Here is a 72,089-nt window from a genome sequence, read left to right as displayed (position 1 = left end):
TTGATCGAGAAAATATCCAACAATTGATTTGACACTAGCAGAATTTTGACAAAGTCTCGTGTTTCACCTTTGTTAGAGACTCTGTTTTCACTTTATACTCAAAAGTAGAGACTCGTACTGATAACGTGTTATAAAACTAATAAATCCAATTCAAATTTAGATCATCAATATATACAGCAATTATCATAAAATTTGATTCATTTTTCTAATTCATTTTTCCAATTTGATTCAAAAGTGAAACACAAGATTTTGCCGAAATTTTGCCCGTATTTCTTCAAGTAACTTCTGAGGTAAATTTCTAATTCAAGAACTTATTTTAATTTCTTATAGCTAATCTTATAAAACAAGAGTTCGTACCTTTTGATATTTCTAAAAAAAATTATTTATCATGGATATTGGATGTTGAAATTCATCTTGAGGCAATGGGTCTTGGTAATACTATTGTTGAAAAAAATGAATCCTCAAACCAAGACCGTGTCAAAGCTATGATTTTCCTTCATCATCATTTAGATGAAGGATTAAAAATAGAGTATCTTACTGTCAAAAATCCTCTTGTCCTTTGTCAAGATTTGAAAGAAAAATTTGACCACCTGAAGTTGGTTGTTCTTCCAAAAGCTTGATATGATTGGTTTCACTTACGGCTACGAGATTTTAAATCTATCAATAAATATAATTCAGTCATGTTCAGAATTACTTCTCAATTATCATTATTTGACAAAAAAGTCACTGATGAAGATATGTTAGAGAAAATATTTTCTACTTTTCATGTCTCTAACATGCTCCTGCAGCAGCAATATCGAGAGAAAGGATTTAAAAAATATTCTAAACTTATTACATGTCTTCTTTTGGTTGAACAAAATAATGAATTATTGCTGAAAAATCATGAGTCCCGACCAACTGGTACAAGTCCATTCCCTGAAGCGAATGCGACTCAATTTCAATATTCTGGTCGAGGTCATGGACGTGGCCGTAGAGGTGGCCATGGCCTTGGATGTGATCGTAATATATTTGTACCCCATGAAAATTATAACCATGGCAACCAACAAAATATTTTTCAAAAGAGGAAAAGTAACTACGATCAGAAAAATGGAGAAAAGAAAATTTATGAAGAAAAATGCTATCGATGTGGTATGGAAGGTCATTGGTCCCGTACCTATCGTACGGCTGAGTATCTTGTTGACCTCTATCAAGCATCATTGAAAAAGAAAAACAAAGGTGTTGAGACAAATTTCATTGATCAAAAGAATGATTATGATAATGCTAATGATGCTAATATGACACACCTCGATGTAGCTGATTTCTTTGAGCATTCTGAAAATGTGAACAAATATCCCATGATTATTTAGATATTTTTATGATATTTTATATCTTTCATGTAATTTTCTTTTCATTTAATATTTATTTTCGCATCTTTGTTAATATTTATTTTTGTTTTAAATTTTCTTCTTGAAGAAGAAATGGATGCTAAATATTTGGGATCAAATAATGGTGATGATGATATTTGTCTCATTGATAGTACTACTACGCATACCATATTGAAAAATAAAAAATATTTTTCTTGTTTGAAAATGGGAGAGACAAATGTTAATACCATCAGTGATAATACAAAATTGATTGAAAGTCCCGAAAGAGCAACTCTATTTCATTCTGAAGGGACTAAAATTATCATAAATAATGCACTACTCTCTCCTAAGTCTCAGAGAAACTTATTGAGTTTTAAAGATATCCGCGAAAATAGATATCATATCGAGACAATGATTGAGACAAATGGTGAATTTTAGTCTGGTGCTAATAACGTGTTATAAAACTAATAAAATAAACTACTATAATAGGAATTAAAATATTAGAGAAGGAAATAGAGAAATAGAGAATGATGTTCTTATTGTTCCACCTAATACCAAAAGTACAACCAAGAGTTGCCAAGGTACCTCTATATATAGGTATTACAAAATTAAAGGTACATCAATTCTATTAAACACTTATTACTACAAGAATATGAATAATCTATGAAACGATTCTTCCAATACATGAATGGGTTTATGGATTGAAACCATTCATCCAATATAATTCCTTTACATAATGTAGCAATGAATTATGAATTGATCTTCTTGGAATCAATGAATTATGAATTAGTCCTCTTGAAAATACAAATGGACACCCATTGTGATTTTCATAGTGACCTAGAACTGAACACACTTGTAGCATATAAACCATATTGAGGACAATGAGCAATCTCATGGGGTTGTGTGTTTTTTAAAAAAAAATTTGAATGGATTTCTGGTATTCATTTCTTTATTGATATAATTCTCTCATTGGGGTTACCTAATGAGTAGATGAAGTTGTTTTTCTTCCCAAATTACTCCCGTCTTCCTATTTTTGCAATGGTCAACTTTTAACTTATTGCATTTTTGTATTATATATTCATCAAAATATTCTACTACTGCATGATGTGATGTGGTCCATTGTTTAATGAACTTATTGTATAGACTTGTTTATAATTTAGCATCAATTTAAATAGAACTCCACCCTCGCCCTGTCTTAACCTTATATATAATGTGTTATAGTACAAGTATGTATGTATACATTGTGATTTAAAATTTAAAAAAATGATATTTTATTATGATAAAATAATGTACCCTTTCTTGACAATTTTTATGGTTGTAGTAAAAGTATGATTTTGTTATGTCAATTTACTTGACTTTTTATTTGTCATATGTTACATATTGGTTGTAAAAAATTCATGGATAATTATAAGTTTGTAAATAAATAAAATAAATATTATATATATATTTATATACATATATATTTATATATTTAATAATTTTTTAACAGGTTTCCCCCGCTTTGTTTCTAAACGGGGGGAAAATTTTCTCCCGCTTGTGTCTTTCGATTTAAGGTAGGGATTTAAGATGCAGGTGTCTTTCGGTTTTACCCTTCAAAATATGCCAACGTGAGAGATGCGTGCTATTTTCAATTAAAGAAATGAGCAAATATGAGTATTAGAACCAAAATAGATCATAATTTATATGTTAGGGACGATTCTGGCTGATTTTAAATGTTGGGGACTAAAAAAATTTTTATGAAAATGTTAGGGACCAATTGGACAAATTTTTCAAGAATCAGGCATTTTTTTTGTCTATCTCAGGGAAGGCTATGTAACCTTTGGAAAATACTCTACGTTTGCTCCTCCGAAACAGAACCGCCTCTTTATTGTAATAGAAGTATTCGAGATCATAAAATGGTGGGATTTAATGTTCATATTTGATGTTTTGATTTATATAACTGCTTCATTTACTTTTAAGTGTTGATAGATCTTATTACTCTGACTTTCATTTTCTCAGATTCGCAAGATTTACAACTAATAAAATAAAATACTATAATAGGAATTGAAACATTAAAGAAGGAAATAGAGAAATAGAGAATGATTTTCTTATTGTCCCAATTAATACCAAAAGTACAACCAAGAGGTGCCAATGTACCTCTATATTTAGGTACTACAAAATTAAAGGTACATCAATTCTATTAAACATTCATTACTACAAGAACATGAATAGTTTATAAAACTATTCTTCCAATACATGAATGAATTTATGGATTGAAACCGTTCATCCAATGTAATTCCTTTATATAATGTAGCAATGAATTATGAATTGATCCTCTTAGAATCAATGAATTATGAATTAGTCCTCTTAAGAATATAAATGGACATCCACACCTTTAATTATTTCATAACACTCTTTCTCGAATGTCCATTACACAAAAAATATGTCTCGTTAAAACCTTATTAGGAAAAAATTCATCGGGATAAAAACCTTAATGAAGGAAAAAGAGTACACTATTCCTGTGCATTAATTTCTCCCTCTGATACAAACATCATTTGAGATCTTTTAATTTTCAATATTTTTCACCAATTTTTCAAATGTTGCAGTCGACAATACTTTGGTAAATAAATATGTCAAATTATTATCTGATCGGATTTGTTGCACATCAATTTCATCATTTTTTTTCAAATCATGAGTAAAAAAGAATTTTGGTGAAATATGTTTCGTGCTATATTCTTTAATATATCCTCCTTTCAATTGAGTTGTACAAACTGCATTATCTTTATATAATATAGTTTGAGGATTTTCTTTTTCGGAGGATAACCCACAACTCTTCCAAATATAGTGGATCATTGATCTTAACCAAACACATTCTCAACTAGCCTCATGAATTGCTATTATTTCAGCATGATTCGATGAAGTGGCAGCTAATGATTGTTTAGTAGATTGCCAAGAAATGGTTGTACCTCCATATTAAATAGATAATCAGTCTAAAATCTTGTTTTATACGGATCAGATAAATATCCAGCATCAGCATAACCAAACAATTTAGATTTGAATTTATTTGAATAAAATAAATCAAGATTAATTGTTCTTTGGAGATAGCGAAAAATATGTTTAATGCCATTTTAATGTCATCTTGTGGGCGAGGAACTAAATTTTGCTAATAAATTCACTGCAAATGATATATCAGGTATTGTACAATTAGCAAGATACATTAGTGCATCAATTGCACTGAGATATGGTATTTCAGGACCAAGTATCTCTTCATCTTCCTCTCGCGGTCTAAAATGATCCTTATTAGAATCTAATGATCTGACGACCATTGGAATACTTAATGTATGTACCTTATCCATATAAAATTGCTTTAATACCTTCCGGGTATAAGTAGTTTGGTGGACAAAAATTTCGCTTTTCAAATGCTCAATTTGTAAATCAAGGCAGAATTTTATTTCTCCAAAATTTTTGATATCAAATTCCTTCTTTAAATATTCAACACTATTTTGAATCTCTTCAGGAGTTTCAATTAGATTTAGATCATCAACATATACAGCAATTATCACAAAATTTGATCCATTTTTCTTGATAAAAACACATGGACATATTGGATCATTTGTATAACCTTCTTTAGTTAAACATTCATTAAAGCGGTTATACCACATACATCCAGATTGTTTGAATCCATACAAAGACCTTTGTAATTTAATAGAATAAATACTTTTAGGATTTGATTTGCATGCTTCAGGCATGTTGAATTCTTCGGAGATTCTCATATAAATATCATTTTTAAAATTTTCTCATAAATATGCAGTAATGACGTCCATTAGACGCATATCTAGTTTTTCATGTACTGCAAAACTCACAAAATATCTAAATATAATAGCATCTACTATAGGTGAATACATTTCATCATAATCAAATACAGGTCTTTGTGAAAATTCTTGAGCTACAGGTCTTGCTTTATACCTCACAATTTCATTTTTCTCATTTCTTTTCCTCACAAATACCCATTTAACCTACTGACTTTACACCTTCAGGTATTTGGACTACAGGTCTAAAAACTTTTCTTTTAACCAATAAATCCAATTCAGATTAGATCGCATCTTTTCATTTTGGCCAATCATTTCTATACCGACATTCATCAACCGATCTTGATTCATGATTCTCATCAACTTCTATAATATCAAATGCTACATTTCATTAGGTTTCAATTAAATTTTCTATGATTTCATTCTCTTCAGAAGTTGGCTCTTTAGGATCGATCTCTTCAAGAGGTTAAATTTTGTCATGACATTTATTTAATCTCTAGAAATATTTGAAATCAATTTCTACCTTAGTTAGGTAGGTCGGTTTTAAATTTATTTGTAGCACTTGTGCATGTTCTTCAGGGACATCAATTTTAACCAGAGTATTTTCTGCAGAAATAGTTAATTTAATGACTCTTTTGGAGTCGATAAATATATTTGACAATTGATTTACAACTTTTTATTAGTTCTCTAGTTCTGCATTTCTCTTATGGAGTCGATAAATAGAGAAATAGAGAACTAATAAAAAGTTACAAATCAATTGTCAGATATATTTATCGACTCCAGAAGAGTCATTAAATCAACTATTCCTATAGAAAATATTCTGGTTAAAGTTGATGTCCCTGAAGGACATGCACAAGTGCTACAAATAAATTTAAGGACGGCCTACCTAAATAAAGTAGAAATTGATTTCAAATATCTCCGAAAATTAAATAAATATCATGACAAAATTCAATCTTTTGAAGAGATCGCACCTGAAGAGCCAACTCCTGAAGAGAATGAAATCATAGAAAATTTAATTGGAGTCTAATGAAATGTAGCACTTGATATTATAGAAGTTGATGAGTATCATGAATCTAGATCGGTTGATGAATGTCGGTATAAAAATGATTGGCCAAAATAGAAAGATGCGATCCAATCTGAATTGGATTTATTGATTAAAAGAAAAATTTTTGGACTTGTAGTCCAAACACCTGAAGGTGTAAAGCCAGTAGGTTAAATGGGTATTTGTGAGGAAAAGAAATGAGAAAAATGAAACTGTGAGGTATAAAGCAAGACTTGTAGTTTAAGAATTTTCACAAAGGTCTGGATTTGATTATGATGAAACGTATTCACCTGTAGTGGATGCTATCATATTTAGATATCTTATGAGTTTTGCAGTACATGAAAAACTAGATATGCGTCTAATGGACGTCGTTACTGCATATTTATAAGAAAATCTTAAAAATGATATTTATATGAGAATCCCCGAAGGATTCAACATAACTGAAGTATGCAAATCAAATCCTAAAAATATTTATTCTATTAAATTACAAAGGTCTTTGTATGGATTCAAACAATTTGGATGTATGTGGTATAACCGACTCAATGAATGTTTAACTAAAGAATGTTATACAAATGATCTAATATGTCTATGTGTTTTTATCTAGAAAAATGGATCAAATTTTATGATAATTGTTGTATATGTTGATGATCTAAATCTGATTGGAATTTCTTAAGAGATTCAAAATAGTGTTGAATATTTAAAGAAGAAATTTGAAATCAAAAATTTTGGAGAAACAAAATTCTGCCTTGGTTTACAAATTGAGCATTTGAAAAATAGAAGTTTTATCCACCAAACTGCTTATACCCAGAAAGTATTAAAGCGGTGTTATATGGATAAGGCACATACATTAAGTATCCCAATGATCGTCAGATCATTAGATCCTAATAAGGATCCTTTTAAACCGCGAGAGAAAGATGAAGAGATATTTGATCCTGAAGACCATATCTCAGTGCAATTGGTGCACTAATATATTTTGCTAATTGTACAAGACCTGATATATCATTTGCATTGAATTTATTAGCAAGATTTAGTTCCTCGCCAACAAGACGATATTGAAATGGTATTAAACATATTTTTCGTTATCTCCAAGGAATAATTAATCTTGGTTTATTTTATTCAAATAAATCCGAACCTGAATTGTTTTGTTATACTGATGTTGGATATTTATCTGATCCGTATAAAGCAAGATTTCAGATTGATTATCTATTTACATATGGAGGTACAGCCATTTCTTGGCGATCTACTAAGTAATCATTAGCTGCCACTTCATCGAATCATGCTGAAATAATAACAATTCATGAGGCTAGTCGAGAATGTGTTTGGTTAAGATCAATGATCCACTATATTCGAAAGAGTTGTGGGTTATCTTCCGAAAAAGAAAATTCTCTAACTATAGTATATGAAAATAATGCAGTTTGTATAGTTCAATTGAAATAAAAATATATTAAAGGAGATAGGACAAAACATATTTCACCAAAATTCTTTTTTACTCATGATTTGCAAAAGAATAGTGAAATTGATGTGTAACAAATCTAATCAGATAATAATTTTACAGATTTATTTACCAAGGCATTGCCGACTGCAACATTTGAGAAATTGGTGAAAAATATTGAAAATTAAAAAATCTCAAATGATGTTTGCATCAGGGGGAGAAATTAATACACAGGAATAGTGTACTCTTTTTCCTTCACTAAGGTTTTTGTCCCGATGAATTTTTTCCTAGTAAGGTTTTAACGAGACATATTCTTTATGTAATGGACATTCAAGGGGGAGTGTTATGAAACAATTAAAAGTATGGATGTCCATTTGTATTCTCAAGAGGATTAATTCATAATTCATTGATTCCAAGAGAATCAATTCATAATTCATTACTACATTATGTAAAGGAATTACATTGGATGAACGGTTTCAATCCATAAACCCATTCATGTATTGGAAGAACCGTTTCATATATTATTCATGTTCTTATAGTAATGAGTGTTTAATAGAATTGATGTACCTTTAATTTTGTAGTACCTATATATAGAGGTACATTGGCACCTCTTAGTTGTACTTTTGGTATTAGTTGGAACAATAAGAGCATCATTCTCTATTTCTCTACTTTCTTCTCTAATATTTCAATTCCTATTATAGTAGTTTATTTTATTAATTTTATAACATATTTTAGTGTAGTATAAGGAGAGAATCGAGTTGCATTTTTTCAATCAAATATCAACTCACAAGTTAACCCAATACTATCCATTCTATTTGCATGTCGTTCTCATATCAATCCATTTTTAATATAAATCATTCTGTCTCGTGTTTTGCTTAATTCTTTTCGTGCCGTGTTAGAAATTGTCATTCTTACCCAACCAGTACAACCTACATGCCCGATTCTCATCTATCACAACCAAATCTAGTCGTTATCTTCACTAAAGCAAACCGGATTAGGAATTGCTGTAGTTGCACCATGCAATTTACTACCAAGATGAGGCTGCATTAATTTGGCCATGATCCTGATCGTGCAACTCAAAATCTTAAATTTATTTTTTATTTTTTAAAGAGTTTGAATAATCGGTACTCAGTAACCACCCGCTAAGAAGAAGGGGTCAAATATTAGTCTTTCTGTAAGTATTTTATTAATTTAAGAAAAAAAAAGTGTCTAAATGCTCGAGGCGCTATTAATCTAATTCTATTTATTTATATGATACATTAGGTGTGTTAACAATTCTCGACTGGCAGCCTGTCAAAAACTTTTTTTATTAAATTTCAAATGAATGACAACACAGGCGAGCTACGCCATGTGGGTCGTTGTGCCTTGTACGACTGGATCAAGCAAAGTCATATATACTCACAGTCTCTGCTTTATCCGCCTAGTCCTGCACCGATTTTCCCTATTACTTCAGAAAAGGATGAACTGTCCAGCCTACGATATTGTTCTTATCCAAATCCGACATCTCAGATCCTGCCACGTCATTTACATGTGTCTTCCGTATGACTTGACTTGTTTCCGTTTTCGCCTTTTAAGGAAACATTTCAGTTCCCCCATCTAAACGTCTCAGATCCTTCCCCTTTTTTTTTTATCTTCTACCTTCATCTCCATCTTCCCTTCGTCTTCTGTCTTCGGTGGCAGCTTAAATCTCTGTAAATACCCCCAAATTCAATACCCTTTTGCTTAAACTGCCACCCCTTTTTCCCCATTATTGTCTCGGCGGCAACTAGACATGGACATATAAGAACAGTGTATATATACGCATACGAGTATAGTTAAAAATAGTAAGAAATGGGAAATGCTGGTGGAAGAGAAAATGGTGGTGGTGGGGATGGTGGTTCTGCTGACGGTGGTGGGGGAAGATCGAATGGTGCACGTGACTCGCACGCTGGGACAGCAGCAGGTGTTCAACCCGCTGACTTGATGGTTAATTCTCCTCCTCAGAGTCCTCGGCACCTTAGTCCTAATTCGCCTTTGTTGCTCGCCCCTCAGGTGCTGCCCCACTACGTATTTCTTTAGATACATAAGAAATGTGAATACGTATTCGTATGTTTGTAGTTATACGTTTTTATATACGTGTATCAGGGTATGCAGTATGCGTAAAGCAGCAGTAGTAGTACAGTGCTAACGGATCTTGTGTACATGCAACATAAATGATGAACATATTTCTGTGATGCTGTTTTTGCTTTCTAATACCATCTTTGTGATGATACATGTTCGATGTTAAGTGACATGAGAGTAGTTGTACCCACTAACAGAACAAATGTATAGACTTTTGGTTCGAAACTCCCGGAAACATGTAAGAAGTTGTTGTTTTACATTCATTGTTTAAGTTCATGCATTTGTTTTGTTAGTGTTTATATTTGTTATGCTAGTGTATGTATTGTAGAGTACAATTCTAGCTCATGACGATTATAAAGGCGCTTACCCTGCAAAGTGTTAATTGTAAACATGGGGTCAAGTTCTACCTTAGATATTTTTTATCTAGCGGCAACAATATACTCTACTCCTTAGATGAGGTTGGTCACTTGATAGAAGTTGGTTTAGGAACTAGGAAGCTTGTGGCCTAACTGGTTTGTGGGTTAAAGATTGTATGCTTAATAGTGGCTAATATAAGTAGATAATTATCGAGCATCCTACGTCTCTATGAAAAGATTTGCATGTGGCAATTAAGGAATCTTGCCGACCCTTTACTCTTACTTGCTTTTTGCTCCTTCCCCTTCCCCTTACTCCTCATTTTAACTTGAGATATTTCTCAAAACAATGTTAAGTGAACTCACCTATTCCCAAATATATCTCTATTCTCGCTAATTGAAATGTGGGGAACGTGTAGCCTTGTCATAATACCTTTCAGATCAGAGTTATATTGCAGTCAATACTTTTGATTCATGTTTTTATTGTACAAAAACGAGTATACATCTCGTTCCACTTAAATTAGTTAGTAGTGTAAAGAATTGCTTTGGAGTAACTAAATTACGTTCTCTAGTATATTATCTTTTACTTAGGTAAGTAATGGACTGTACCGGAACACATGCAGTTCTTTAATATTAGTAAGCAGAAAACATCAACAACATCCTGGAATAGAGAAATTTGTGATAAGGGCATAGACAATATACTCATTACAGATTCTTTGGTCTTATTTAATTTTAGGTTATATGGCAAATAAAGTAGATGGGTAATTTCATCTCATAGTACCTTGGCTGATCAGTTAGCAATCTGGTAACTTATCACCTCCTCCTTTTACTACTTTGAGAGAATGATATGTTGTATTATTTTGTTGCTGCTAACTAGAATTAACCTATCAAATATATGGCTTTGAACTAGTGTCTTAGGTTAGCTTAGTATGACTTATCACAGCTTTTTAGAGAGAAAAAAATATTATTGTTTTGCATTTTCCTTTTGAAGAATAGATCTAATAATAGCTAGGGATGCTTGCCTATATACCTGAAAATGACAAGAGCTTATTTGAAATTCTTGGGGTGCCTGTGGTTCTATGTTTAGTACTTCTGTTTTCAAATACGATCAGAACTTATGACTGATCTTGACTTGGTTGAAACTTTTAGCTATGAAGCAGGAAATAGATGTCAGTATAATTAATTGCATAAGCATACATGTAGGTTTAGCTTATATACTTTCTTAAAAAGTTTAAAGCTGTATGAGTAACATCAGCATCAACATTCAATTAACATAGTGCATGACTTTCACAAACAAGTTCTGGTTGGTATTATTGACCTTATGATGTGAAGCACAGTGAGAGAGAGAGAAGTACAGATAGAATGAACAATAGGTATGTTTGTATACTTTGGCTGATTCCTATTGTCAATGCTGAAGGTCAATGTATCCTTAAGTGATAATATTAGATTAAGTATTTTTATGTGCATACAGGGTAGTCTTGATTACAATTTTTGCTTGCATTAAATTGATTCATGACAAGCATCATTGTATTTAAATTGTCTAATTTCTACACTCCATTAGTTGTATGACCATGTGAATGACCTGTTAAAAATTAAGCAAGGGAAATTAAAAGAAAGAGAAAAAAATACATGAATATGGAGTGCTTTTGCTTTCTTTCTATATGCAATTCCAAAGTATCCATCTTATCATCTTAATCTTGATGTGTGAGTTTGAGCACACCTTGTTCATTGAGAGGATCATGAACAAGCTTCTATATAGCTAAATCTGTTTCAATTTTTGGGTTGTACGTGATGAGTGTTTGCTTGTTAAGTCTGTAAGGTTGGAAGAATCTTTGAAATGTATTGGAGTTTGCTTTGTTATTTAACTGTGCGGCAATCTTGATTGAGCCTATAACAAGCCAAGCTCAAGTCTGTGGCTGATTTGCAAACCTAGACAAGCATGAATGCTCTAGATCCAGCTCTTAAAAGTGTTTTGTTTTGAATGTGGACCAAAAGTTTGTGATACAGCTTCTACTTGTGCTTTTGATATTGATAGCACTATATGGGCATTATTATCCTAGCTGATGCTCTTTTAGGTAGCATTAATGTAGCAATATGTTAACACATAAGCATTGTACTTTCATAACTTCCATAAGTCTTATGCTAAAAAATGAAGTATATATACGCCTGAGAGCCTCCACATAAAAATCTATAGAATGTTTAGTCTGTTGAAATACCTTTAATTTCAAGATCACGAATAAGAGATACTTGAAATGTATATTAATCAATTCCTGTTTCCTAAATTTTGTCTGAATTCATTACTACCTGATCTCTCACTCTTTCCTTATATCCGCAGGTTCCAGTGGTGTCTTTACAAGGTAATGGCCTTTCCTTCTATAATCAATTCCAAAGGATTGAAAATCTTGGAACTATCAATGAACCCTTCGTGCGAGGTATTCCTACTCTCATAACATGGAGCTATGGTGGTAATCATGTGGCTGTGGAAGGATCTTGGGACAACTGGAGGTCAAGGTGAGCTTGTGTAATTGTTATTAATAACTTTATATTCGCATTCTTTTGTAATGCACAATTTGCTTCATTCTGATATGTTTCCTCTTATGTTCTTAATTTCTGATTCTATATAGTAAAATTGGGCAATTTACTTGCAGGAAGACACTTGACAGATCTGGTAAAGATCACACCATTATCTTGGTACTGCCATCAGGAATATACCATTACAAGTTTATTGTTGATGGCAGTGTGAAATATATCCCAAATCTTCCATATGAAGCTGATGGCATGGGGCATGTTTGCAATCTTCTTGATGTTCATGTGAGTGAATTATGTTACAGTTGGCATGTCTCTTTACCATATTATGACCCTGCAGACCAACTAGAAACTTCAAAGTTGAAAGTTGCTTAGGTGTTCTCATGTTCTATTTTTTTTTTCCCTACTCCTTTCTCATCTTATTATGCTCTGTTCTGTTGTCCTTGTGATATAACTACTGGCGGTTCTAGTTATTTGCTTCTGACTATTATTTGAAGTGCCAATAACCCCATTGGATTAGCAATATCAGTTAGACTACCTCTGTAATGATTACTACTTTTGTGTAATTATAATGATTAATATGCAAGCAGGCACAATATGACTAATGTTGACTGTGCAGCACCTTCTGAGTGAATTGTTATTTTGAGGGAAAAAAGCCAAGAAACAAATTCGACTCTATGTCTCCATGCCATAGAGCTACATGGTGAGCCTTTAGGATTGGTTTTCACCATATCAGTTCCATTTCCAACCTTTCTTAGGTCTCTTTTATTTTCCTTTTCATTATTCCTAGATGTTACTTCTTTTTTTTATAAAAAGTACAAAAATAATTCTACACCTTCGATATTCTTACCATTTCATTCTCAACATGTTTTTTGGTGCAAATTCGAGTCTTTTCTATATGTTTTCTACAAGAAAACCAAGATCTGAAATGTTAAAATCATTTTCTTGAACTAGATAGATGACTTCCTCAGTGCCATGGCGTTTTATATGCCTACATGCATCAACAGTTGGCTAGCACTTGATACTATTTGAAAGTGCAAGACCCACAGTTGTTCTATGCATATCTGCATACTTTTTGTTGAATTAAATGGATAATGGATGGAGCAAAAGGTTTTCCTTTCTACAATATAGACTTACAGAACCTTGAATATGATAAATCTCTTTGCTTATATGAACTCTTACATTTAACGTGGTTGACCATGTTGAATTTCTTGTTAGAAAATTTATCAAGGATATTTTGTTTATATGGAATATAAAAATGCTGGACTTACAGGACTTACAGGAATTTCTTGAATATTGTTGTTTGCTGGACTTACAGGAAAAATGAAAATTTTAAAAGATGATGCGCTAACTACCAAGTTGTTATTAGAAGAGGTTGCCATAGGGTGCCTTTTTTCCCTCGTGGGATTTTAGAAAATTTTGCAATCTCAAAGAACAGTTTGGTTGAGAGGTGTTTCATTAGTGATGATGTTCTGAGAGAGACTAGGAGACGTCAGAAATGGTGACATGCACATGGGATTAAAAGATGAACAGAGATTAAAATAACCTTTTAAGTTGAATTTATTTAACAGATTACACAATGGATAAATCCATTTGGCAAATGTGTGTGTGTTTGTATGTGCATGTAATAAGTTGCTATATTTTGACACCTTAGCCTGTTAAGAAGGGGACAATGGAAATGAAAAGGTTGGACGCCTGATGAGGCAAGTCATATACTTAGGTGGAAATTTATGTAACAAAAGAAATAAGAGAGTAGTAGAAGGGGTAGCAAACCCTTCTATGGAAATGAAGTAGACAATCTGGTATTGCACTTGGCTTATGCTGGGGTTAGCTATATTTTAAAACTTGCATTAGCTTCAGACACAGTTGCTTGATGTAAGACCAATCCAAGATGCATAATGCAAGCATTGAAAGCCATGTTACATAAAATAACTTGTGCTTCTCAAAATACATGTCAAATCTGCCATAATAATAAATATCACGGTATAAAGCTATATATGGAGCAGATAATCAAAACCTAATCTCATTGACTTTTTTGTATAGAGTCGCAATTGAAGAAAACTCCCGGTGATTGAGAAAAATCTAGGCTAGTGCTCATAAATCCATCTATGTATGGTTACAAAGGAAAGCAGGGAATAAAAGGACTTCATTTGTTTGTTAGAAAGACAAATAGATCAAGGGTGTATAAGAATAGCTCCATTTATTGTAGGAACTTAACTTATGACGCGGATTATAATTATTAACCAAGATTTTTGGAAATAGATAGTTGTCAGAGCATTCAAATACTAAGAGTGGGAAGTTAAAAGAATTCATTAAGCAGAGAGGCTCCTGAATTCTTAGTTTGAATTGAAACCCTCTTGGAGCGAGAGGCTTTCAAATGTAGTTATTGGATATTAATTTACAGCGACAAAGTTAGAGTTCCATATTAGAGTATTAGAGCAGTCTATGTAATCCTAGGTGTAAAGTTTGTGTTTGAGAGACTCATGTCTTGAAATTTTTAGTAGGCAATGCAATATAAATTGTACTCCTAACTTTTACTGAAATGACTAACCATCTTATAAAGATGGGAATGAGAAAACACTAGATGAAGCCAATAAAAATATAGAAAGAGCAAAATTAATCTAAGTTTCCAGTTGATAACTGGGCCTTCACTTAAGCTAACCATGATGATACAATCACCAAGTGGTGTATCCATCTGGAAGCTACAATGTGAGATGACAGACGAAAAGAAAATATAAGAAAATGTATGAATTACTAGATTTCAACATGCATTCGCTTCTTGATATGCTGCTGTTGTATATCCGTCAATGGTAAAGTTGGAGGTGTGTATGTTGTATATCCCTTATTTTCTCTCTTTTCATCCATTTAAAAGTCATATTTAGTTACCAATTAAAATTTTATTATCTCTGACTGCAAGTATTAAATATTACAATGTGTCACAGACTCACAGATAACAACTGATTAGGAAAATTTCTATTGCAGTGCAATTAAACCATTGAATCTGATGCTTCATTAATTGTTCATGAATAATGGGATCATGTTTTGCTGCCCCTATATATCTGTCTTGGTGTTGTATACATTTATGTATCTACCCGTATTTTCTCTTGTATGGTAAGTATACAGTGTCATTTGAGTCTCACATATGTCGATAAGTGGGTGTAGAGGGGGAAGCAAGCAACTTTATGCTTCACCATTCCCAACAAAATGATAGTTCGCTGCTGAATCACTTGTCCTATAATTATGACAAATACTGGCATTCTTCTTGTTTTCCTGGAGATGGCCTAATATTGAGTTTTTCCTATTTCTTTAGGAGGATGTCCCGGAGAACTTCGAAGGTGTGAGGGAGTTTGAAGCGCCACCATCGCCTGACACGAGCTATAGTCATAGTTTTCTTAGTGATGAAGATTTTGCAAAGGAGCCAGTGGAAGTTCCACCTCAACTCCAGCTGACTGTTCTTGATACAGGAAATATAGATGAAGCAGCTTCTTCTTCAACAAAGCCCCAGCATGTGGTGCTTGACCACCTCTTTATTGAAAAAGGATGGGCATCCCAATCAGTTCTTGCTCTTGGTTTGACCCACAGGTTTCAATCCAAATATGTAACTGTTGTTCTATATAAGCCACTGAACAGGTGAGTCCTCATGTTACAATCTACATGCTCAAAAGCAAGGAGGCTCCCTCTCAAAGTTGCTATACAAGGCACTGCTCTTAATATGACTTCTAAGGTTATAGCTGTCGGCGACATGTGCTATGTTGTAAGATATCTTTTAACTTACAGACTTTTGCCACTTATGTAAATATTCAAATATCTGTTTGCATTTAATGTAACTCTAGCCTCTAGGTAATGTCATCAGCGATGTAGTGATATATGAAGAGCAGAATATAAAATTCTAGAAGAAATAGCATAATTACGACATAACTTCAGCTGATGTATGTGCATAGTACAGAGGTTGACTGCCCATGAAATTTGAGGATTTGCTCAAAGCTTCATGTTTGAATGAGAACTGGTCCTGTTTCCTTGTGTGAATTTGGAAACCTTTTTTGGATTTCACTCCTTTTGAACTTCAAAGAGGCTGGCTTTTTTGGGTTGATGGTGCTTTTATTCTGTGTCTTTCTTGTAAGCTAAAGTGAATAGATCTTTTTCAAATGTTCAGCCTGATCTAGACCTCTTTTAGAGGAAGCTCGTTTAGTAGGTCAGTTCATGGTCTGCAGCTGTCTTTCTTCTATTCTGCATTAATAGTTGCTATGGTTAAAACCACCATTCCTTTATACTTCTTTCTTGTCTGTTTTCTTGGAGTTTTTGTTGTGGGAGGGATTGTTTCTTCCCTCCTTCACTGCTTGAGTCACTGCTTGAGTTTTCTTATTTCTGGTGGAAACTGAAAAGAGACTAAAATGCTACTTTCTTTGAAGTTTGTTCTCAGCTTTGAAATAAAATGCTCCTTGCCTTTTTTTTTTTTTTTTGTTTAAATACTGTTTTTTCATCCATAAATACATGAATTAATGCACTATATGACAAAATAGTTGATCAATAAATGAAAAACTCACAGTTTAAAGTGTAGCATAGGATTTTTTTCGAAAGCATAACTATTTTGTACTAAATCAAACTAATCATTTTCTGAAGTTTTGTAGAAACAATGGTACAGATAAAAGATTCTAAGTGATTATAATTAGAGAGGCAGAAAACAATTAAATTAAACCTCGGAGGCGTAAAGAATAAACCACCGATCGTATTGGGATTTGGGCCTTTAAAATCATTCAAGCCTAGCAATGACTTAATTTGGGCCTTTAATATCATTGGGGCCTTGTTTGGATTTTGATTTTCTACAAAAAAAATTTATGCGTTTTCTCATGAACATATTTCTCAATCATTTATTAACCTCACGTACATCAAAATTGTTATAATGCATTTTTTTTATAAAAATTTCTAAAAATAGCAATATTAATTTATTATTTATTAAGCATTCATTTATATTCATAATTTGGCATAATGCTAAAATAGATTTTAAGAACGCTAATGTTGACAAAATTTGATTAATGTCTTAAAACTAAATTGCGGGTAAAAATGCTCCTTGTCCTGCTTCTATTAAATACAAAAATAAAAAGCTCCTCATCATTGTTCTTTTTCTTTTTTTTTGTAACTTTCTCAGAGTGAGCAGCACATTCTTTGATTGTTATTACGATGAAAGTGTTTTTTATTTTTATCTTTTTGTGTTTTTCTTATCTTAAGACTTTGTTTGGTAGAATAATATTATGGCTGTCAATGGGTCGGATTCCGGTCAAAATTGAAAATTTCGCTCCCAAACCCGTTATAATGTACCAATTTCAGATCCGACCTGTATATCCGACGAGTCTTGTGCTTAGGGTCTTGGAATTGGGTCCGGCAGGTTTCAGATCGAGTCCAGCCTACTCGAATAAATAAAGCCCAACAAAAATAATGTATTTAGAAATATTTATATTATTGTATTTAGAAATATTGTTGTGTTTAAAAATAAGCCCCCAACAAGATTAGAATTTGTTAATTTGATAAAAGAATTATTATTGTATTTAGAAATATTTATATTTTATAATTATTAATGTATTATTCGAGTTCGGGTCGAATACGGGTTGAAATTCTATATTTCATATCCAACCTGCTTTTTTGTGAGAGTAAACAGGTCCGGGTAACAGAATTATTTCTTGATTCGTACTCGGAAAAAAATTATCGGATCCGAGCCGAGTCCAAATCCAAATCCGTCCCATTGACGGCCCTAAATAATATGACCTTTTCGGCTTCTAGTAATCAGTGCAAATCTGGCTCGTCCAAGAGAGAGAGTAATGACCGGAACGCCACATTTGGATTAGTTGGGCCTTCTATTAGGTGTTGTATATACTCCATTGGTATTTTTTTTTTTTTGTCAATTGTCATCCCTACTCCTACTCCTACTCTATCTACGGGGGAGGCTCAACTGAGCCTATGGGGACAGAACCACCACCGGACCAGACGGGTGCACTACGCACCCGTCTGGATTTGAAGCAGAGCCACAAGAGTGGCATTTTGGTGGGAGGCAAGGGTTCCCCACCAAAGCCTTAAGGGCTTGGTGGTGGCCACCAGCTCTTGTTGGTGGTTGTATATACTCCATTGGTAGATTGATATCAAAATGCTCTTTTGTCTCGCAAGTAGAGGTGCCAAAATGGGTGATTTAGGTGAATTTGAACAGATCATAATTGAATAATGGATATAATTGGGTCAATTAATTTTTACATGTTTAATAAATGAGTATAGATATATCCAATTATTCATTTATGAGTTATGACCTGCTTGAAATTCTACTTTTTAATTTTTTTTGCACATTATTTGACAAAAAATAATGACATTTTATTGTGATTAGATTAGTAATTAATTCAAATTTATCTCCTTAATATCCACTAAAAATTGAATTTGAATGTGTAATTATTTTTGAATGGATATAAATGGGTGAGATGAATCAACTCATTATCTACCAATTAAATGAATCTAATTAAATCATCCATTTAAATACATTCAAAGTGTATGTATTGTATATTCAAATCCACGTATTAATAGGCAGGTTTGGTAGGTCAATACAAATGAGTTATAACTGACACCTCTACACGTGAGTAAACAATGATCGCCAATTGAAATTAAAAGGGGGGAAGCATCTGTTACATTTGTGGGGTTTAGATCCTATGAAATTTCAATCACGTTTTCAGTAATAGTTTAATCCGCTCTTAAATGAAAGAAATAATAGGATGAAGCAAGTTGAAACATGATCAAACCATTGGACTTCGGTCTAAGGACCAGGGACAATCTCTTAGATAGAGGTGGCAATTTGTCCCAAGTCCCAATGGGTTACCCATGCCCATGGGGATTTTGGGCGGGATGGGTATTGAATTTTGATATTGGGTTTAAAATGGGACAAATCCCAATTGTACCCATTAATTGATGGGAATACTTGGGAAATACTTGGGTACCCATTGGGCTCAAATAACAAGGGCTCTGTTTGGTTTAGCTATTTTTGAGGGGTATTTTTGAAATATTTTATTATAGCAGTGTATATGAAAAATTTTTACTATAAATTTTTTTTGAAATATTTGATATACTAATATGGATGGGATATTTTTTGAGTTATTGTATATTATTGTAACATTGTATTTGAAAAACTTATTTTTTGAAAAAATAGCCAATCCAAACGGAGTCTTAGATTAAAAAATTATCTTTAACAATTTTTATAGTCATACTAGAGAATATAATCTAGTAGTTTTCCTAGTCATTATCCACAAGAATTTTCAACATTTCAGTCAATTTAGACCTGTCATCTTTGGACAATGATGAGGATAAATATTCAACACCTTAAGTACCTTGGCCATCTTGATATATGTTGGAATATGACTGTATATCTATTTTTTCCTTTATTTGTTAATCCAATTTTTTATGGGAATCCTGAGTATAAAGCAATTGCATGTTTTTTTAATAAAACTAAAAAAAATTTAATAAATAAAAAATATTAAAATTATATAAAAAATAAAAATGAATTAAAGGAAAAAAAATATGTAGAAAATAGATTTGGGTATTGGGCGGGATCAATCTAAACCCATCCCAAAGTGATCCCGCCCAAGTTAGTCCCAAAACACATATGGGTAAGGTTGGGCCCAAACCCATATGACTCGGTTCCATCACAAACCCAAACAAATCCCGCCCATCCCGCCCATTTTGCCACCTCTACTCTTAGAGCTCTCCTGTGCATTAGATCTGAGGTTCAAACTCCACCGGCGCATTACAAGGAAGCGTTGTGCTTCTTTTCTTCCAAAAATTCAGAAAGTGCAATAGTACACTTTTCTGGTTTGAAGATTCACACCCCAACCTTCTTACAAGCACAGTTGGATCCCCTCCTCCTCCTCCAAGTTTGTTTGGATTGTAAGTTATTTGAGATATTTTTACTGTAGCATTTTTTGTGATGTGATGTATGTGAGATAAAAAGATGTATTGAAAATTGGAATGATGATGTAAGCAAATATATTTGGGAAAATAATCAGCTGTCCAAACAAACATTTATGTATGCTGAGAAATACGGATTACTTTTTTAAATCAAGATTCCAAAAATTGTTGGTATATTAAATCAAGATTCCAAAAATAGAAATTTTCATATTATTATTTATTTAGCAGTGGGGTCAAGTTAGTTTTATCATATAGGGCGCATACAAATTTGACTGAAGACGTAGTAGTTAGCGCGTGCCCTTGCCGGGGAAATGAATCTGTGCTTGTATAACAATTGTTGGCATATTAAATCAAAATTCAAAAATAGAAAATTTCATATTATTATTTATTTAGCATGGGGTCAAGTTAGTTTTATTATATAGATAGAAATTGCTATTTTATTAGTAATTTATCACGGTTATCAAGATTAATTTACCAGATTGTATTATTCTAACAAGTGAAAATTTGAGAATATTGTTATTATGGTATTATTTCTCTTATCCCACACATACGCATTTTATATGCATGTAAATTGCCTCCCCTCATATACGTGCGAGTGTATGAAATTAATCTCCCCACTCTTATGATTCTCTTCGGGTTCTTTAATAATTTTTGATTAACTAACACAAGTCTGTTCACTCGATAAGAACATATTACTTTTTCACAAAAGATCGTGTATTCGAATCTCGTTGTCAATGTGAGAGTTATGTTGGTGAACGAGGCCTATAGTTTCAATGACAAGTATCAAACTTACTCAAACCATTTTTTAACCAAAAAAAATTATTTTTGATCAGGCCTCATTGACTGGAAAAAGGTCTAGGATATGGTCAAATGGTGGGCCTATGCCTATCCAATGGACGGAAATAATAATTATATACTAGCAATTATTATCAGTAAAGAATGCTTTCTCCAGTACCAGTGTTCACTTGAAGAATCATCAGGAAGGTTACAACGAAAGAGCATTTCGGAAGAATCTCAGGTGCTTCCTTGCGTTCTCTCCAAGGATGGCGGCTGAACTGCACCATGCAACTTCATTTTGTTTGCATGTGGCTGCTCCAGTTTCCACCTTCCAGTCAAAGCTTTTTGAAACATATATAAACACGGCATTCTGCAGCATGATTCGTACGTCCTACGTCCTACCTCACCCTTGCCACGCTACATCATTCACAATCGCTAAGCTCTTTGGTTTTTCTTTTTTCTTGGTTAAGCATTTCTTCAACCTGAAATGGAGATGGACAAGGATATTGTGATAGTTGGTGCTGGGATTTCCGGCCTCGCCACATCTTTAGGCCTGCACAGGTAACAAAGCTCTATGTATTACTGTTTGTTAAGGTTTCACAAGTCATGAAAGAATTAATTCTGTTATAATCATAGGCCATAGATTGGCTGGCTGGTTCTACACAGAGGACTTCCTTTGAGTTTTTCTTTTGCACCTTGTTTTAGGTATGGATTGCAGAGCTTAGTTTTGGAATCATCAGAGAGTTTAAGAACGACAGGATTTGCTCTTACCCTGTGGACCAATGCGTGGAGATCACTGGATGCTCTGGGTGTTGGAGATTACCTTAGACAGCTTTCTCTGGCATTCCGTGGGTGAGATAAGATAATCGTTGCTCGTATTGCTTGATTTCTGTGGCTGCCTTACATTATTAATTTTCGAAATCAATCACAAAATTCAAGATCGTATGTCAATTATAATCTCATCCCTTTTTCTTCTCTAATGGTAATTCAGGTTTCAAATAGCTAATGTAGATACAGGCCTGCCAAGTGGAGAGGTTTTACTTGAAGAAAGTACATGGTGAGTTATCCTTGAACAACATTACACCTTCTTTGTACCACTTGTATATGCAACAAGAGTAAGATAGCACCACTTCGGTCTGAATTATGCCAGTTAGTTTTTAGTTGTGACAGTGTAATAGCAAGCAAAACAGGTGAATTAATGGAAGTGTTCATAGATCCCATGCTATCATTGGCTAAACATAAATCTAACTCCAGCCTCACCTGTGCTGGTTTATTGTATCCAAGCCCTGTAATGTATGTTTCTCAACTCAAATTCAATCAAATTTGTTGCATGAACTCGCTTTCAAAAGATAGAATTTAGATGTCTAAGGATGTTCTATGCCTCGATTTGCAGCGGAAATTATGAAGCCCGATGTGTCAGAAGAAAAGACTTACTACAAACCTTAGCAAAAGAGCTGCCAGAGGGGACTATCAGGTATTCTTCCAAGGTTGTTTCAATTGAGGAATCAGGACATTTAAAGTTGGTGCACCTGGCCGATGGCTGTGTGATCCGGGCTAAGGTAAATGCCATGTTACTTGCATAGAGCGAGCATTCTGCCTTTGTACCTCATCAAAATAGATTTGTAAGCTGGTGGCATAGTTGATTTTTGTCACCTGATAGGCATATTCTATAAATGTAAAGCTGTCTTCTGAATCATCAAAAGAATTTCTGGATATTATGATCTAACCAGTGCATCTAATTTTAGGTCTTGATTGGCTGCGATGGAGTCAATTCAGTTGTGGCGAAGTGGTTAGGTTTTAAGAAACCGATCAGAGTTGGGCGATCAGCAATTAGGGGATATGTGGAGTTTCCGGCTGCCCATGGCTTTAAGCCACAAATCTATGCATATTTTGGAGGTGGGGTTCGCTTTGGATTTGCTCCTTGTGATGACAAAAGCATATATTGGTTTTGCACTTTCAAACCATCCACTGCAACAGGTAAGCAACTCTGGCATCCTAAAATCCTGTAACACCACCTATTTAAACATCATTTGTGTTGAGCAAATCACGAAGTGGAAATGCAATATCAGTCTAATTTTTCTCAAGTGTGCTAGATTTAAAAGGACTTTGCTGGTTCCGCAATTCTTATCTAGTTCATGATAGCTCCACCATTATCGTCGTTTTTGCTTAAGTCTTGAAATTTAACGGCAGGGCATGAAAATATGTCAGACAATCCGGTTCTACTAAAGGAATTTGTATTAAGAAAGACAGCCAACGTTCCAAAGGAAGTGTATGGCATTGTTGAAAGAACTGAGCTCGAATCAATCTCCTGTGCTGAGCTAAAAATGAGACTGCCATGGGATATTTTGATATGGGACTTCGCAAAAAGCAGCATTTGTTTGGTTGGTGATGCCCTTCATCCGATGACCCCAGACCTTGGACAGGGTGGTTCTTCAGCATTAGAAGACTGTATCATGCTTGCCAGATGCATCGGAGAATGCTTTCCGAAGATGACAAGTAGAAAATTTGGAGAGGAAAAGGAAGATGTCAACGTTAAAATGGCAGCATTCAACAAGGGCCTGGAGAACTATGCTAAAGAGAGGAGATGGAGAAGCTTTAGTCTCATTGCTACTGCCTTTGTCGTTGGTTTCATTCAAGAGAGTGACAATAAGTTCATTCGTTTCTTGAGGGAAAGGTTCTTGTCAAAATATACTGTTCCCACTCTGTTGTGGATGGCTGATTTTGATTGTGGAAAACTTAATATTCCTTGAGATGGAGCTGAAGTGCATCCATCCATCCACCTCGAATGTGTTTGAAAAATAAATTAACCAGGTTCTAATAACCTTGCATTAATTTATTTGTTAGTATGTTGGTAGAGGGCCATTTGTATCCTTTCATAGCACCAGAGGCGTACAAGGTGTTAGGATCCGGGGTGATGGGAACACAGAGTCTCTAAGTGTGGAGCTACTTGCTCGTTAAAGGGGCTGTCCAAGTCGTTTGGAAGGAAAAGATTTTGGACCAAAATTTTCAGCTCAAGTTTCATTAGTTTAGTCATTAGTTCATTTGTTATTTTGGGTTGAATTTTTAGTTAATAATCGGACCAGCCCTTATGCTTGGATTCATGATCTTAGATTAGGTTTTATGGGCCAAGTTTCAAGATTCATTAGTTGTGTCTTTTGCATTACGATAAAAGCTTTGTTTTTCCTCCGTCAATGGTAGATTATGACCTATTTTCAGAACATCGTTTCTTGAGAGTTGCTCTAGTGACTCTATGAACCTTTCTTGAACATCTAGAATCGTTTAGTGTTCTCGGCTTATCAATCAAGTTCATCATCCTTGATTGTGGCGCCTCCTAACAATTTCTAGAGTTCGCTAATTCGTAAGATTAAAGGTCGAAATAGTATCAAAATTCCAATCACGGGAATTAGAGGGGTCCGGAATAAAAAATTTCTCCAATTCCAAGCCTGTTACAATTGCTATCGATCCAGGGTTCGTTGTCACAAATTTCGTCATCCACGGGATTCGTGTCACGGGGTCTCTCTAATTGAAGTTTTGCCCGGTTTCGTGTAATTGAAGTTTTGGTATAAAATGGCACGATTTTGGTGTAAACATGAATCGTGTCAATCTTTACAACTAATTTACGATTACACTGAAGTTGTAAAAAGTTCATGATAAAAGTTGTAAGAAACAAAACAACCGGACAGAATCAACTGGAGAGACCCCAATCCCCAATTGTTAAGGCTTCTCCGTTCATTTTCCCTGCCTCTTACAACAATTTCTTCTCTAATGTATTCGTCCACTGTAATTTGGCTTAGAGATCAGTGCTTCTTCGTCCAGTGTAAAACTGAAATTCAAATTATCTTTGATCTAGCTCTTGTCAAACTTCCTTTCTTTTGGAAGTTAATCTCTAGCAATTAACCACTCATCGTACCACAAGGTCCAAAAACCAGCCCTACATTATTCACTCAAAACATATTTCTCAAAATTGTCTAAACCATAGCATTTGTTTACCACAAACACAATGTAGAATTGTTACTTGACCAAATTAGGCAGGGATTTTGTATATTAACTTCAAAAAAAACATGAAATTTTGCTTGTATATAGTGTTAAATAGCCAATACCAAGTGCAACAGGCAAATCCATTTATTCTTGAAGTCAATAATAGGACCATAATAAGGAAGGATTGAGGAAGATTTTAGCACTATTTCACAGCACCACACAAGGAAACCGATCCCATTTACCTCTTCTCCTGCTACCAAAACCAATTCCATTGGTGTTTGAGTAGCTTGCTGGTTGATTCTTTTGCCTTTCCCGCTTCCTGCATTGGCAATTCAATTAGGGTTTATAAGGATATAAGTATACTACTTATAAAGATGTAGTAATTATTTGGTATGAGTTTTATAATTTCTAATTGCTTCTCTAATATTGTTGTGATGGGACACACAAGGTAAAAAAAAAAAAAAAAATCAATGAGTAAATCCATTTCAAGTTGCAAAGAATAACTGTTAATCTTGGAATTTTACCTTGGACCAAATCAAGAAAAAGTTTTGAATTGGTTACATCCAAAATCTTTGTCAAAATTGCAGTTAATGTTACTATTTTTAATGTGACAAATGATGGCAAAGTCACATCATAAGTCAATTCATAGATTATTAATAGTAAGTTATTGATAAAATGAATGAAGCTAAGTCGTTCACCTGGCACAAGTCCAACACATGCAACCAAAAGCAAAAATCAAATATCTACGCACAGAACAAGAACATATATACATACATGCATACATATGTACACATACATATATATATAGAGAGATAGGTACAGATATATACATATATACACACATACACAATCACACAAAAGAAGTATTCCAAATTATTAGAGTAATATAAATATCGAACAAAAGTGAAGATATATTCTTTATTTAATCAATGCATTAATTTGTAAAACATGCTTTCTTAATATGGCTAGCTTGAGTTAAATAAAAAGATAAGAATAATGTTAATAGAATGTACTGCTAAAACCACAAATACAATATTGAGTTTTAATATATTTCAAAATGTTGTTATTCTACTTTATGGCCAAATTGTACTATCAATCTTTTTTAACTTGCAAATACTATAAAAGTTAAGAGCCTAAACAGATAAGAAAAGATTGAACAAGCAACAAAAGTTGAGAAATTTTTTTAAAATCTTTTCAACCACTCAATTACCATTTAGACTTCAGGAAAAAAAAGTGGGATAAGAAAAATATAATTTGGCGGTTTGATTATGTGAAGTAAAAAAAAAAGTGATTGAAAAATTTATTCACAAAAAATATAAAAAATTTTTTAATAAAAGCAATCTAAACAAGAAATTTCGAGTAAAAAGGCTCATTGTTGTCCCTCTATTATGTAGAAAAATAAAATGCTCCTTGACATCGTTTGTTTATTTTTTTCATTTTCTTTCTTTGTTGTTTAAGTACTTTTGTTTTTTGTCCCTAAATACACCAATTAATATACTGTATGATAGAATAGTTTATTAATAATGAGAAATTCAGTATTTAAAGTCTAATATATAATTTATTTCGTAAGCAACATTATCGTCTAACTAAATCAAAGTATAATCCACCCAAATCTTTCACAGGCACTCAATAGTCCAATGGATCCATGTCTTGGGCCTTTTATGTGATTTAAGCCTAGTAAAGACCTTTTAATTTATTATATTTTGGTCCCAATAAAAAAAAACTTGATAAAATAGACTAAGCATTCATTTATTTCCATTTATTATTTCACGTTAGAGGTAAGGGAATGATTAAGTGTGAGTTAAACTCGCAGGCATATATTATAAAAGAATTGTTCTGACACTTACTTTTTGACAAAATAAATGAAAAATATAAGTACTGTATTTCATAAAAATAAAAAGAAAGGTCAACGTCTATTGAAATTTTGGAACATTTTATTCTATTTTCAGAAAATTCAAAAAGTATTACCTTTATTGTAAAACAATAAAATTATTTTGTGAAAAAATAACAGAGTGCTCAAGGACTCAAGGTTAGGAAAAAAAGGTTCTCACTCAATAAAGACATATGGAAACTTCATGAGTGTGCTAGCAATCTAGCAAGGGGTAATTGGTAATAACCCAAAAATTGTAAGGGACAAATTTACAGATTTTTTCACTTGAATACTTGGTGGTCAAGACTAATCCAACTCATATTATTTAAGAAAATTAAAGCATAAAAACATATAATCACACCTTCATACCAGAATAGACTTGGCAAAGTAATAGCAATTCCTACCTGCAGTTTTTAGTGAACTTTAGGCATGTTTATACAAGAAAAGCATTTTCTCCATATATTTGTTAGGCTGAGATTCTTTCTTTTCCAATTAAGTTGGTTTTCCTCCATAATCTTCCTTCATTTGCTGTATGCAAGAAAGCATAATTAGAGAATTAACCCTTTAACCTCATCGCAGGCGATCGAACCCTAATTTCTAATTTTAGAGAAAAAAGAAAAAATTGAGTGACAAATTTGAAGACCTTTTGAAGAAGAAAATGGTACTCCATTTGATTTACAGAAGATTAACAAATCCTCTTGAGAATATAGGGCAAAGGTGTGGTGTTAACAAATCCTTCTTTCGAGAAACGACATTTGAACAATTAAACCTAATCCCAGAAGTTAACAAATCCTCTTGAGAATAATTTGAAAGTTCTTTCACTATCATCCAAACAAGAAAACCTACCAAAATTTTGTTCTGAAAAGCAATTTAGTAGATCAAAAGATAGCCAATTGAAAGTAGACACTTGGGGAGGAAAATACCCATTTTGTTCAGCTTTTTCAACTGTCCCTTTTTCACTTTTCTTTCCACGTGTGGGACAGGAGGGCATGAGTCAAAGAAAGCAAGCTTATGCAAGACCATTCTCTTGTTAAAGAATAAAAAAATTTTGGTTTTTACTATGAAATATGGAAATTAATTTTGAGTGTGTTTGGATAGGAGATTGTTTCGAATAATTTTTTGAAAAAAAATAATGTAACTTTTTTATGATATGACATACACCTAAGATTAAAAAGTGATTGAAAATATTTTTTAAAAAAATAGCTACAAACATGTTTATGATACAATCATATAATTTTTTGCAAATAAAAACATAATAATACGTCTGAAAATGGTCGAAGAACTACCCCGTTTGGATTGTATTTTCCGTCATTTTCCATGGAAAAAATATTGTAGCGATTTGATGTATGTAAGAAAATAGGAAAATGTGATCACGGAAAACGACGTAATTTTTTGACAGAAAATAACAATCCAAACAGGGTATGGAAACTCAAATAGATACTTCTTTCTTCCTCTTGTGCGCTGTCACTTCCGTGTGTAAATAGAATACAATAGAATAGAATAGAATTTGTTCCCAATGATCAAATCAATGGTTCTGGAAATCGAAAATTCTTGTTTACTTTTATAGATTCACTTTGACTAAGATTAAAACATCTACCAAAAAGTAATTTTGAACCATATTCTTCCGAATACTCCCTAAACCCGTTTTCTAATCTGACTTACAAAATTATTTCTTAAAGAGTCCACTTATAAAAAACGATTGAAAATCACAACATACTTTTAAAGGATAGACAAAAATATGAAATTCCTAAAATCAAAGAAGCCGACCATCTTTTAGTCTATTTCTATCGTTTAAGCCATATTTTCACTCTATACAGGACTCTCCTTTCTTAAAAGTGCAATCCAAGCAACGCTAAGGTATTAACTTAAAAGGCACTTCCAAAATACGCAATTCCCAATAATATCGTAGCAATTTTGTGAAAATAGGGATTGGCAATTCCGTTTGCGAAAATAGGGATTCGAAATTCCGATAGCATGACCTTCTATAAAATACTCCAAATCACCACACTAGTGCGGACGTATTGCAGCAGAAGTTTTTGTTATGCTTGCCTTTTAAGGCTGAGATCACTAATGGTTTTGGTAGTCAAAAACTTTAATTTTCACTTTTGTAGATTCACTTGTGTTAAAACATTTATCAAGAAAACTCAGTGTTGAGTTTTGGCCTATCAAATTTCCCAAAAATTATCAGAGAATTTTATGAACATAAACGCTTCGAAATTCCGAGAAGTTGACCCAAAATGTTGATCCAACTTAATGACTTATAGAGATACTAGATTTTATTCCAAACCTTTATAGCTTTGGAAAAAGCTGAAACAATTGGAGGAATAAGGTGAATCCACACCTGTGTATCATATGCCATCTTCAAGTGCAGCATCTACCTCTGCAATTTTTTTCATCTTAAAAGGAGAACCAAATGCTTTACCCCACGGTGGCCCAAAGAATCAGAGAATCCCATGGAAAAAGAAGTCACTTAGCCCGTGAAATGAAGATATGCCCAAAGAGATTAGACATTTATGCTCTTTAGCTCAATCCAAAAGCCTTGAGCCAGTGGAGATGACCACTTCATGATAGCTTTTCTTAGATGTCACCACTAGTAAGTCCAATCCGTTCACCCCCTTTTCCCTCTTGTTATCATGTCTTGGAAAACTTCACATTTTAAAAGTGAAAATGGGGATCTTTTGTTTTTTTCAAAATAATTAGATTTATGGTAACAATGGATATGAAAATCTTGCCCCAAAATTTGGATGTGCCAAAAAGGTCCTGACCTTGTTTGCTTTGATAAAGTGAAGTTCACCCTCAAAAGAGATTACAAATCGAACTGAAGATGGGCCCAATAAAGTTGGAAAGAGAAGTTTAACCATCAGCTACCCAGCTAGCAACTCCAAAGTAGATCCACCACTATCCTATAGCTTCCACAACTTCTTGTCCTGAGCATCATATGCACTCACAGAGGTATTCAAATGCCTTTCTAAAGCATTTTGCCAAAAAGATGAAAGAACAGTCGATACCCTTATCAAACAATTGCAGGGAGATGATAACCACAAATTTCAATAATTGATTATACCCACAAGACAGAAGAAGTATGAGTTGAATGAGAAAGGAGAACTAAAAAGAAGACGTGTAACTAGAATACATAAACCATCAAATATCAACAAAAATTTGTCACTTGTACGCAAAGAAATCGAATTTCCCCAATTGTTCTAGGTTCATAATCCTAAATGTGGAAAGAAAATACCAGGATTACTGACAACCCAAACGACTAAATCAGGGGACAAGAGCAACAAGCATATACCGAAGAACAACACTACAAAACAATGCAAACAGGAAAACAAGCACGCACCGCCAATGAAAGCTAATAAATAGTACCAAATGAGCGCGTCCTAACCAGCAGTAGAAATTAAACTGTTTTGCCTTTTTTGGGGGTCTTTTTTAACTGCTTAAAGATTGTAGTTATGGGTTGATCAGTTCTCACTTGGCCATCATGACCTTGACAAACTCCTCGTAGTTGATCTGGCCATCACCATCCACATCAGCTTCGCGGATCATCTCGTCAACCTCCTCATCTGTAAGTTTCTCACCTAGATTTGTCATAACATGACGAAGCTCAGCTGCAGATATGAAACCGTTTTGGTCCTTGTCAAAGACACGGAATGCTTCCTTGAGCTCCTCCTCAGAATCGGTGTCCTTCATCTTGCGAGCCATCAGGTTGAGGAACTCTGGAAAGTCAATGGTACCATTTCCATCAGCATCAACTTCATTGATCATATCCTGGAGCTCAGCCTCGGTTGGGTTTTGTCCCAATGACCTCATAACTGTCCCCAGCTCCTTGGTGGTAATGCAACCTGAAGCAATAATTGACCTTGATCCATTAATTCATACTCCCAATACAGAGACATAAACTCAACCAACATAATACAGCCACAAATATCACATAAGAGAGGAAAAGGAATAGGTATATGAAGCAATTATGCAATGGCTAGGGGGCAAAAAAACCACTGATTCCATCCAGTATTCTAGCAAGAATCTTGATTCTACTAAACTCAAATGCTTATCCAAAGCAAATGTCCAGAATCATTCACTTATTGCCAACAAATGAATTTGCACAAGTCAGCATTTGAAACTTATTTACTCATTTTCATCTAAACATAAAGAAAAATCACTTGATACTACAAAGAAAATGTAAACTCGAGGGATAACAAAAACTTTATCTATAATAATGCATAACCTCTCTCTAATCACGTTTTCTCAACCCCTAATTGTCATTTGTCAATACAAAAGCTACAGACTTTAAGATCCTCAGCACAAAGAAAACCTAGCCCAGTTACAAGATTTAAACACACTAATAGGAGGGAAACTAGACATGAATGCTAAAGCAACCTGTCCAGTTACGAATCATCATCTGATCCTTGCTCAGAAGACAGACAACAGGAAGGCCACACAGAGAAAGGTGCAACATCTCTTCAAGCTAAAGCTGCATACGTATTGCACCTCTTTTACTTTTCAACCATGTTCAAGAAGATCTAAATCTAAATCTACTGTGTGAAAAAACTGACGCAGATTGTGTTCCTAATCCTTCTTTCTGTCCTTCCCCTTTCCTTTGATAAATTCACGATACACATATGGCAATTCCAAATCTAAATCCAAGGAATAAAAGCCATTTTATTTCCATTATATTTCATTTCATGGTGAAAATCCCAAATCCAAAATAACATCTTAATAATCATATTAAGCCGAATATTCCAAATTCTCATGAAGATTCCTGACCAATTTTTCATACCAGCAAGAACAAATCAATTAAAAAAGAAAAATCACAACCCAGAAATACACAAGAACATCCCGTCAAAATCGGCTAACGAACTCAAATCTTAAACAACAAAACAAAAGGGCTGAAAAAACAAACCAGAAACAAGAAAAAGATCTAATTATTAGCACAAAATCAGTCACAGATCAAACAAACGAAAGCTGAAACATCCAGCCAAACAAAACAAAACACAATTAGATCAAATTAGATCTGATCAAACCAGGTCAAAATCAAAACTTTAATAAAAAGCCAATCTAGAACAACATAACTAATCATGAATCAGAAACACATAAAACAAATCAAGATGGTCTAAAAGATGGGGGTAATAATACCATCTCCGTCCTTGTCAAAGAGGCTGAAGGCTTCCTTGAACTCAGAGATCTGATCATCAGTCAGCTGATCTGCCATTTTGGTTGATTTTTGCAGATGGGTTTGAGATATTATCCGCTAAAAAGAGAGGAAAAAGAGAGAGATGGGGACGAGGGGGAAGAAATGCAAGGGCTGTCAGCGAACGAGAGTGTGGAAATGGAAATATATAATACTAAATCAAGGTGGGGAATCTTTTATTTTTATTTATTTTTATTTTTTTAATATTTTGTATTTCTTTATTTTTGTCTAACGTGTGAGATTTCCCTTTTGGTTTTCCTTCTTTCTTGTTTTAGTTTTTTCTTTTTGGGTTTTTCTTTTTGTGGGGTACATGAAATTTGAAAAGTAGATAGGGGAAGCATCTTATGCTTTTCTTGCCAATGACTAACAATGATCCATGTAGTTTCCAAGCATCTAGAAAATCATTTTTTCTTTTGTACTTTTTCCTTTTATTATTATATTTTTCTTTTATGCTTTTCTTCTTTTAAATACTTGGTTTAACCATCCAATAATATTTTAAATTTACTTTGCACAAATTGTATGAAAGTGTTCAAAAGGTAGAAATAGAAACCACAACACAAATTTCAAAGAATTGTGAAAAATATGAGAACAAAAATTATCATTTGTACATTAAAAAGAACTCTATCTAATAATCAAGGAAAGGTTTTTAAAGTTCTTTCTATCATCAAGTACACAAGTTCAAATCATGTTCGTGACAATCGAAAAAAAAGGAAGGGAATGGAAGGGTTTGTAATATCAATTGATCACAAGAAAAAATAAGTAAATATATATGGTGACAAGATGACAAACATTAGGATGTTGCATTTGAGGACGAAGAATCATGTAGGTTTAGTCCAAATGTTTAACTGGTGACTCATGCCAAAAATAGTAACACTCAAAGAAAACTAGTTTGTAATTGTAAACTAAGCATACCCCCATAGTGTACAACTGTATATCTTCACGTCATTGCACTTGTAAGCATTTACACCTTAAATTCTATGGCCTTCCTTCAGAAAAAAAATTCTATGGCCTGTGACACCTCAATAAAGCCATTATACCATGTTGTTCGGGGTGATCCCCCTTGGCTTGCTCCTAACCATACCATGCGCTGATTGATACACGCAGTAGGAGGCAAGACAAAAGATGTGTGAAATTTCATATTTTCCCTCGTTAAACATCAGTGAGCTCGACTCTATCCTTAACAAATTTCCTTGATTGGATTCCAATATTTCGAGCAAAACTTTTATGTTTTTCCTGAATATTCCTTCTAAATAATTTTGGATAAAAAAATCTCAACTGTCATTAAACTATTGTCTGCATCGACTTTTGACCATTAAATAATTTTTCGTCACAAATTTATCACTAAACTAATTAATTAACACACTCATGACCATTTCATCGATTGTTGCTCTTAATCTACAAAATAGTCAGAATCGTGTTTTGATAATAAAAAAAAAACCTGTGGTGGACAAATATACCTTTACATTTTGATACGTGTTCTGATTATTTTGTAAATTAAGAGTAATAATCGACGAAATGGCCACGAGTGTACTGATTAGTTAATTTAGTGATTAATTTATGACAAAAAATTATTTGATGGTAAAAAATCAATGCAGGTAATAGTTTAATGGCTGTTGAGATATTTTGCCCAATAATTTCAAATTATATTTTACCTCACATATATCATATTCTAAAAAAGTGTGACAATAATTTTTCCTGAAAAACTTCCCCAAAAAATGCATTTCAAATGGGTAATGTTTGGATCAAAACAAAATAGATTTATTAACGAGTGCCTCAAAATATTTGTTAATACACCTAAAATATACTTATCTTACCATGTGAGTGCACACATTTATATTCAATGTATTCCTGATGTTTAGACACTTTTCTAAATTAGTTTACTTTTGTTAAAAAATAAACACCTAAAATCTGTTTTAACGAGTACCTGGACCAAATTAGTGTTTAGACCAAACAAAATTAGGGTTTCTGCCATATATATAACTCTTTTTATACATTCAATTTGGTTCCAAGAACATTCCTTGGAACAACCAAACAATATTTTACCTATTTTTAGCACGATGACATTTTTTCACATCAATTAACAAATACATCAATGCACATAGAGAGAGAGAGAGAGAAGGAAAAAAGAAAAAAAAGGTAGTGAAAGGGTGAATTTGTCGAATTATTAGTTTGACTTTATTTTTTACTATTGACTGTTAGTTTTAACGGAAAGATTGACAGTGACACTTTAACCCAAATCATGAGAGGATTATATATAATTTTAAGATCATAAGGATATATAATTTTAAAATCATAAGGAGATTATATGGTAAAGTACCAAATCACATAGGTTAAAAGGTAATTTATCCTGATTTTAATTGACATGTGAAAATTTGATGCAATAGTAGCTTGATTAACGTGTGAGCCTTTACTGCATTATACCATGAAGTACTGCATTGTCACGTGAACTTTTATAGTTTATACCATGACGTACAAAATATCCTTCGTTAATAAAAGTTTGAAGGATAGTGATATACAACGAAACTGACCTGCAAAATTGACCAATTTGGTGAAACCTTGTAAAATATCAGTTTCATTTTACCAAAAATAAAAAAAAATTTCTTTGTTTTACAGTACTAAAAAAGAAAATTTTGCACAGTGTCACAAGTACAAAAATGTATAGTTATTTTGCACAGTGAAAATTTTGTGAAGTACAACATTTTTCTAGTATCTGATTATATCTTTATCCAAATAAGTTCAAGATATATTTGATTAACAAATTCCACCACCTGATCTGAGAAAGGTATTTGTTCATTATATCAGCTCCTAATAGTATGATTTTTCATTTTTTTTTGTGCCAATATCGTATTAAATGACATAGATTTATTTATTTTTTATAAAAAAAAAAAGTACTTGGGTCATGCACAATGGTTAATAGCCCTTTTTTGTCTTTGTCTTCATATGTTATCTTTTACTTTTTTGTAATATTGATTTTTTATCTTTTACTTAAACTATTCTATTTTTTGACTTTTTTAAAAATTTTTTCTAACAGGAAAAAGTGGGACGTAAGAAACGGGGAGGGAACTAGGAGGCTAGAGCCCAAAATTCCTATGTGAAATCCCACCCTTCTAATTTGCTAAAACTTTGTGTTAACAGAAAACCAAAACCAAGGCACATTGAAACCAGACAAGAAAAGAAAAGACTGAGGCCCAAAAGAAAAACTGAATAAGAGAACCAGTTAAAGAAGATCCAGCCCAACTAACTAACATATAAACTTGTAGAACATCAAAAGAAGAAATGCATGTACGCATAAAGTTACGGATTAATTTTTTATACAATGATAATATTTACACTCCTATTATCATCGATAGATGCATGACAATTAATATAAATTTAAACTTGAAATATAAATGTTACGTATGTATTATATATTTAACCGTGACAGTATATAACTGTCAGTATATATAAGATTAACTTGTAAAATTATAATATTTGAAATAATTTTGCTAGGCATTGTAATGGACCTTAGGCTTAAATTGCAAAGTACATGACCGGATTGAAGAAATTATTGCCCTTTCCTTGACTGATGAAAAGTGAAAACCACCAGGAGCTCACAGAGAAATTTTAGGGGCTTTATCTAATTGGGTGGTTGTTCCACGTTTGATGTCTTGTTTAAGGGATTCATGGCCTCCCTCCCATGTATTTACTTTAAAGAAGAAAAAAAAAAACCACGAGTCAAGACTTGTAGTTCCAATTTTGAGCCTCGATGCTTTGTTCCAATTTATAAATGGGGTAAAATATTGAATGAATAAATTGTCATATATTATGGAGAAACAATTCTTAGTGAAGCCTTTGCTTTTTCTACATTAGAATTCTTCGGGGATCTTTAGTTAAATAATAGACAAGTTTTCTAATTTTCCTTTTTTTTTTGTTTTTCAAGAGAAATGAAATCCATGCCCTAAAAATTAAATAACATAACATCTTTACTAAAATGTAGTTGTAACATTGTGTAAATTCAAAAATATATTTTCATGTATATTAAAAGTGATCTCCCTCCATCTTTGAGAGCTTCATTTCCGGCTAGAAAAAAAATTCACTGATAAAGGTATGATGGCCAATGGTGTTCCGGACATTGGACAATCAACTCTAATCCTAAAACTATGGCCGACAAAAATACCCAAAATCCAACAACCTGCCCAACCTGTCTAATAAATTTGAGAGGTTGGATTGGATCAGTTGGACGTTGGGTTAAAAAGACCCGAATGCGTTTTAGGTGGTTTGGATTTTTAACTTGGTTTACCCATTAAGTCAAGTACTAGTACCCGCTAACCTAAGGTGCTTATGTCACTTTTTCTTATATTCACCTCATGTAAACCATGCCTTGAGAATTTGCCTCATGAAACAATTAGCCAAGCTTAATTTATGAAGCTAGTTGAAGATGCTGAGGTTTTCAATAATTAAACAATTGGTGAAGAAGAGAATATGGAAATTTTGTACTGCTACCATTGAGTTTTAATTACTTTTAACAGTTGATTTTGTTTGAAATGAGTATATAAAATTTTAAAAAATATTAATACACTTTAATCTAAGTTTTTTTTTATTTTATGCACTTTAATCTAAGTTGACAATAACTATCTTATGTACTTTTTTCAAAGTTAAAGAGTAAAAATAATGTTTTAATTTTCTCAAACCAAATAATTATTTTACTTGCTTGTTCAAACCTATAAGCTAGGGAGCCAACTTGCCAGCCAACGGGCAAGTTGGATAAGTTGGTTTACAAATATCGAAGAAAAGTTCAACTACAATTTTTGCACTCGAAGTTGACAAGAATCAAGTTAAGCAAAAGCATTTTGTAAACCTAATGGCTAGAGCTGTACAATTTTCAAGCATGTGTGCAAGTATTTTAGTGTGTGAAAATATATTTATGCGTGTGAAACAGTGTTTAAGTGTAAGAAAAAAATCATTTTTTGTGTGTAAACGTGTGTGAGAGAATATTATGTATCAAAATAGATGAAATAATATGTTGAATCATATTTGAGTTATGAGTTTGAGTTGATCTAATATAATCCAATCTAATTGAGTATACAAATAAATGAAAACTCAATATCAACCCGTTCAGAAACCGCTCTATTTACCCAATTGCTAGGTCTACCTAAAACATCAAACCTGTTAAAAGCTTTGTCTGGTGAACCAGGGTGACTCCAAAAGATGGCTATTAGAGGGGTTGAAATTCTATGCAATTGTTACATGAATTGCATAGTGCAGTTGATGGTTAAGATAATGCTTATTGTGTTTTTGTACATTAGGATCATCGTTGGATAAATTAGTAGCTATCTTTATATTGTGTTACTACATGCATTGAAAGTTGAAACTGCAAATTGCATAAATCAGTATTCACTTTAAAGGGGGTATATAACTAGCCAATGTCCACTATTAAAGAATGGCAATGCACCACCATTCTTTGTCGAGTGTCTATAGACAAGGAGTGAGCCACTAACATTAATTGATGATATGTTATCATTAGTTTATAATGAATGATTGATATTAGCGCATCACTTAGTACTATTAAGAATACAGACATGGTGTATTAAACTTGGCATTTTTAAGGGTAAAAAATAAAAAAGCCCCCTGTGATAAACCTAATACACAGAAAAGCCCCCCGTGGTTTCAAAATATACAACACGACTCCTCATACTTTGAACTAAATTGTAAAGGTGACGGAATCCGTTAAACTTAACGGAAATTGTCAAAATGACCAAAATACCCTGATATAATTAAGCAAAAGACAGCTCAAAAAAATCATTTGTTTTATTTTCTAAATAGAGAGAATTGAGGGTTAAGGGGTAGAATTGGTATATTTGATAAAAAATAGGTATAAATTTTTTTTTTTAGGTTCCAATAAGTCATTTCCGTTAAGTTTAACGGATTCCGTCACTTTTACAATTTAGTTCAAAGCATGAGATGTCGTATTGTATATTTTGAAACTATAGGGGGCTTTTCTGTGTATTAGACTTACCACAGAGGGCTTTTTTGTTTTTAACCCCATTTTTAAATTTGTTTTGTGCCTTTATTTTTCCTCCCCTTGTAGGAAAATTTAGAGAGGGAGAAAATTTTTTAGCAATATTTATTTTTTGAATTAATCCTATACACTGACATTATTTTTTGAAAATTTATTTTTTTACAATGGTTGATTTTGTAAAGTTTGGTATTAATATCACATTGATACTTGGATTGTGGATTTAACCCCCCTAATCCTGTACGAGTAAATCTTATATACATTTACGGCGTATACATTATCACGGTTGGATATGCGACATATATGCGAAATTTGTCATACATCTAATGATGAAAGTCATGAAGTTGAATTGGAAAAATTGACCCCAAAAAACAAAAAAATGCAATTGAATTGGAGATGTCTTCACCTACTAGATCAATATTTTATGAACAATTATGAGCTGATTTCCAAGTAAAGATAGCAATAGCATTTACACATGCTTTAACCATCTCACGATCATTTTTCATTTGCCCCATCATGGTAAAATCCAGGCCACCTATGGAGCAAATACTAACTCGTTTGAAACTGCAAGTTTTCTACCAATATTTTTAGGCTGCAATTGTCTTTTACATTTGTGAGATTTCAACAACTTTTTTTTTCAAAAAAAAAAATTTTAACTAAAATTTTTTAAATCACTAAACCAATACCTTCATCCCAAAATTAAATGCCCAAGATATTCTCACAGTTGTAATCCTGATCCTCAACATGAAGATATCCTCAATCTTGATGGCATCACATCCCATCACTTTCTTGGAGAAAGAAGTTTGAATACAAAGTACACAAATCATGATTCTTGATCCCCAAGTACTGGTCCCAAATATCCATCAAACTAATCTTGTGGACTAAATTCACTAAGAATCTATCTGCTGTAAATTTTAGTAAGATTTGACTGCACAGTAAAACTTCCCGGATCACTGCTAAAAAAATTGAGTAAATTTTATATACACTAACAAACAGTGGATACATTATTACCGTTAGATTCATAATACACGTGCAATAGTTGAATTTCAAATTCAAATTTTATATAGTTGTGTTGATCCAAAATTAATCCAAAAGATTTTATTTCAAGTTTTTGACCAAAATGACATTGGCAAGGAAGGGATATGCCGGCAGTTTTAGCATTAGATTCCCCAAAACCTGCAAAGCTTTAACAAATATAGGGAGCAGAAGAGCCCCACAAAGCCCACGGTATAATCGAGGCACCCAAGAGGATGACATAACACTGCCCAAAAAAGAAGGTCCATACTGCATTGCTGCATCCACTTTGGGACAGGTTCCTCTGCAATTGCAATATACACTTGACAATGAACTTAGCGCGATTAATTTGAATTTGGATGGATGAGATTGATTGGAGTCGTAATCTTTAATGAATAAGAAAATTTATTATATTTAAATACATTCTTGATTATATATATATATATATATATATATATACACGTATATATGTACGTGTGTATATATATATTTTTTGAAGTCGGGGGTCTTGATCAAGATCTGCAACGAATAATCCTTCCACCTTGCTACCTACACACAATCATCCCTTGTTTTAATATATACATTATTTTTTTTATAATAAACACATATTATTTTAGTCCGTTGCACGTTGCAACCAAAACAAATAATTGTAGAATCCTCGGATCCATGTTCTTTGTTATGCGAGTAAAGTTTTTTGGTGGTAAAGTATTAAAAAAAATGTTCTACAACACCTTTTGTTTACGTATATATTTATTGAAAAGGTGCTATGATTAGATTTTTACAATCATGTTTGGATGGAGCTATTTCCAAAAATATGGTTTTTAAAGAACTCTTAACATATTTTCTGACTATCTTTTTACTTCACATGTATATTTTTCCAAAATTGCTTTAATATATTTTTTCTAAAATGACTCAAAAAAAGAATAATCCAAAACGCTATATGAGGATTTTATATTTGTAGTTGATTTTGAGAGTTTGGGAAAAAAGAATGTGTGACGCTTACAGAGAAATCGAAAGACCTGAATTTCATTTTTTACATATGAATGCCATTTCTACCTAGAAGAAAGAGGGCTGCAAACAAAAATGAACAAGGGGGTTTGGAACATAAGCTTTGTGAACAAAGATTTAATCATTGAACCATGGTCGATTGTCTTAATTCTTGTAACTTGATTGTCAACACAAATGCATGAAAAGTCAGGTGAGTATAGCAATATTCATAACTAAGCACTTTTCTTGTAAAACAAGTTCCATTTGAGAACATTTTTATTAATTATTTTTAACAGAAGAAGGGTGAGATTAAGAAGAGGGGACGAGAAATTAGAATTCAGAACCTCTAATTCCTGAAGTTCCAATCACCATTCGAGAACATTTATATGTTATGATTGGTTTTTATGTCTTTCACCCAAGATAAATAAATAGACGAGTAAAAGAAATAGGGCTATAGATGAAAACTACACATTTTTTACTCGTGATGCAAAAGACGTACTCACTAACTTTTTCCCTCCAGAACTGGGAGGTAGTTTCAAATTGTCTCGTGGACTAAGGGCGCGTTTAATAGAATTGAAATTTAAAAATTAAAATATGAAATTTGAATCAATTAGGTCATTGAATGGTTAAGTACGAATTTGATACATTTGAGTGTGAATCATATTAAGCGATACATAAATAACTTATCACTTATTTTTAGGAGCAAGTTTTGTTTATAAAATTTAGTACCACTTAATTAATTTAGATATTCAACTTTTGATTATTGAACACATTTGAACACGTTAAAATCTATATTCATCAACTTTTAAATGCTAAATTGAGTTATCAAACAATATCTAAAACAACAATGGCACTTTGCTTTGCTGACAACGAGTCACATGATTGTTGTAATGTAGAATTAGGAACATGACTAAATAATCCCTAAAAAAGGTATGCACTTGGTAAAATACATAAATTGAGTGCCAAAATTCTTAAAAACAACAATGTTTATGGGAACTAACTACAATTTCCATTGTAATTCAAGTATTAATCAAAGGGATACTACTAAGGGAGCCAGCAAACTAATTCAATTGTCAACTTTTGGCCCCTCATATATTTTAAATCTTAAATTTGTCTCTTAATAATAAAAAGTGTCAAATTTTAATCTTTCAGTACATATTCACAGTTAGATCTTTCAAAATTGCTATTAGATCCATCAGCTTTAAAGGTAGAGATTGCCTAATCATTAAAAGATTCAAATTTGGTGTTTTTTTTATTATTGAGAGACTAATTTCAAACTAAATGAGAGGCTAAAAATTAATAATTAGAACAATTTAACAGCAGCCTGAATAGTTTATCCTTAATCAAACCTAGAAAAAGTTTACTTGGACCATGGCAGCCACAGCAGGAGATGCCAAAAGGTTGCGACAGCCACCAAGAAGTTATTCTTATTGTAGGACAGTATTTTTAAAGGAATCACCTTATTCCCACTTATTTTCTTGGGTCATAATGCCACTGGAGAACACTAAAAAATCAAGTGTGAATATTGACAAATTTGTAGTAAATTTTCTTTACAAAGTCAGCTTCATGTTACACTGAAAACTGTACTAAAATATTCATCACAGCGTTTACAAAGTGATTTTGGTGTCAATTAACCATTAAATCGATAAGAAATATCACTAATTAAACTTCAAAAAATTTGCAAAAATTCTTCTCTAATGTCAAACTAAACATAATTTGTTAGAATGACATGAGCAATCTATGTAAATAAAAAAAAATTCTATAGAAAATCAAATGAATACAAATTCAAGATTGAAAGTATTTGAATGAAATCAATCCATCTGGTTTGGTCGGAAACTATTTCACCCAAACCAATCAAAATTTCTATATGAAATACATTAGCAGGATCTTTGTATCAAATTAAGGACTATTATGTCAAATGAGAGGATATACATGGCAAAAGCAAAAATAAATGAACTTCCGGGCAATAACAAGAAATACAAAGTGTTTGGATTGCATTTTCCGTCATTTTTCATGGAAAAATTACTGTAGCGATTTGATATATGTGAGGGAAAAAGGTGATAGGGAAATGTGATCACGGAAAACGACAATATTTTCCGACGGAAACAAGCAATCCAAACAAGGCAAATTTGGGCCAAAAGTTCTCATTTTCAAGCCCTACCCTTTTAACCCAAAATTCCAAAATTTTTACACCGAAAACATCAATGAAACTTTGGAATCTAATGCTCAATTAAACGTAATAAGTTTTTTTGGGGGGGAGGGATGGGTTAGTTTGAAAAAAAATTATTTTCCAAACATACCTAAAAAATATCACCGATCGGAGCTTTATTATAATGCATTTATTTGTCTATAATTAAAACGATCATGACACATAATAGGCTCTGTTTGGCACTTAAGTTTTTTGTCAAGTTTGTTTGCTACAAGTTTTTTAAAAACTTTAACTACAATAATCTCAAAAATCTTTTCAAAAATTTTAAATTATACATTTCAAAATATTCAAAAATTTACACACTTTAAAAATTTTTTAAAAAACTTCTACAGTAAGTTACAGTAAAATTTTAGACAAATATAAAAAAAAAACTCACTTGCCAAACCGACCGATAATATGAGTTGGACTACTAACTACCAGCTAGTGATTAGCATTAATAAATCTACAGGACAAAGTTAAGATATGGTAGATACTTTTCAGGCTAGAGATGGACAGTTTGCCCTAAAATTATAGTAGACCTAAAATCTTAGGCCTTGTTTGGATTGCGATTTTTCGTCGGAAAATTACGTTGTTTTCCGTGATCACATTTCCCTATTACCTTTTTCCCTCACATACATCAAATCGCTACAGTAATTTTTCCATGAAAAATCATGGAAAATGCAATCCAAACACAACCTTACTAACTAAAATTCAAGGCCTTGTTTGGATTGCGATTTTTCGTCGGAAAATTACACCATTTTCTGTGATCACATTTCCCTATTACCTTTTTCCCTCACATACATCAAATCGCTACAGTAATTTTTCCATGAAAAATCATGAAAAATGCAATCCAAACACAACCCAAGATTTCAAAAAAGACCCCCAATCAAATCAAATCCTCCATCTTCCAACCTTTCCAATACGAAGAAAAAACCAAACCCTCATGACAATAGAAGCACCTTTTTCTGAGTGGCAGTTAAGTAGGGATACGCTTTACAACTAAAAGACTTGTTCAAAACCTTAATGACATTAAAATAGAACATAGCCCATGAGCCTGCTGAGATAAGTGGTAACGGAAGTTGGCACGTCCAGTTTGTGTACGTGCGGGACAGGTGGCGCTCAAAGAATAGGACAAATCATCCGTCACTACTCTCTAAAGAGTATGTCAGATAAGTGGGGAAAAAGTGTCTATGCACCTGGTTCACAGGGCATCACAAAAGGCCGAAATTCCAAAACAGTAACTTATGCAGAAAAGATTGTACGGTAGATAGGTTTATAGAGAGTACAAGTACTAATAACGTTGGTGTATTATAGACCGGCTACATATGAGAATTTTTCACTTGCATCGGCAAAAGTTAGCATCTGTCCAACAGTTACCTTAAATACTCTACTCTAGTCTCACTTTTCACTCTTTTTATTTAGTCTTTTTTTCCCCTTCTTGTTCTTCTGTCAGGCGTTGAAAAGAATAGGGGGTTTTTTTCCAGGTGTTTTCTTTTGTTTTTTCTGGTCTTTTTGGGGGGGGGGTTTTCTTCACAGTCCTTACTGTTTCTGCACTCAGGTAATGACTTTCATTTCTGTGTTTTTTTGGAGTATGAAATTTATGGGTTTTTGTTGGTGAAAGAAGGGAAGGAAAATGTCAATGTTGGTTTAATTTGGGTTGTTTTAGTGAAATCTGTGCTTCTAAGGTTCGTAATGCGTGCTATGTTAGCTAAATGTTAAATCTTTATTAAAAGAACTAATTTTTTGTGGGATTTTGGAGATTTTGTTTGTTGTACTTTTGGTGGAAAGAAGGAAAAGAGAAACCCTTAATGTTTCTGTATTTTGTGTTATTTTTGGTGAAATCTACGCTTTTAAGGTCTGTAATGTGTGCGGTTTTAGCACAATGATAAGTTTTCTTTTGAAAAAATGTTATTTTTTGTGAGATTTTTGGAAATTTTGTGTGTTGCAATTTTGCTGAAATAAGGAAAAGAAAACCTTCAATGTGGCTGTATTTTTGGTGAAATCCCTGCTGTTTTGGTTAAATGGTTTTATGTTTTGGGAAAAAGTTCAAGCTTTTTTGGTTTTACATTTTTGTTGTTTTTCTTTTCTGCGGTTTTGCTTTCCCTTTTTGGCTGAAGGAAAGGAAAGCCTCACTGTTGCTCTGTTTTTGGTTAGGTTTTCTTGAGAGTTTTAAGCTAGGAGTAATCTTGGAGAATTATATTTTATTATGTATGTTCTTTATGATTTTTGGCTGAAAGTTTTGACCTTGCTGTTTTTAAGTGTGAAGAAGAAGAACAATATTTCAAATGTAAATTTTAAGGATTTGCTTTTGTTGTTAGTTTCATGGCATGCATGGCTGTTTTGTGACAGGATATGCACTGTTAGGCCCTTGTTATCGGATGCATGCTCTATTTTGCTATCATATCTGGTCTGCTTATTGTTTCTTTTATGTTCTTTTGGTCTTATTGGACTGTTCCCGTAGTTATTTGGACATTTTGCTTGTGTGTTTCCTTGGAAGATGTGTGTATGAATTAAGGAAAAAGTGAGAGGTCTCTTTTTTTTTTGTTTTTTTTTCCTGATTTGCGGGTTTTGCATTTCCTTCACTTGAAGGGGTTTGTGGCCTTTGGCTGTCTATCTAACTACTTTTCTTGAATATTTTTTGATTTTAAGCAACCAAACAGGAGGAAAAATAGCAAACGCTTGAAAGCCGCTGCTGTTCTTTTTCAGAACCTTGGGGATGTCATGATGATTCTAAGAAAATTTGTTGTTTTTCCTAAGAGGGGTTTTTGCATGCTAGTAAATTTGGGGTTTAAAGTCTGTTTGAAAGTTTGTCCACGTCTTTTACATTGCATGACAACCTGCTGATGATGCATCATTCTTTTCTCTGTTTTTCTTGTACTTCTGAGTCATGATGTAGCTAAATAGGAGAGCGGAGAGAAAAACAGGGGATTCAAATTAAAATTTGTACGTTTTGGTGTGATATTTGATTGTTTGGCTTTTAATTACTGATAATCCTCAAGTTTTCTCCTATCTAGGATTGTAATTTGAAGCAGTATCATTTTGGAACTGTTTCTTGCTGTTTTTACACCAGACAACCTCCCCCTCTCCCAAAACAAAAAAAGAGAGAGAGAGAGAAATGTGATTCGCAGTGGTGGACATTTATGTAGCAATGACCACTACTAGCGATCTGCTATTTGTGCATTTTTTGTAATTCATTACTCTGAAGTCATTTTAACTTTTGTGGCAGTACTAAACATGGATTCATCTGAACAAGAGAAGAATGGTGTTACAGAAGGAAAAAATGGGGCTCCTGAGCCTGACGCTTTGCCACCTCCCCCTCCAGTTCCTCCAAATGTTACCCCTATCAAGGCTGAACAAGAACCTGCCAAGAAAAGGCTTCGAGTTCCAATGGCAAGACGTGGCCTGGGAACCAAAGGCCAAAAGATTCAACTGCTAACTAATCATTTTAAAGTGGCTGTGAAGAATGTTGATGGCCAGTTCTTTCACTACAGCGTATGGCCCCCTTTATTGGATATATATTTCCTTTTCATATTATAAATAGTTATAAGAATTTCACACTGATTGTGATCTTGTCATTTTAAACAGGTTGCACTTTTCTATGAAGATGGTCGGCCTGTGGATGGAAAGGGTATTGGTAGACGAGTCCTCGATAGGGTACAGGAGACCTATGACACTGAATTAGCTGGTAAGGAGTTTGCTTATGATGGAGAGAAGAGTTTATTTACCGTTGGCCCTTTACCACGAAACAAGCTTGAGTTTACAGTTGTGCTTGAGGATGTTACTTCAAACAGGTATTGATGTGATTTCTCCTTCTGTATATATTAAATTTTTAGGTTTGCATTTTGACACAATCTTTCTGTCCAGGAACACCGGAAATTCTAGCCCGGGGGGCCATGAAAGTCCAAATGATGGTGACAGAAAAAGGTTAAGGAGGCCATATCAATCTAAGACTTTTAAAGTGGAGATAAGCTTTGCTGCCAAGATTCCCATGCAAGCAATTGGAAATGCATTACGTGGACAGGAGACAGAGAACTCTCAGGAAGCCTTGCGAGTACTGGATATCATCTTGAGGCAGCATGCAGCAAAACAGTGAGTAAAATGTGAAAAAAATAGAACGAATTGTATCTGTATGTGTGATTTGTAATGTAAGTTAGTATTAAACAGAATTTTGATAAAATTTCAGGGGTTGCCTGCTTGTTCGCCAATCTTACTTTCATAATGAGCCGAGGAATTTTGCTGATGTTGGAGGCGGTGTTCTTGGTTGTCGTGGATTTCACTCTAGCTTCCGAACCACTCAGGGCGGCTTGTCTTTAAATATTGGTAATCATTTCTGAACTAAGGGGAGTGTCTTTTAGCTTTTAGTTGTTCTTTAGTTAAGTGTGCTGAATACTTGCACGGTGTCTTCTTTTCAGACGTCTCTACAACCATGATAATCCAGCCTGGGCCAGTGGTTGACTTCTTAATAGCCAACCAGAATGCGAGAGATCCATATTCCATTGACTGGGTTAAGGTAACAAAACTGTTTCCCCTTGGTATTTTATCCATGCTCGTGCACTTAATTTATGAGCAGCACTCTTCTTGTTTTGATTTGATCAGGCCAAACGGGTACTAAAGAACTTGAGGGTGAAGACTAGTCCAACAAATCAAGAATACAAAATAACAGGGTTGAGTGAAAAACCATGCAAGGATCAGATGTATGGCCCTTGTTCTCTTTTTAATTTATTTCATTTGCTTGTCTGGAAATAAGTTCTAAGTTTTCCCTATCAGGTTCCATTTAGTGCCACTGCTGTTCCAACTGATCTTCCTATTCTGCAAGATGGTTGTATACAATTTACATGAAGAAAATGGAATAGATTTGCTCTTTGCTCTCTGTAATTTGTAGGTTTTCGCTGAAGCAAAGAAGCAGGGATGATGATGGTGAGGTTCAAACTGTAGAAGTGTCTGTCTATGAGTATTTTGTCAACTACCGGAATATAGAATTGCGCTATTCTGGTGATCTTCCTTGTATAAATGTTGGAAAACCAAAACGGCCTACATACTTCCCTATTGAGGTGATGAACTGAATGAAGCTCAACTTGTTTTATGATTATCAATTATCCTAGTTCTCATTGATTCTGTACTTGTTTAGCTATGCGCTTTGGTGTCCTTGCAACGTTATACAAAAGCCCTGTCCACCTTCCAAAGAGCTTCCTTAGTGGAGAAGTCAAGGCAAAAGCCCCAAGAGAGGATGAGTACTTTGACTACTGTATGTTTCCTACCTAAACCATGAAGTAGATGAGCTTTTGTGCACTGCATGGAAAATTAATTTCCGATTGGTTGTTTTAGGCTCTGAAAATCAACAATTATGATGAGGAGCCTCTTCTTCGTTCGTGTAGCATTACCATCAGCAGAAATTTCACTGAGGTTGATGGTCGAGTCCTTCCAGCTCCAAGGGTATGCTATTATATTGGTCTGAGATAACCAACTCTTAGTGTTACTCTTAATTCTTTCACTGGTTTTGCTACTATTGGCAGTGAGGTTGGAAATGTGGCTAACACTTTCATTTGCTTGCAGTTGAAATTTGGAAATGGAGAAGATTTCTTCCCTCGAAATGGAAGGTGGAACTTTAATAACAAGGTGAAGTTTATGTTTGATATTCTCTTGTACTCTGGTTTCTGCTCAATTTTTCCAATGTAGTAGTATGGATGATTTGATGAAAGCTTTATATTTTGTGTTCACGCGTACAGAGACTACTTCAACCTGCTAAGATTGAAAAGTGGGCCATAGTGAACTTCTCTGCACGCTGTGATATTCGTGGCCTTGTCAGAGATTTCATGAAATGTGGGGAAATGAAAGGAATTGTATGACACTCAGATTGTTGAATCTCTGTCTGTAACAATGACACACTAGTCAAAGTTTTTTGAACTCTCCTTTAAACTTGTCAGGATGTGGAATCCCCATTTGATGTATTTGAAGAGAATCAGCAATACAGACGAGCACCCCCTCTTGTAAGGGTGGAAAAGATGTTTGAAGAGATTCAGGCTAAACTTCCAGGGGCACCTAAGTTCCTTTTGTGTCTCCTTCCAGAGAGGAAAAACTGTGATCTCTATGGTTTGTGCAATTTTCTTTTTTGCTATTTTTCCTCACTTAGGTTGCACGTGCACACACGAATAGCTATATGTCTAGACACTGCTTATTCTCTGGTGCTTGAACAACATGTTTCTTCCAGCTCCTTGGAAAAAGAAGAATTTGTCTGAGTATGATATTGTTACTCAATGCATGGCTCCTACCAGAGTTAATGACCAGTATCTTACAAACCTTCTCCTTAAGGTCAATGCAAAGGTTAGACTCTTTGTAGCCTTCAAGGAACACTTCAAATATTGTTCTTTCCTTCTATTATGTGAATATATTATAGGTTTGTTACATGTCCATTTACCTTGCTTTAACTTCCTTGGCAGCTTGGTGGATTAAACTCTCTGTTAGCTGTTGAACATTCTCCTTCAATCCCTGTAGTATCCAAGGTTCCAACCCTAATTCTTGGAATGGATGTTTCGCATGGCTCTCCTGGACAGTCTGATATCCCATCTATTGCTGCAGTAAGATGCTCATACTCTGTTTACTTCTCTATATTTTACTATCGGTTGGATAATGGAAGTTATGATGCTTTTGCTTCTTTTGTTTCGTTTCAAAAAGCAAGAAACGGTGAATCTTTTTTTTTTCCCCGAATATATTCCTTCAATTTGGGTATTTAAACCACTGAATCTCCCTCTGATATTTTAAAGATTTTCTGCCAAGAAAGGGAGGGTTTCATGTGTCTGACTTGTGCAGTTTGCTATTCTTTTTTTTTTTTCTCTTTATATCACTTTTGTTATAGGTTGTCAGCTCGAGACAGTGGCCGCTAATTTCAAAATATAGAGCATCTGTGCGTACGCAATCCCCAAAGCTTGAGATGATTGATACCCTTTACAAACGTGTTTCAGACACTGAGGATGACGGGATCCTTCGGTAAGTCTTATGTTCTGTTTCAATTTGATGAAAGCTCCTAGTCAAGTGTAAATGAACTGTTAAACTTGCGCTCAAATTAGAGCAGTTGTTTTTGGTTGGTTTGTGTCAATGGTTAAATTAACTAGTGACTGAAGCTTGATGATTACATCTAGTCTTGTAGGCTGAGTATACTTTACTCTTACAAACATTGGAGTGTAACCATAGTGATGAATCAGAATTTCTTATAGTGTGGTTTCTTTTGAGTTCTCACCTGTGTAGATCCAATATTTCGTATGTTTAGTGTTATACTTGCTTGGGAGAGGTCAGAAAGTTTTTATGCTACTAGCTTAGGGGAGGTCAGAAGCATATTTGATGCAGGGCTCCTTGATGATAATTCTCTAGGTCTGTAGGTCACTGTTACATCTATTTGTAAGCATGTGTGTAAAAGTTCTTTGTTATATCCTTGTAGTCATAGAGCAAATGAATTACCTGAACTGGTGAATTCTATGAATTAAGCCTAAGACAACAAATTGTTTGTGTCTAATTTGTCTGCAGAAACCTTATGTTAAATAGTAAGTAGTGCATTATGAGTTGAAAACGTGAACCCTTTTCTTTCAATCCTTTTGCATCACGTTTCTTGATGCTAGCATTGTTGGATTACTGGAGATGTTCTTGGCATATCTAAAATGTAAATTCTGTATGGATTGTAGGGAAGCTTTGCTTGATTTCTATGTAAGCTCTGGCAAAAGAAAGCCTGATCAGATTATTATATTCAGGTATACCTTTTCTTTTTGTTGCAACTTCTATTATTTAGTAAAGTCTATCATGGTGGCAATACTTAATTCTTTGTCACAGATAGTATTTTAGTTGTATTTCTTTTTTAGTTCTCTCAATGTATTACCAAATTAATATTAAGTCAATGCAGTCGTGTAGACATCTTAACAACTTAGGGAATCACTAACAGTTACAAGAGTGATATCTGTAAAACAACTTTTATATCAATCACATAGCTTGATTCCTATTGATCAGAAGTTATAGAGAATGGTGAAAACTACATGTGTGATATATTGAATGGGTACAAAGCTTCCACACGTGTTGAATGGAAAATGATAAGTTGGATTCGTGATTTTACTAGATCTTTGACAGCAATGAAGTGCCAATTTGGCTTGCAATACTTCTTAAGCCGGAATTGAAGGCTCTAATAAGATATGCACTTGGTTTCCAAATGAAGGGGTTGAATTGATGATAGATTCATTTACTCTTTTCTTGGTAAATTTTCCTTTTTTATTTTATTGGGGTTGGAAGGGGATGGGGATTATGGTCATGATGGAAAATCTTTGTGAATTTTCTGTAGTAACTGGGGTGGCAATGGATTTCATCAATCATGATGCAGCATTATGAGTTTTTGGTGTGGCTCTTGGACATTGATTCAGGGCATTTTAATATGTGCTCTCTAACTAGACGGTAGTCGTACTGATCTGCATCTTGTCAACAATTGCAAAGTTATCTCTCATGCATGGAGGCATGTAGATGTTTCATTATTAGATTTTCAATTATATTGTCAGTAGGAATTGTATGGATTTCCCAATTTTGCTGCATATAAAAGGTTTCTGACTTTGCCCATTCTCTTGTACTCTAATTTAGAATCCTTAGTTATATACCTTTTTGTATACCTTCCATTTTTAAACTTTTTATTGGCCTTGTACTTTTATCCCCGGACAAACTGCTTAGTTTTGCTGTTTACCTACGTACTTCTTATCTTATAGGCTGATCAATTCTTGTTTATGTTCCAGGGATGGGGTCAGCGAGTCGCAGTTCAATCAAGTTCTGAACATTGAACTGGATCAAATTATTGAGGTCTCTGTTTTAGCTATTTCTGTTACAAATTAAGCTTAGAGCTAGGCTGAGGGAGTTTGGTAAAAAGTTTAAACTGTTGCCTCCCTTTTGCAGGCTTGCAAGTTTCTTGATGAGAATTGGTCTCCAAAATTTGTGGTCATTGTGGCTCAAAAGAATCACCATACGAAGTTCTTCCAGCCGAATGCACCAGAAAATGTTCCCCCAGGTAATGAGTTGAAAAAAAATGCCATTAGGGAAGTTAATTGTTGCATTGACTGATTCTTTTCATTGATGTGATGCAGGGACGATAATTGATAATAAAGTATGTCATCCCAAGAACTATGACTTCTACCTGTGCGCTCATGCTGGCATGATTGTAAGAACTTGAAAGTAGATAAATATTGTAATCAGGATATCTCTCCTCCTTTCATGTTTTCCTGTGTTTTGTCTGTGTATTGTCTTTGGTTATGTTCATCTGTACTTTGCACACAAACTTGTCCTGGCCCTTTTTTTTTATTGGGTTGGTCGGTGGTTTGCACGTGCAGTCCAACAGTTATATACCTCTCTGAAAATTCAATGGATTCCTTTCTCCTCTTGGTATGATTGGTGGATGATCTATTAAGCCTGTATAAAAGAATTTGCTTGACATTTGAGATGATCACGCGAAACCATTTTGTCTTACAATTTCTGCAAAGACTTGTTTGGCAAAGATGTGAGGTTCAGATGTGCTAGCATACAAATATATTACTGAATAATGATCAACTCTATTTACAACTGCCGGATTACTCTTTGTCGCGTGCTTAATGGATTCAGTTATCATACGTGCTTAAGATACTTAGGCATGGTACCTGTACATAGCCTTCAACCTTGCAGAAAGCTTACACTTTTGTTAGTAATTAGATTCATTGTGTGAGTTGAAGTTCTGCTACTATGTATTGGATATGTTTAGTATCATCTTGGTCCTGTAAGCTTGATTTGATTGGGTCTAGGGATTTCTTTTTTTTTTTTTTTTTTTGTCAAACGTCTAGGGATTTCTTTGGTGCCTGATTTTTGTGCTATTGGTACTTTAAGTTGAGAAGTAAGCAATGGAATAGAAAGTAGTACGCTAATATTGCTATCTGCATTTGTTGTTTTCATAAGAGATTATTATGATTTGCATGTTTCTTGCTGAGGGGAATGTACTTGGGGTTAAAGCTCTGTTTCATCCATGTAGGGAACCACAAGACCCACCCACTATCATGTTCTGTTAGATGAAGTGGGGTTCTCACCAGATGATCTCCAGGAGCTTGTACATTCCCTGTCATATGTGTAAGTAGTTTCTTGGATCAACAAAGGTTTTCAGTGATAGGAATTCTATTTCAAGAGTTGAAATAACCAGCTTTATGTGCCTTTGCTACAGGTACCAGAGGAGCACTACTGCCATCTCTGTGGGTAAGTTTAACTTTTTCTTTAACGAGTGCAAAGTGCTGCAATACCATTTTATTTTACTTTTTTGTTCCTTTTTTTGGTTGGAGAATGGAGGATTCGTGAGAATCTCTTTCTAGGATTTGGCTTTTTATGAATTCCCAAGAGAAAACTCACTTAGACTGCTAAATATTGGTCTGCCAGTACCAGAGTACGATTCATTTTGCTTTATTCTAATTTTCCAGTTGCTCCAATATGCTATGCCCATTTGGCTGCTACCCAGCTGGGGCAATGGATGAAGTTTGAAGACACATCAGAGACCTCTTCAAGCCATGGTGGGGTGTCTCATGCTGGTTCTGTCCCTGTTCCCCAGTTGCCGCGCCTGAAGGAAAACGTCTGCAATTCGATGTTCTTTTGTTGAAAGCGTTTGATTCCTTTTTGATGCTTTACTGAAACTTTCAGTCAGTCTTGGACAAAATGCTTGTACTTGTAAATAGTTCTTAGCGCGAACCTGTTGTAGTTAGGTCGCTAAATTATGAAGCAAGTTATCTTGCAAGTCCTAGCTTTCTTTTTAGGTCTATAGCCATGCATGCAGGTGTGCCATGCATTGTTTTGTTTTTTCTTTTACTCTGCTGCAGCTACTTGCTTGGTCTGTGGCTTAAATTGCATGGATTCCTGACATTATTCTATGGCAGTGACTCTCATCCCAGTTTGATATTGTGGTGCAATCTTAGTTTGGCATCAAAATCGGCAACTTACATATGCTCGAAGTTGAAAATAGATGTGTTGATTTCCTTGCTGCTATATATGGTTCCACTTCTCTGTAGTTGCATGATGAGCCATTTGTAAGTTTGTGTTGAATTAATGAAAGAGCTGGCCTGGGCAAGCTTTGGAGCTTGACATATTTCTGTAGGATCAGTTGCATTGAAAGTAAGGTCATGCAGTTAGCTGGTTCCAGGTATCCTTGTTTACATATGAAGCTGGAAATTGAGCAGAAAGTAGCTGCTAATCCAGGCTGGGAAGCCTCAACTTCCAATCTATTTCTGGGCATGAATTCTGCTTATGCTGAAGAAAATACAGTGAATACAAGAAATGATAATTCAGGAAATTAAATGTAAATTACAACTTAAACCAATGGAAGGGAACCTGTTTATGCTCAACAAGTGTCACTGGACATGTAACATTTTCCATGGTTAATTTTTATACACAGTTGAAGATTATTGATGTTTGGCCTTTCGGCCATAATTCTTTTGTCTCGATTCAAATTCAGATTTTGTTAGTTACTCACGGTTGATAATAGAATAAGTTAATTGTAGTATTTTTTAGTGATTGTATGCAAGGGCAAAATATTTGTCTTCCATTCTCTCTCTTATTGAAATATGACATATATATATATATATATATATATTTTATTGGGTCCTATCAGTCTCATGTACTCATTTCAGTATATAAATTCTTCAACATTACAAAAATAGAAAATTAGAAAAAAAAAATTAGCAAAAATTATGAATCTTTTCTGCTAGTTTTAACATGCTAGATCAAATGCCTACCAAAGCAATTGGTGAAGTGGTAGTTTTGTAGATAATAAGTTCCATGAAATATTAACAAAGTGGTCTCCAAAGTAAATTTCACAATGAAACCTTAGGTATTAACTTTTGTTTAATGTTCCATACGTTTATACCTTTTCTAATTTCAGGACTACATCAAAACTCAATTCCTGATGAGAATTTGTTGCTGGAGTAGTAAATACCCTATCTTTAAATTGTGTTTATTAGATATTTTATTCTTTTCAAATTGCGTCTAATCAATTTTAAGACTTAATCCTTATGAAGATAGGAGCCGCATCTAGTCAATGCGTGGGCAATTTCAAAATTTTAAGAATGTAGAATCCCTAAGATAGAGATTAAGAGAATGGTCGGCTAAACAGACCATAGAATTTTCCTAAAATTATAGTATTGTATTGCTATCAACTTACTCTAAATTGAGAATATTTATTTAGAAAATTTAAGGTCTTGTTTTGGATTGAAAATTTTCACTAAATTTTTTTTTCCTTTTCTGTGATCATATTTTCGAAACGCCTTTTTGCCTTACATATTTCATATCAGTACGTTTTCTACACCTTTTAACTTTTGCAAATGAAATTAAGCCAGTTCCACCTGACATAATTGAAGAATTAGTATAGTAATAAAAAAAAAGGAGAAAGAATACATCTCCCAAAAAGGGAAAAAAAATTAAGGTGAATTAATGACCTATATTGGACATATTACCAGGTTTATTGAATTTCCCTACAGCATAAATAGGAGAGAGGACAAAGCAAATTAAGAATTTCATAAAAAAGGTAAAACACAACCAAGTCAATGGGGATGAAGATTTACCAAAGACGCAGAACGGGAAGAATTACAGCACCTACTGCCCCTAACGGCGTCGTTTATGGGTCCCAAAAGTCAACGGAGATGAAGACTTATCGAAGGCGCAAAACACCAACTACTCCTCCGAACGACGTCGTTCATGCCCTCCACGAGTCAATGGCCATGAAGACTTACCGAAAACGTAAAACCAATGTTTTGAAAATCGGATCGGATCGGCCGGTTGAACCGCAAACCGACCTTGCCTCTAGTCCGGTTCAATTAAAAACCAAAAGAATTAATTAAATCGGTCAAGAACCAATTGAACTGGTAAAAATCGGGATGTTCAACTTGTTTTTTATTAAGTATTTATTTTTTAAAATAAATATTTTATTTTATTCAAATTTTTTAATACTAAAATAAATAAAAAATTATGAAACCTTTGAACCGGGATTGAACCGTGAACCGGAAGGTTTTTCGGTTCACTCTCCGGTCCGGATTTAAAAACATTGCTTCAAACGGCAATAATTACACTAACTGATTCTCTGAATGACATCGTCGTCCACGCTTCTTCGCCGGTTCCCAAGTCAACGGAGTTCAAGACTTACCATAGACGTAGAAGAATGGTAGTAATAAAATAATGTGGATTAATTGTTTTATAGTGAACTTTTTCTTTAATTGGTGCAACGTGCTGCAATACCATGTTATTTTACATTTTTGTTTCCATTTTTTGCTTGAAAATATGGAGAATTCATGAGAATATCTTTATAGGATTTTGTAGAAAAATATAATTTAAGAATTTGATATAAGGTAAAAAAGTGATTGAAAAATGTATTTACGGAAGATGTAAAAAGTTTTTGGAGAAAAATGGCAATCCAAATAAGGCTAATATGCTAATTATTGGTGTGCAAGTATCCGAGTGCGATTCATTTTGTTTTATTCCAATTTTTTCAGTTGCTTCAATATGCTATGCCCATTTGGCTGCTTCACAGCTGGGGCAATGGATGAAGTTTGAAGACACATAAGAGATTTCTTCAAGCCATGGTGAGGTGTCTCATGCTGGTTTTGTCCTGTTTCAGAGTCAGACGGGATCTTCTGTCCATTATATCTGTCTATTTTTCCTTGTTCAATACAAAACTATGTAGTTTTATCTAGTATTGTTGATGTGGCACACAACATTGAATTTATATTTAAGAGGTATTTGGTAAATGGATTTCAAATTCAATAATATTCATAAATGATGTTTGTTTATGCCTAATTGTACCCATAATCTTCTATTTTGGAATTTCACGCCGCATGATTCAGATGAGATTAGGCAAGCATTTGAGGACGAGATCCTTGAATTTGTCAGAGTTGCAATTACATGCAGTCATGTTGATTCAGAAAGTAGGCCGTCCATACTAAAATTGAATTTGTAACCCATTTACGAAACACCCTCTAAATATATATTCAATGTTATGTACCACATCAACAGTGTTAATAAGTGTAATTACGTAATTTTGTGTTGGACAGAAAAGTGTACAGACATAATGGACAAAGGATCCCATCTTTTTCCAGAGTTGCCGCGTCGGAAGGAAAACGTGTGCAATTCAATGTTCTTTTGTTGAAAGCTTCTAATTCCCTTTTGATGCTTTACTAAAAGGGATAATTTCAGAAACCTCCCTAGAGGTTTTTGACAATTTCACTCGGCTCTCCTGAGGTTTCAATAATTACATTGACCTCCCTTGGTCTAATCAAATGACTAAACTGTCCTCCACTTAATAGTTAATTCATAAAGGGACATTTAAAACGAAAAAAATACTTCTTATTATTCTATTTGTCATTTCCTAATCTCAAAAAACAATCTCCATTAATTTTCAATTTTCCTCTCTTCCTCCCTCTCTCCCTCCCTTCATCTTTCATATTCTTCTCTCTTTTTCTCCTACAACTGCTTCTCCCTCTCACCAAATATTGCGCTCCATTGTTACCAACCAAACCATTATCAATTTTTTACCATCTCCACAATTTATTTGTATTTTTTGTCTTCCTGTCTCTTTTTTCCTATAAAAATTTTAGACCATTTTTTTTTTCCAATAGTTTTACTCTTTACAAATGTTTGTCAATTGAAGTTATCAAATTAACAAGGTGCTGACTGTTGATTTTATTGTCAAACTAAGGGAAGATGAAAAAGATGGTAGTGATAAAGAGAAAAAAAATGAAATTGAGAGTTGGAACATAAAGAAGTGACTATTATATTTGTTAAGCAAAAAAGTCTAACAATTACTCATTGGTTCTCTCTTTTATTTACCTATTGATTGTGGTTTTACTATAAGGATAGAATTTTGTCTCTATTTCTAAGAGTGCTAGAGCAATGATGAATTATGTTCTTAGGGACATGGGGGCATTTCTTAGTTTAGTATTGGTAGTGGTGGCAGTGAATTGCATTAGGCAAGAATTAGTTAATAATGGATTTTGAGATGAGTTGGAGTCACTAGATTTTGTTTGTTTTAGTAAGTATGACACGTACAAGAAATTAAAGATTAAAACCTTGTTTTATTTCATCTTGTTCTCTGAGGAAGGATATTTTAGGACATTTGTGAAAAATTATGGGCTATTGGGTCTATATTGTTATATAAACCTTAAAAGCAAGGGAGGTAGGGATAATTTTTTAAAATTGAGGGGAGCTCTCTATAATTGCTGGAAACCTCAAGGGAGGTTTCTGAAATTATCCCATACTAAAACTGTCAGTCTTGGACAAAAGGCTTGTAAATCGTTCTTAGTTCGAATGTCTTGTAGTTAGGTTGCTAAATTATGAAGCAAGTTATCTTTCAAGTTTTAGGTCTATAGCCATATATGCAGTTCTGCCATGCATTGTTTGGGTTTTTCTTTCACTCTGCTGAATCTACTTGCTTGTTCTGTGGCTTAGCTTGCATGGATTCCGGACATTATTCTATGGCAGTGACTCCCATCCTAGTTCGATATAGTGGTGCAATCTTAGTGTGGCATCAAAATCAGCAACTTACATGCTTAAGTGGAAATTAGATGTGTTTGTGTCCTTGCTGCTATATATGCTTCTACTTCTCTGTAGTTGCATGATTAGCCATCTGTAAATTTGTGTTCAATTAATGAAAGAGCTCCCATTGCCCGGTATGATCTCAGTAGCAGTGGTGTGGTATGATTTCTGCAGCTGGCTGGCCTAGGCAAGTTTTCGAGCTTGGTATATTCTTTAGGATCAGTTACATTGAAAGAAAGGTCATGTAGTTAGAGCTGGTTCAAGGCATCTTTGTTTACACGTGAAGCTGAAAATTGAGCAGAAAAGTAGCTGCTAATCCATGCAGGGACGCCTTCCAATCTATTCATCTTGAATTCTGTTTATGCTGAAGAAAAGACAGTGAGTAGAAGTGTGACAATACAGGAGATTAAAACCAATTGAAGGGAACCTGTGCAAATTACAACTTAAATCAGAAGAAGGGAACCTGTTTAGGCTCCACAATTGTGACTGGACATATCACATTTTCTAGGGAAAATACTTGGCACTCGCATTAAATCAATGGGGGTGAATGAATAGAAGTATTATGACTGGTTGGAGGAAAGTGCAAAAGTAGAAAAATTGGGAGTTTAAGCTTAACTGGGATCTTAGTACAAAGATGGTTTGCTCCTGGGTGAAATGCTTTTTATCTGATGCATGTTAACTGTTGAAGTTGTTTGAGTTCAATGGTTGTTTTCTCCTTTGTGTTGTGTATTTTAGCACTTATTCCATGTTGTTGTCCATAGAAGTTACTGTATTGCCGTTTATTTTACTTGTCATAGTCAATTTTTTTACACAGTTGAAGATTGATTGATGTTTGACCCTTAACCATAATTCTTCTGTCTCAATTCAATTTCAGATTTTGGAGGATAGAGATGAAAGAAGAAGAACGACTTGTGTATTTAGGTTTAAAACTTTTCTTGGGTTGAGCCCCAGGTGTTAGGATAATCATAAATATACCCACAAAATCTTTTATGATTTCTATTTGCACCCTTTCATTTTGACAAATGAATCTTGATTTCGTCCTAGATCAATCCTCTTATAGAATTGTAGAAGACTTGTTAATGTGCGCTAATCGAACATGAAAATTATTGTTATGTTTTATTTAAAAATTCTTCTCAAGTACTTTACCTTGATTTACCATTTATTGGGTTTGCTATCTAGGAAATTGAAATCACTCTCTGTAAATTACCGTATGTATCTTTTATGTTGTTTTATCTTATATGTAACTAAAATGATCATGACCTCATTCAATTTTCCAAGTTTTTAATTTCGATTCAAAAGAGGTTGAACTTATTGATCCTTGAAACGATAGGCTTTTCATTAACTTACATCAACCAACTTATACGAAATGAGCAAAGGCTCAATGTCACTTTGCAATTCATGCATTTCGCATGACTAATTGGGATAAACCCATTCGTCATCATGTTGGTTGCTCAATGCTTGAGCTGCTACTTCAAAACAATTATCATTCTTTTCTATTTTTTTGTTGCAAAAAGGAGCACATGCAAAACAATTTACTCATAGCTTGAACGTCCTCAATGATTGTACCCATCCAGTCATTTCTGACCACTTGGCCATGCTGCAGTTGCATCAGCTTCATATTTGGTATTTCTAACTCTATGGCCGTCCATCTTTTGCTCCAAAGCTTTGGCAAGAGTAAGCTTGACTGCATCTGCTTCCTGCACAAGTTGGCATTCCATCATCCTCGCTTTCATAGCCCATTTCCTGATCATCTGCTATTATACCGTAGCCTGAGCTGTTGCTCATTTTGTCTCTTCTAGCCACGACTCTTATTCTTACACAGTTGCGAACTCTCGAACTACAAACGAGTCGAATTGAGTCGAGATTTGGCCTAATCGAGTCAAGTCTCAACTTGGTTTGATGAAACTCGAACTCAAGATTGAGTTTGATGAGCTATCAATGTAAATCTCGAGTTTAAAAAAAATAATTATTTTATTCTTAAAAAATGAATAAAATAATAGTTTTTCTTAACAAATAATAAAATATTATGGATATATATGTAATTTTACTATTAAAAAAAAAAATATAATCGAGTCAAGTCGCGAGCTAATGAGTTGAGTATCTTTGAGGTCGAATTTGACTTGGCCAACTCGAGCTCGACTTAAATTCGATGTTGACCGAGCTCGAGTTGAGCTGCTCAGGACTAGATCGATTCATTTGCAGCACTATTTCAAACTTTGGTTATTCTCCTCTACTGGTGGTCTTTGCTGCGGTATGATTGTTTCTTCTGTGCTCCTATTCCTGGTTTATTCCTGTGATTCGTCCCATTCCATCCACTCACTGCAAGTCTTGTTGATGATGTCATATGGTTCTTTTTCTTTCGCATTAAATATTCTGCCATTCCTTGCCTTCCAAATTTGCCAAAGCACGTTTAGTATTACTGAATCCCTAATTTTTGAGTTGAGCCTAATCACTACTATTTGACCCAAAGAAACTATTTCACTTTGTTCCCAACATCGAATCTCAATGTGGGCTACAAGTATGTGGCTGGGTTGGGCCAAGGCTTTGACCTTGACCCTAGTTGGCTTTTGTGATGACGGCTCTTCGCTGACAGCTGTCCTTCATGGACGATTAGCTGAAAAAGCTAGAAGCGAGAGTAATAGACAACTAAATCTCACCACCCCATCCATTATGGATGGAGTAGCTCATTTGGGCTGGGAAAAAAAAAGGAATCACAAGGGTTGATCCAATTGTTAGAAAAGGATTCTTCAAATTATATTCGCTGTTGTCAGATTCAAGATTTGAATCATAGGTATGAGAGTTTAGGATGAAAAGAGAGTGAGGAAGAGTGGGATGTAAAAAAATAATGATAAAAATCAAGTTTTCCACCGCAAATAAGAATGACTTTGATTCCCTTATCTACCTATTATATCTAGGAAATTCCTAATTTAAGGTACATATGACTTATATGACCAAACAAATTAAATCATGTAACCACTTTCTTAATTTTAGAAATTCTTCTATTTATATTTATCTTTTTAAACAGGTTGTGATTTTTAATTGCCTTTTGTGGGTAAACTCTTATATATATATATATATATATATATATATATATATATGTATGTATGTTTGTATGTATTAAAGGTCATGATTTTTTTTTAAAAATTTTTCTCAATTAAAAATGAATAAAACTCAAGAAATCGTTACGGTTAAAGAAGTATGCTTTTGATCTACAACCAACTGCTACTTATCTTGGACCTCCCCTTGCCCGATTCTAAGAAGGTTTAAAGATAAGAACTAATGAAAATTTTCACTTACGGTGTGTTTGATAAAATTGAAATCTGAAAATTAAAGTCTGAAATTTGAAATATAAAGTCTGAATCCATTAAATTATTAAATTGTTAAATATTAAATTTAATACATTTGAGTATATGTCACCTTCAATGATAAATGAATAGCTTATCACTTAATTTTGGGAGCAAGTTTTGTTTAGGAAATTCAGTGCCACTGAATTAATTTAGATGTTCAATTTTTGGTTATCAAATGGTCTGAATATGTTAAGATTTGAATTCATTAAATTTAAGTGCCGATTTGAGTTATCAAACAGGGTCTAGTGTCACTTAACTACCCTATCTTTAAATTGTGCTTATAAGGTATTTAATCTTTTTAAATTGATTCAAATTATTCCAAAACTCAATTCCAATGGAAACTTACCGAAGACATGAAAATGCCAGAATTACAGCGACCAATTCTCTGAATGACGTCGTTCATGCTCTCCAAAACTCAATGGAGATGAAAACTTATCGAAGACATGAAAAAGCCATAATTACAGTAACTGATTCTCCGAACGACGTCGTTCGTTCCCTCCAAAACTCAACGGAGATGAAAACTTACTGAAGACGTGAAAAAGCTAGAATTATAGTAACTGATTCTTCGAACGACATCGTCTGAGCTTCTTTGCCAGTCCCCAAGTCAACAGAGTTGAAGACTTACCATAGACATGGTAGAGGAATGTCAGTAACTATTTTCTTTAATGACGTCGTGTTGGCCCCCTTTAGATTTCACATTTTCGCCTCTCCTTCCGGTAAAATTAGAAACCCTAAAAGTTAAAATTTTTGCAAATTCTTCAGTTCCTAGTTTTTTGTGATTTTAATTTTAATTGGCGATCGTGATGAATTGGATAATAGGGAATAAATAATGTGGATTAATTGTTTCAAAAAAATTGTAGAAATTTTTGTAATTCATCGAGATGATGACAGTGATGGGAAAATAAAGGGATTCTGGTAACTAGTGTCAAGTAACTGGTTAGGTTTTTTCCCCCATATCTTTGAACTTGAAATAGTTTATATTTATCCGCAGATATATGGAGTGATTGGGTTTGACATTAAAAATGATTGCAGAAACAATGGTGCTACCTGGAGATAATGATGATGGTAGGGGCATTGCTGATTCCTTAAAGAAGAGTAAAGCTAAATTGCCTGGTTAGTTTTTTTTTGTTTTCTTTTTGCTCTTCTTTTTTTAGTACATCTTTTTATTTGTGTATAAGGTTTTTAAATGTTGAATTGCTTGATCATGTTTGCTTTTTAATTTTAGGCGATCACGAATCCTTGTTTTGCTCATTTAATATGCATGTATTTTGGGTGAGGTTTGAATTTTCAGTTTGATTATGTGGGAAGCTTTGTTCTATTAAGTTTAGCTTGGATGAGGTTTGATTGATCTATTTATATTTTTCCAAAAGAGGTTCAAAAGTGGACTTGAATCACAACCTCTAGGTCACAAGTGAAGATGCCAAAAATTTTTGAAGTTAAGTTTTTCTGTCAAGTTGAGAAGTTTAATGTTTTCTTTGTTTCTTCTTCTTTTTTTGACAAAATGATAGGAGTTTTTATTCATAGTTATCAAAGTATATACAACATGGACTAAGTCCACTGATACATTAGTAGTGCAGCATTGCACTAAGGAGACGAATAAGTTCTCTCCTCTTCCCTAGCAATACTTAGCCGTAGCTGCTAAGATTTGAGCATAAATCCATACAATTGGTATTGTCTAAACAAAAAGAGCACAATTGAAACAAATTAACTAGACTCAAAATCTCTTCCACCAAAACTGTCGTAGATATGTCTTTGCCTTGGCCTGTTTGGAGCTCATTGATTAGTTGTTTGCTTTTCATCTTTACCTTAACTCTGCTTCACTGGTATTCCAAAGCTTTACTCAGTGCTATCTTAAGTGCATGTGCTTCATTTTGGATCACTCAATTCGGCTTCCTGTCTACTAGCGCCCACTCGAACCTGACTTGATTGGCTCTGGATATTTCCACTCCAATTCCAAGCTGTTCAGCATTTGCTTCCTGGGCTGTAGCTATTTTCATTACTAGGTAGTCTGGTTCTTCTCGTTCCTCTTGCCTTCTTGGTTTTACTATGTTTGTTTCGGTTGTGCTACTAAGTCTTGTTTTCTTAGCTATACTTTCAAATTCCACCCACTATAGATTGGCCTTTTGGATCATCTTCAGCTCATCCATTTGTTTATCCTCAAATTCTCTATTATTTCTTGCTTTCCAAATTTGCCAGAGAATGTTAACTATGAGTGCTAAATGGTCCATCCCTTTTCTCTTTTTCCTTACCTGTATGATCTCTGCCCACCATCTTATAAAACATGCATTCTGCTGTCTCATTCCATCTCAATGGATTGGGGCGAGTTTCCATATCAATTGAGCTTTGCTGCATTGGAAGAAAATGTGTTCTACTGTTTCTATTCCTTCTCCACACTCCTTGCATTGTGGATCTCCTTTCTGTATTTTCATGAATATGTTCTCCTTTATTGGCAGTGTGTTGTTTATGCATCTCCATATGAAAATCTTCAGTTTGTGCTTCATATTAAGGTTCTAGAGGGTCTTCAAAAAATTGCTGTTGGACTCATCAACACTTGGTCCCGCAGCTTGTTGACCTTGTTGAGTTGCTCTCTCTGTCTCCTGCATCATTTTCTTGTAGCTTGTTTTCACTGAGTATTGGCCATCTTTGCTATGAATCCAAACTATCTTGTCTTCCCTTCCACACACACTGATAGGCATTCTTAGGATCTTTTCTGCATCCTCCTTAATGAATGTTCTATATACCAGGGGTCTATTCCACATAAAGTTACTAATCAGCTCATTTACCTTGTTGAGTTTGCAGCCTGTTGGTTTTGGTGTTGTTCGCCTTCCTTGCTCTGAATTCTAAATCCATTTGTCTTCCCAAATCGGTGTGTTTTTTCCATTGTTCACCAGTTTCCATGTTCCTTTTTCCACCACTTTTTTGACTGTCATTATGCTTTGCTAGAACCACGAAGCATTTTTTGGTGCTTTGCACTGGAATATGGATTCTTTTGAGAAGTATTTAGCTTTTAGTACTCTGTTGACAAATAGGTTTGGATACTTTAGAATTCTCCAAATTTACTTCCCCAGCATAGCTTGGTTGAAGCATTGGAGGTCCTTGAATCCTAATCCACCCCTATTCTTTTCCTTAGTCATTTTTTTCCAAGAGCACCAGTGCAGTTTGTATTTTCCTTGGGCATTCCCCCACCAATAGCTAGCCATCATAGCAGTTATCTCCTTGCAGAGTCTTGCTGAGAGTTTGAAGCAAGACATTGCATATGTGGGCATAGCCATTATCACTGCCTTCAGCATCACCTCTTTCCTAGCAGCACTTAACAACTTGTTTCTCCAGCTGTACAGCTTCTTCTTGACATTGTCTCTGATAAAGCCGAATATCTGGTCCTTTGTTCTTGTGACCACCATTGGTAGACCAAGGTATTTGTCTTGTGAAACTGCTTGAATGCCCTCTAGTATTTCACAGATTTTCTTTTTCTGATCATCCTTTGTATTTTTGCTGAATATCATTGATGACTTCTCCAAGTTTATCAATTGTCCTGAGCTATCTTCATATTGGTGCAATATTTCCTTGAGCTGTTGAGCATTGCTTTCATTAGCTTTACAAAATACCAGTGTGTCATAAGCAAAGAACAAGTGAGTTATGGCTGGCCCTTGTCTACTAATCTTTAATCCAGAAATTTCCTTTCTTGCTGCTATTTTCTTTATTAGACTTGAGAATCCTTCAGAGCATATTAGAAACAAGTAAGGCGACCGGGGGTCGCTTTGCCTTATCCCTTTGTCTGGGGTGATATACTCATTTGTCTCCCCATTGATATTGAAAGAGTAGCTCACTGTTTTGATGCATTTTATTATTAGCTCAACCCATTTTTTGCAGAATCCCATCTTATCCACCATAGCTTGTAGAAAGCCCCATTCTACTCTATCGTAGGCCTTAGACATATCCAGTTTTACTGCCATAAAGCCTTTTTCCTTGCCTTTTGTTTTTGAAAAAATGGACACACTAATGCGAGATGATGATATTGTCTAGAATTTGCCTATTAGGAACAAAAGCTGACTGATTTTTGCTAATACACACATCCATCACTTCTTTCATTCTATTGGCTAGAATTTTTGCAATGGCCTTATAAATCACATTACAAAGATTTATGGGTTTATAGTGCATGAGGTCCAAGGGGTTATTGATTTTGGGGATTAAGGATATGACTGTGTGGTTCATGGCTCTGAGCATGCGACCTGAATGAAAGAAGCTATTGATAGCACTAGTCACATCTTGTTTCACAACATTCCAAAATTTTTTTAAAAAAGAGAGGGGACATGCCATTAGGGTCAGGGGCCTTGTGAGGATTCATAGTGAAAATTGCCTCTTTGATCTCATATTCCTCAACTGGTTTAATTGGATTGTCATTCATTTGTGCAGTGATTGGTACTGATGTTTCCTCTAAGATATCAATTTAATTAGTATGGCCAGAGGAAGTAAACAATCTTTCATAGTACTTGGCAACTTTCTTTCCAATTTCCCCTTCATTTTTAGTCAAAGATCCATCATCCCTTTACAACTTCTGAATTTTGTTTCTCTTCTTTCTTCCTTTCACCACAACATAGAAATACTGTGTATTTTTATCTCCTTCTTGCAGCCATGTTGTTCTAGCTTTTTGACTCCAAAATAGTTCATCTTCACTGTATACTTCTTTAAGCTGCAATTTCAGGCCTCTCACTTTGTTTCTCATATCCTTTTCTTCTCTGTTCCTGTATCGTTCAATCTGCTCTTTGAACTCCTTGATTTTCACTTTTGTATTGAAGTTAGCAGTGTTTCTCCATTTGAGCAAGGCTATTCTACAGCAAGTGATCTTTTTAAAAACTCTAAACATCCTAGATCCTTCCTTTTCCTTCTACCAGGCCTTTGTGATCACTTCTTTCACCCCTTATTTCTTTGTCCATCTCTTATCAAAAAATTTTTCACCTTTTTCTTTCAATAGGCACTGTGTCCAAAAGAAGTATGGAATGGTCTGATGCAAAAGTGTCTTTATGACTGCATTTAGAATTATCAAACATCATGGGCCACTCTATATTGCTCAACCCTCTATCTAATCTCTGCTTAACTTTCCCTACTTCCTAGTTATTCCTCTATGTCCAGGGGTTTCCTTCATACCCCACGTCCACCATCTGGTTCTCTTCAATAACTTGGTTGAAGTTTTTGAAAGTTCATTCTTCTCTTCTTTTTCCTCCTTATTTCTCCTTATTTGAGTATATATCATTGAAGTCCCCCATAATTATCCATTCGTCTCTCCACAGTCTCTTTCTTTCCTTAATAACTTTTCACTGTTTCTTCCTAATCTGGTCCTCACAACTTGCATATATACCTATAAACCACCACTCATACCTGGTTTCTGGAACATCTACTAGTGCCTCTATAGTGAAAGCAGATTGGTATATTCTCTTAATCTTGATCTCTTTCTTCTAAGACAAGGCCATTCCCCCAACCTTCTTCATTGCTTCAGTCACACAACACTCATCAAAGTGAAGTATTCTCATGACTTTCTCCATGTACTTCACCTTGTTTTTAGTCTCACTCAAAAAAATCATATCAGGGGAGAGGAGATTATTCATCTCCTTCAAGTGGGAAATTGTCAAGGGGTTTCCTGCACCTTGACAATTTCACCCTAGAGCTCTCATTGGAGATTGGGGGCCCAATTTGAGATGGCGCCTTCTCCCTCCTGCATAGTTATCTCCTGATCTATCTTACTACCTTATCTACTTTTCTTTTGTAGCTGCTCCTCATCTTCTGCTTCTTCCATATCCTCATCTCTTATATGTATGTTTCTCTTCCCTTGAATTATCACTTTATTCTCCTGAATTTCCTTCAAAAGCTGCCTATTTTTGTTCAATGTCTGTGGCAGCTTTCTAAATTTCTTCCCTCCTTTGTGATTATTGATCTTTTCCTTTTCCATTTCATCTGTATGGAGGACTCTTTTTTTTCCTCATTCTCCTTACCTATACTCCTCACTTCCTTGTCTGACAATCCAGTCCATTGCAACTCCTTATTCTCTTCCTTCCTTACACTGCTCTCAGAAGATTTTTCACCTCCTTCAAGTGGGAAATTGTCAAGGAGCTCCCTGCACCCTGACAATTCCACACTAGAGCTCTCATTGGGGATTGGGGGCCCAATTTGGGATGGCCCCTTCTCTCTCCTGCATAGTTATCTCCTGATCTATCTTACTACCTCATCTATTTTTCTTTTGTAGCAGCTCCTCATCTTCTGCTTCTTCCATATCCTCATCTCTTATATGTATGTTTCTTTTTCCTTGAATTATCACCTTATTCTCCTGAATTTCCTTCAAAGGCTGCCTATTTCTCTTCAATGTCTGTGGCAGCTTTCTAAATTTCTTTCCTCCTTTATGATTATTGATATTTTCCTTTTCCATTTCATCTGTTTTCATTTATATGAAGGACTCTTTTTTTTCCTTATTCTCCTTAACTATACTTCTCACTTCCTTGTTTGATAATTCAGTCCATTGCAACTCTTTATTCTCTTCCTTCCTTACACTGCTCTCATTTTGTATCTTCCATTCTTGTCCCTCACTCATCTCCGCTGTGTTTTCTCCTTTTTCCAGAATTGGTAGCCTTTCAAAGGCAACCTTGTCCTTTATTGTTATCTGTTGCTTGTCCATTCCTCCTCTTAGTCCTTTATCTTGATATCTTGCTGTAGTATGCTGTAAGTCCTTCTCGACTTCTGTGTCAGTCACATTTTTTTCATTCTTCTGATTATTGTCCCTCTCCTGACCTTTCCCTTTTTCTACAGTTTTTTTGACCAACTCCCCATTCTTAAACCCCCAGTATTGCCTGTTTGGGTTCCATATGGTATGACTAATTTCCTCCTGTGGTACACTTCTGTTTCCTTGTACTCTCATCCAAGGTCCAAACTGATTTTGGTTTTGTTCTTTGCTTATAGTAACATTTACCTTACAATTTCTCTCACTATGACCAATAACTCCACACTTATAACAAAAGTTTGGGCATTTTTCATATCTGAAGCTTGCCCATTTAGTATTTTCAAGCATTTGCACTGCGGTCTCTCTCAGCAAAGGCTGGCTTATATCAGCTATTACCAGTAACTTCAAGTGTTTTCCCTCTTTGCCTCCTGTTTGAGGAATTATAACGTCCCTAACTTCATCAAGCACTGCTCCTATCTTTCTGCCTGTAGACTTTGAAATCCATTGAAGAGGGAGATTCCACACTTGAACCCATAATGGAGCTAGATTAAATGCTTCTTCATCATCTTCTATTCCTTCGTACCATTCTCTCAACACCAACATCTGATTGTCCATTATCCAGGGTCCTCCTTCCAGGATTTTTTCTTTGTCTCCTCTATCTAGAGCTAAGAACTGGAATATATTTGGTCAAAGTTCTAAAACTCTCAAATCATTTGGGAAGTTCCAAGCTGAGGTGACAAAATTTTTTACCCCTGTGTAGTTTATAACCTTTTCCCCTTGAATCTTCCTAACAATACTTCCCTGACATTCCAGTATTCCTGGATCCACATCACCCAGATCCAGTTTCGTTTTACCCCTTTCCTTACTGGATAGTGCAAACTTTTGCATTATTTCCCAAGTTCCTCAGCCATACTAATACTAATGATCTAATAGCTAAATATCAGACCTCTACAAACGAACAACTCTCTAATCCTCCCAAGAGTAAGTTCGACTAAGAAGCAGTCTTAACTCCTAAGAGTTTTCTAAAGCAACACAAGTCAAGAAAGTCTAAGTAGAACCAGAGCATAAAACGACAATCTAATGAATGTTAAAGAAGGAAGGTAGAGAAAAGCAAGTTAAAATAAAAGCTTTATAGCAGTAAACTACCTGTCTTTAGTCGATCAGAGCATTTGGGTCTTCCTCTGTGGTTATTCAGGTTTACCTCATCTACTCCTTTTCCTGTTTGTTTATCCTTTGTTGTCAGTGGCTCGCTATCACTTTTGCTGCTATTTCTTTTACCTAAGGAAGTTTACTACGGTAACTAAAGCATTGCATTTATGCTGATTCCATTAAGGAGGACAACAATGTAGATTGTTTCTTCACTTTTGTTGAATTTTTTGTTGAGTTTTGGGTTGGGATAGGTTCAAAAGTTTGTGGCTTCCACAAAGGGGGGAAAGCTCTTATCCCAAGAGAGAGAGAGAGAGAAAAGCCTCTACTAGTGAGAGGATCGTGTACCAAAAGATACATTCTATTCTTTGTTTCTTCTTTTGAGTTTGGTTTGCCTTTACACAGAGTATTTTGCTAGACTAACTTTAAAAGGGTCCAAATTGTAATTTTTACAAGTAGTGGTTGTCATTGTAATGATGGATATGGTCGCCGACATGTAAAGATGAATGTGAATGAGGAATGAATCTGAAGCATTTATTTGTCTTTCCATTCTTTTCCCTTTTTGTTGGAAATTATTGAAAGAGAATTTAATTATTTTCTGTGTTCTGTTCCAAAACATTTCTTGGAAATACATGTTGTGTTGCTGAACAGGTAGATATTTGCCATTCATGATCTCAATTAAATTGCCAAAAAGAGAGTTCCAAGAGCAAGGATACATTTTGGGCTTGCCTATGTCCTTTTTTCATCGTATAATGCTGAACAGTAGATGCTTTTCTTGCCTGCTTCGATTTGATCTGGTTACATTTTGTTCGCGGAGAGTTCACCAAGAATTGTAATGCATAGATGTCGTAGTTGTTCTTTATAAAGCATGCTGGCAAGTGCATCAGCTTCAACATGAAAATTCGCTCATAACATGATACTATATGGAGCTGCCCTACATTTTGATGTGTAAGGTTTTAAAAGAACCAATCAGCAGGCTTTTTCCTCATGTCATCACTTCTAGTTTGAAACTGACATGTTAACCCTAGTACTATTAGCAAATAAGTATTCAAATTGTCTTATTCGAAAGTTTCAAATTTATATTCCATTAAGCTGTTCTTATGCACAATAAACATCATATTCTGTGCTTCTTTAATATGACTAAGATGCCAACAAACAAAACAAGAAGAACTAACAGCGTGACTTTCAAGAAAAATGAAATTGCACTTGACATCTGTAGAAATAAGGGTGCATTAAAAATCTGATTGCAAATTGAATCAGGAATAGAAGAGGTGATTAAACCAACAATTGTGTATCCGCAGACTAAGTGATAGTAAGGGGTGCATTGAATCTGTTTTGACCATTTGCTGCTCTGGTGCTTGTTTAAATGAGGATAGATCTTCTGTTTGATCTAGTTTTAATGATTTGATATTAATTAAGCATTCTTTGACCTATGTTTATGTGCCTATTGTTAGTAACATACCATAAGAGTAGATTATACGTATTTTTTTTTATCATTTCTTATTGACAAATTTTGTTGGACTTTTGGGCTAAGAAAGTAGAAGGGGTAAATATCATGTTTCAAAGGTGTCCGGTGTTTTGTCACCATCCAAGGCCCAAAGTAGTCTTAAAAATGCAAATGTACGGGGTCCAAGTTTGGATATGGATCTTAGTGTTTTTTTTTTTTTAATCATGGCTTATGGTTACAACTATTGGATTTCGTCTATGGTAGATCCTTATCCCTGAAATGAGAAAACCCTTTTATTCATTTTAAGCTCGTAATGCCAATCTATCTATCTACTTTCTCATTTCAACCAGCAATTGCTGCCATTCCTCCACTTTCCAATTGCTCTCTGAAATTCATCACTCGTCTGAACTCAAACAAGGTATCGGGCATTCAGGTTTATCTTTCTGTCTCGCTCTCTCTGACGCGCACATACAGGTATTTGCCCATGTGAAATACTGTCTTACCTTTTGAGTCCTCCAAAGAGATGAGTTTGAACACGTCTAGAACCATTATAAACCCTATAATCCTAAATTTGTATACTATTGTATAGAAAAGTATGAGCATGTCAAAAAATTCATTGGATCTATTAGCATGCCAAAGATTTAAGATATAAAATATCAATATACTTATGTGAATAGGTGGTATATGCATGAACCAAATTAAATTGGGTTTTTTTTTTGTCTATTTAAGGTCATAGTTATATTGTAGAAATCACAAGGAATGTTTTGGTATAAATTTTATGAATTTTGGTGAAGATTTTAGTGATGTTTAAAAATAAAACCGTGGCTACGTTTTACCATTTTGACCCCTTTTCGTGCATTTTTGTGAAAAACCAAGCCCGAAAAAGGACTCTATGCAAAAAATCGAGTGGGGAAGTGTATTTTGATGAGTTTTTATGACCGAAGAGATCGCCGGCGATCGGTGACGGCGGCAACGGTGTTTGCCATGGACGTCGGCAACCTGAACTTCAGTCCACCTGAGAAGAAGAAGAAGAAGAAGAAGAAGAGGGAAGAAGGAAAAAAGAGAGAGAGAGAGAAAGAAAAAGGAAAAAAAAAGAAAAAAAAACATTGGGCTGGATTTTTTTTTATTAAATTTTTGGTGGGATTGCATTTTTTTTCTCTTTGGGCTTGTGGTTCGCCTTTTGGAACCAAAAATTTCCATTCTATTTAAGTTTTCATTATTCTTTGGGCTTGCTTGGTTTTTTTCATGAATTTGCCTGCATTTTTGTTTTGGTCTTGAATAGTCCGCCCCAAGTCCTAAGATGATGGCCCAATTTTGTTTCTAGATTCTGGCCCAAAATTATACTGTTTATATTCAGTCTAAAATGGAAACTAGATTTTGCAATTAGTCT

General features: G+C 34.2%; 4 protein-coding genes across 4 annotated transcripts; 3 read left to right on the top strand and 1 right to left on the bottom strand.

The window, feature by feature from the left end:
• Positions 1–9,223: 9,223 nt before the first annotated feature.
• LOC113782273 (SNF1-related protein kinase regulatory subunit beta-1) lies at positions 9,224–16,610 on the top strand. Its single transcript, XM_027328171.1, has 4 exons — positions 9,224–9,636; positions 12,394–12,569; positions 12,707–12,869; positions 15,895–16,610. The coding sequence occupies exons 1-4, from the start codon at positions 9,436–9,438 to the stop codon at positions 16,216–16,218; spliced, it is 864 nt and encodes a 287-aa protein (XP_027183972.1). The 5' UTR covers positions 9,224–9,435; the 3' UTR covers positions 16,219–16,610.
• Positions 16,611–21,535: 4,925 nt separating this feature from the next.
• On the top strand, positions 21,536–24,365 carry LOC113782524 (monooxygenase 2-like). Its single transcript, XM_027328417.1, has 6 exons — positions 21,536–21,854; positions 21,999–22,145; positions 22,285–22,350; positions 22,687–22,852; positions 23,039–23,270; positions 23,484–24,365. Exons 1-6 carry the CDS (start codon positions 21,781–21,783, stop codon positions 24,041–24,043), a joined length of 1,245 nt encoding a protein of 414 aa, XP_027184218.1. The 5' UTR covers positions 21,536–21,780; the 3' UTR covers positions 24,044–24,365.
• Positions 24,366–30,247: 5,882 nt separating this feature from the next.
• On the bottom strand, positions 30,248–32,463 carry LOC113759306 (calmodulin-7). The gene is made up of 2 exons (XM_027301875.1): positions 32,275–32,463; positions 30,248–30,983 (listed from the first exon to the last, which is right to left on the bottom strand). The coding sequence occupies exons 1-2, from the start codon at positions 32,348–32,350 to the stop codon at positions 30,610–30,612; spliced, it is 450 nt and encodes a 149-aa protein (XP_027157676.1). The 5' UTR covers positions 32,351–32,463; the 3' UTR covers positions 30,248–30,609.
• Positions 32,464–43,912: 11,449 nt separating this feature from the next.
• LOC113749744 (protein argonaute 4) lies at positions 43,913–53,434 on the top strand. Its single transcript, XM_027293577.1, has 23 exons — positions 43,913–44,071; positions 45,740–46,005; positions 46,099–46,304; positions 46,378–46,602; positions 46,697–46,833; positions 46,926–47,023; positions 47,110–47,207; positions 47,396–47,564; positions 47,642–47,758; positions 47,839–47,946; positions 48,067–48,129; positions 48,240–48,353; positions 48,438–48,603; positions 48,722–48,834; positions 48,951–49,088; positions 49,367–49,497; positions 50,187–50,252; positions 51,270–51,333; positions 51,427–51,538; positions 51,615–51,688; positions 52,526–52,620; positions 52,712–52,743; positions 52,962–53,434. Exons 2-23 carry the CDS (start codon positions 45,748–45,750, stop codon positions 53,135–53,137), a joined length of 2,760 nt encoding a protein of 919 aa, XP_027149378.1. The 5' UTR covers positions 43,913–44,071; positions 45,740–45,747; the 3' UTR covers positions 53,138–53,434.
• Positions 53,435–72,089: the final 18,655 nt, after the last annotated feature.

Source organism: Coffea eugenioides, chromosome 1 (assembly GCF_003713205.1).
Source record: "Coffea eugenioides isolate CCC68of chromosome 1, Ceug_1.0, whole genome shotgun sequence".
NCBI lineage: Eukaryota > Viridiplantae > Streptophyta > Magnoliopsida > Gentianales > Rubiaceae > Coffea > Coffea eugenioides.
The sequence above is the reverse complement of the archived record's forward strand: the minus strand, read 5'-3'. Positions and strand labels throughout refer to the sequence as shown.

Excerpts from the sequence above, each read along its gene's own strand:
- LOC113782273 (XM_027328171.1), top strand. The coding sequence starts at position 9,436 with ATGGGAAATGCTGGTGGAAGAGAAAATGGTGGTGGTGGGGATGGTGGT. Across the intron at positions 9,637-12,393 it reads CTTTGTTGCTCGCCCCTCAG|GTTCCAGTGGTGTCTTTACA; the intron begins GTGCTGCCCCAC and ends TTATATCCGCAG. Across the intron at positions 12,570-12,706 it reads TGGGACAACTGGAGGTCAAG|GAAGACACTTGACAGATCTG; the intron begins GTGAGCTTGTGT and ends ATTTACTTGCAG.
- LOC113782524 (XM_027328417.1), top strand. The coding sequence starts at position 21,781 with ATGGAGATGGACAAGGATATTGTGATAGTTGGTGCTGGGATTTCCGGC. Across the intron at positions 22,853-23,038 it reads GCTGTGTGATCCGGGCTAAG|GTCTTGATTGGCTGCGATGG; the intron begins GTAAATGCCATG and ends ATCTAATTTTAG. Across the intron at positions 23,271-23,483 it reads CAAACCATCCACTGCAACAG|GGCATGAAAATATGTCAGAC; the intron begins GTAAGCAACTCT and ends ATTTAACGGCAG.
- LOC113759306 (XM_027301875.1), bottom strand. The coding sequence starts at position 32,350 with ATGGCAGATCAGCTGACTGATGATCAGATCTCTGAGTTCAAGGAAGCC. Across the intron at positions 30,984-32,274 it reads CTTTGACAAGGACGGAGATG|GTTGCATTACCACCAAGGAG; the intron begins GTATTATTACCC and ends TTATTGCTTCAG.
- LOC113749744 (XM_027293577.1), top strand. The coding sequence starts at position 45,748 with ATGGATTCATCTGAACAAGAGAAGAATGGTGTTACAGAAGGAAAAAAT. Across the intron at positions 48,130-48,239 it reads GGTGGAACTTTAATAACAAG|AGACTACTTCAACCTGCTAA; the intron begins GTGAAGTTTATG and ends TCACGCGTACAG. Across the intron at positions 51,539-51,614 it reads ACCAGAAAATGTTCCCCCAG|GGACGATAATTGATAATAAA; the intron begins GTAATGAGTTGA and ends GATGTGATGCAG.